Source organism: Nomascus leucogenys, chromosome 22a, assembly GCF_006542625.1.
Source record: "Nomascus leucogenys isolate Asia chromosome 22a, Asia_NLE_v1, whole genome shotgun sequence".
Lineage (NCBI taxonomy): Eukaryota > Metazoa > Chordata > Mammalia > Primates > Hylobatidae > Nomascus > Nomascus leucogenys.
In genome coordinates, this window is record NC_044402.1 from 42,203,998 (window position 1) to 42,272,615 (window position 68,618).

At 45.7% G+C, this 68,618-nt stretch overlaps 7 protein-coding genes across 42 annotated transcripts in view; 2 read left to right on the forward strand and 5 right to left on the reverse strand.

Moving 5' to 3' along the window:
• Window positions 1–4,644: 4,644 nt before the first annotated feature.
• On the reverse strand, window positions 4,645–5,186 carry RNASE8 (ribonuclease A family member 8). The gene is given in 2 exon segments (XM_012498041.2): window positions 4,645–5,102; window positions 5,105–5,186. Coding segments are annotated over 2 exon segments (540 nt in total).
• A 13,977-nt stretch (window positions 5,187–19,163) lies between these two features.
• Window positions 19,164–20,731, reverse strand: RNASE7 (ribonuclease A family member 7). Its single transcript, XM_003260658.3, has 2 exons — window positions 20,516–20,731; window positions 19,164–20,005 (listed from the first exon to the last, which is right to left on the reverse strand). Exon 2 carries the CDS (start codon window positions 19,963–19,965, stop codon window positions 19,495–19,497), a length of 471 nt encoding a protein of 156 aa, XP_003260706.1. The 5' UTR covers window positions 19,966–20,005; window positions 20,516–20,731; the 3' UTR covers window positions 19,164–19,494.
• Window positions 20,732–28,122: 7,391 nt separating this feature from the next.
• RNASE13 (ribonuclease A family member 13 (inactive)) lies at window positions 28,123–30,115 on the forward strand. The gene is made up of 2 exons (XM_030802500.1): window positions 28,123–28,274; window positions 28,634–30,115. The coding sequence occupies exon 2, from the start codon at window positions 28,642–28,644 to the stop codon at window positions 29,110–29,112; it is 471 nt and encodes a 156-aa protein (XP_030658360.1). The 5' UTR covers window positions 28,123–28,274; window positions 28,634–28,641; the 3' UTR covers window positions 29,113–30,115.
• Window positions 30,116–30,119: 4 nt separating this feature from the next.
• On the reverse strand, window positions 30,120–32,502 carry TPPP2 (tubulin polymerization promoting protein family member 2). Its single transcript, XM_030802501.1, has 3 exons — window positions 32,172–32,502; window positions 31,765–31,918; window positions 30,120–31,043 (listed from the first exon to the last, which is right to left on the reverse strand). The coding sequence occupies exons 1-3, from the start codon at window positions 32,342–32,344 to the stop codon at window positions 30,858–30,860; spliced, it is 513 nt and encodes a 170-aa protein (XP_030658361.1). The 5' UTR covers window positions 32,345–32,502; the 3' UTR covers window positions 30,120–30,857.
• Window positions 32,503–37,055: 4,553 nt separating this feature from the next.
• Window positions 37,056–46,126, forward strand: NDRG2 (NDRG family member 2). Of its 35 annotated transcripts, none has more exons than XM_003260588.4 (17): window positions 37,124–37,223; window positions 38,778–38,844; window positions 39,561–39,641; window positions 39,973–40,014; window positions 40,381–40,486; window positions 40,696–40,816; window positions 41,000–41,062; window positions 42,040–42,100; window positions 42,302–42,388; window positions 42,923–42,979; window positions 43,157–43,260; window positions 43,739–43,783; window positions 44,083–44,134; window positions 44,393–44,440; window positions 44,658–44,693; window positions 44,860–44,911; window positions 45,135–46,126. In XM_003260588.4, the coding sequence occupies exons 3-17, from the start codon at window positions 39,567–39,569 to the stop codon at window positions 45,299–45,301; spliced, it is 1,116 nt and encodes a 371-aa protein (XP_003260636.1). In that variant the 5' UTR covers window positions 37,124–37,223; window positions 38,778–38,844; window positions 39,561–39,566; the 3' UTR covers window positions 45,302–46,126. The 35 variants fall into 35 exon arrangements, 13 of the variants coding, with proteins under 13 accessions (XP_003260634.1, XP_003260637.1, XP_003260635.1 ...); XM_030802503.1 differs by lacking the exon at window positions 37,124–37,223 and adding an exon at window positions 37,260–37,499 and having other exon boundaries at window positions 38,778–38,888; XM_003260584.4 differs by lacking the exon at window positions 37,124–37,223 and adding an exon at window positions 37,770–37,846.
• Window positions 46,127–63,059: 16,933 nt separating this feature from the next.
• SLC39A2 (solute carrier family 39 member 2) lies at window positions 63,060–66,262 on the reverse strand. Of its 2 annotated transcripts, XM_003260564.3 has the most exons (4): window positions 65,365–66,262; window positions 65,054–65,184; window positions 64,760–64,810; window positions 63,060–63,983 (listed from the first exon to the last, which is right to left on the reverse strand). In XM_003260564.3, the coding sequence occupies exons 1-4, from the start codon at window positions 65,477–65,479 to the stop codon at window positions 63,351–63,353; spliced, it is 930 nt and encodes a 309-aa protein (XP_003260612.2). In that variant the 5' UTR covers window positions 65,480–66,262; the 3' UTR covers window positions 63,060–63,350. The 2 variants fall into 2 exon arrangements, with proteins under 2 accessions (XP_003260612.2, XP_030658367.1); XM_030802507.1 differs by lacking the exon at window positions 63,060–63,983 and having other exon boundaries at window positions 64,760–64,805.
• Window positions 66,263–67,899: 1,637 nt separating this feature from the next.
• Window positions 67,900–68,618, reverse strand: part of METTL17 (methyltransferase like 17) — a 7,070-nt gene continuing 6,351 nt past the window's right edge. Inside the window, exons 13-14 of the mRNA XM_003260941.2 lie at window positions 68,221–68,405; window positions 67,900–68,146 (exon numbers count right to left, since the gene is read on the reverse strand). Of these exons, the coding sequence (XP_003260989.1) occupies window positions 68,041–68,146; window positions 68,221–68,405 (291 nt within the window). The 3' untranslated portion in view covers window positions 67,900–68,040. The remainder of the gene's footprint in view (window positions 68,147–68,220; window positions 68,406–68,618) is intronic.

Sequence of the window (68,618 nt, forward strand, 5' to 3'; positions counted from 1 at the left end):
GCTCCGTTGCCCAGCCTGGAGTACAGTGGTGCAATCTCAGCTGACTGCAACCGCCACCTCCTGGGCTCAAGCAATCCTCCCACTTCAGCATCCCCAGTAGCTGGAACTACAGGCAGGTGTGCACCCCTACACCCAGCTAATTAAAATGATTTTTTTTTTTTTTTTTAGAGACAAGGTCTCACTGTACTGCCCAGGCTGGTCTTGAACACTTGGGCTCCATCAATCCTCCTGCTTCAGCCTCCCAAAGTGTTGGAATTATAGGCATGAGCCACTGTGCCCAGCCTGTTTTGTTTACATTTTAAAAGCTACTTTACTTAGTAAAAGTAGTCTCAAACTCCAAGTTTGGCCAAGGAGGAAAAGTCCCTATAAAGGGTGGAGAACTGACCACAGCCTTTGAGTTTTACTTTTTCTTGGAGTATATTTTGCTGAAATCCTCTGCCACCCCTACACTGGCCTCAGGGAAACCCTGCTCACCTTTCTCAGTTTTTCTAGAATACTCCCATTCCCAAGTCAGAAAAATAACCCAACGGAAGGCTGCACAGTGCAGAGGGAGGAGAATGCTGAGGAGAGACAGAGGTCCAGGTTCCACTCTGAAGGCTCCACTGCCAGTCGCATGCCCTTGAGCCTGAGCCTTGAGCTTCCCTCCCTGCTAAACGCCCCAGCAAAATCAACAAACATATTAACTCCGGAAAATATAATCACCAAAGCCCACTGTGCAGTATAGATGAAGATATCATAGAAAATGAATCGGTCTTGTAGTGTCAATGTGAGTTTTTAAAATGTTTCTTTTGTGTCCAACAAAGAGTATTTAGAGGCCACTTGGCTTTTTAACATTTATGTTTCCTATGTTAAAGTTATAAATCAGCTTCCTTAAGCTTTTATGTTTAACTTACATAGAAATAAATTCTAATAATCACTTTAAAGAATCGTATTCACCAACTATTTTATCTTATTTGTAAGTAGTTAATGAAACTCTTTAAACATTAAAAGAGATATTTTATAAATTCAATATATATTCCATGTCCTTATAAAGTAATTTGGCCATTTGAGCTAACCAGTAAAATATTCCTGAATACCTAAAAACCTTTATAAATCTAACAATTTATAAATAGGATGATTCAATTTCTATGTTTTCTTAAATGATCCAAAACTAATTTTAAAGGAAAGTCTCATTTCAAATCATGTGCATTTTAAATTAGAATGACAAGCCTAATACAAATTCCTTAATACAAACATGTTAATGCTATGTGTTGATTCTTTTAAACATTTCCATACTTAATTCGAAATTTTCTGGATATTAGAACATACTTACCCACTGGAAAATACTTATGTCCTCCCAAATGGCTGAGGAGCCCCTTCTCAAGTGATTTTTTGGAAACACGTTCTCAGGGGCCCAGAGAACATACCCAGTAGAGATTCTGTCCCAAGGCTATTGGTCAGCTCTTCTGTGGCCCCAGCTGCCCCACCGAGCCCTGTTTTATGGGCGCTGTGTCATTACCCTCAGAGTGGGCCAGTTTTACAGCCCATGAACCCTAGATTCAAGTTACACGCCATCTAATTCTTCAGCCTACACAAGGAAGTCAGAAACTCCTACCCAGGTTGCTACCCCCACTTGTTTGGATATAATTAGTCTACTTAACGATTCATTCTATTCTGAATTCTTTTCACACTCTTCCCAGCTTCTGGGGCCACAACTCTTACAGATATTGAATGGTTGAACTTCTGGTGTTGCCTAACCCTGGCTACAGACCTAATGCTATGCCAGAAATATGCAACGGGAAAATTAACATTCAACGGAGAATGAGCTTTAGGTTCGGATAAATGAACTTTAGGATGAATGAAACCCTAGGGGAGATGGGAGAAAAATGTTACAGAATCCATTTGGTTTCTTCTTCTTTTCTATCTTATTACTTGATAGTTTCATGTGTACTCTTTAATCTTGCCCTCTAAACAAGATAGTGAATCTGTGGTTGTACCAAACTACGTATATTTGCCTAGCTCCAAATCACGGCCCCCTCCAAGGCCATAATGTGTATTGAGCACGTTAGGAACCCAGTGCTATTTGGACAAAAGAAAATAAAACTCAGTAACTTTTATGTCCTCCTGAGGTAGTTCCTGGGATAAGGTGGGCAATTACTGGAGAAACAGACAAACAAGCACGAGTTGACACAGATGTGTCTTAGATTAGGACTTTGAATGATTGAGTATGATGTTTCCACTAACGAACACTGAGAAGCTGCAGGAGTAGGGAGGGGCAGGTTTGGAAGCCAGGCAGATTATGAACTTAGTTCTGAGTGTTTTGGGTTGAGATGCCTGTGGGACACTGACTGGGCTAGTAACAGTATGAAGATGGACATGTATGTCTGGACTTTGGGAGCTCTGGGCTGGAGATATACCTGTCCTTGGGAGTAGGTTAATGGTGGTTGGAGCCATGGAAGTAAATCAAGTCACTCAAGTAGAGTACAGTGTGGGAAGAAAAGAGAGCTCAGAATAGGACCCTGAGAAACACCGTCATTTAAGGTGCAGCCACAGGAAGTGGAGCCTGCCCGCAACACTGGGAAGAAGCCAGGGGATGGAAGAATGCTGTTTCTCTCTCACTTCCAGATGTCTTCCCTGGTTATAAGCACAAGGGTGGGCAACATAGTGGTAGTGATGGGCACAGCAGTGTGGAGGGGGCTGGAGGCTGTGGGGGAAACTACGCTTGGGGTGAGATGGTGTTGGTGTGAGAGGCTACACTGAGTTCTAGTTCTAGAAAGCATAGAAGGGGGCTGGGATTTTGAATTTCTGGATTCTATGCTTTCTCTGCCACTTCACGTTTCACCAGACATCCTTTCCTTACTCTGAATCATAGCCTGTGTAGGAAACTCTCTTTCCAAATATGGGAAGGGAGGTGTAATAAGGAAGCAGAGATAGCATGGGGAAGAAGAGGGGGTGTCTTGTTGAGTGTGAGTATATGAGTATGTGTGGGTGTTGTGCACACAGGTGCACGTTGTGACTATGTGTTCCTCTGTATGTATATGCATATAGGGGTGTGTATGTGTGTGCCTTATGTTGGTATGTAGGTATGTATGTGTGTATGTGTGTATATGTGTATAATATGTGTATGTTTTTCTCTCTGTGAGTATCTATCAATACAAGTACAGAAATTGAGAGGAAACATTAAGAAACTTTTATGGGCTGAGCACCATGGCTGACGCCTATAATCCCGGCACTTTGGGAGGTACAGGTGGGTGGATCACTTGAGCCCAGGAGTTGAGGGATCGCTTGAGCCCAGGAGTTTGAGACCAGCCCGGGTAACATGGTGAAACCCTGTCTCTACAAAAAAAAATGCAAAAATTAACCAAGTGTGGTGCCATGCTTGCACATGTAGTCCCAGATACTCAGGAGGCTGAGATGGGAGGATCACGTGAGCCCAGGCTGTCAAGGCTGCAATGAGCAGAGATTGGGCCACTGCACTGCAGCATGGGTGACAGAGTGAGACCCTGTCTCAAAACAAAAAACAAAACAAAACAAAAAAACAAAAAAACCCAGTAGCTTTTATGGCAATTTGACAGAGTATTTTATATAAATTGAATCTAGTAATAAAACAATTGGGCTTGTATTTTCTATAGTTATATGTTCTATTTCATTTTCTAGTAATTCATTGTATTGTATTTTACGAAAGTATTGGTCTATGGCCGATTGCATATAAAACTGCTCCTTTACCACAGTTAGTCTTCGGCAATGATTAAGACCAGATCAGGATTCTTAGTAGGTCCTGATTCTGAAATGCCCCAAGGAGGAAAGTTCACTCCAGAACGCTGAGGGTCCTGCTCTGGGTCACGTCGATGAAGCATGAACTCTGGTCTTGCACACACACAAGGGGGTCAGGCCTCAGACCTTACTGGCATCCCAGGGCTCAGTCTGTCCTTCCTGTCACTCTACCCCTTCACATGAGAGGGGGCCACCAGAGAGCCCTCAAGGGGCTGGAGGACAGAATCAAGCCAGCTTCCCAGACTGTCCCTGCTCAGGGTGCTGCTCTCCCTCCGGCCTACAAGGCAGGTGGAGCTGGTGCCTCACAGAGGTAAGTGTTTCAGGGCCTTTTCAGGGCCTCAGAATTGGAGCTCCAAACCTCTCCACTTACCCCAAGACGGTAACACACACTCCATCAGCAACAGCAGAGTCTTTATTATAGCAAGATCAGATGCATTTCTTTGCCCAACACAGGGAACACAGCAGAGATTCCCCTTCCTTCCTTCCTTAGATAATTACCCCTGTCTGGGATCTCCCCGAACTGTCCAGCCACAGCCCTTCCAAGGATCTGACTTATTTACATTTGTAATTTTATATTCTTTTTCTTTAAGAGGGTCTTTGGTGAGCCACAGGCCTCACCAAACCCAGATCCATCCTTGTGGGGATCCTGAGTGCTTGACTCTGGAAGGGCTGCAAAGTAAGCTACAATGAAAGGCTGAAGAGAATCTGCCCTCTTCCCTCATCATTTGGAGCGTCTGTAAAACTCCCTAAGAAACCAAGAGTATGTGAGGTTGGGTGTGTGGGAGGGAAATAGCATTTGCAGTGGGGAGCAAGGATTAATAACGAACTGGAGGGAGGAAAAGCAGCAGCATACAGTCTGCAGAGTGTGAGGTGGAACGTGGGCACCAGGCCTTAGACAACTTTATCCAAGTGAACAGGAACAAGCGGGTACCCTGGGTCACCCTGTTGTGGAAAGTCACAGGCCAATATGTAAGGTGGGTTCAGGTGCTTCTCTTTGTACCTGCAGTTTGGGTACTTCCCTGAGGTGAGCTCGCACATGGTCAGGGACACGGGCCCGTGGCTCTGGTGGCAATTTTTATGGCTATTCTTGCAGGCTATGTTGGGGGTCTGGCAGGTGGTGGCCACACTGGAGAAGGGCTCGTGCAGGAAGGTGTTGAGGTCTTTGCACTGTTCTGTGTACTTATTGATGTTGCTCATGATTGAGTTGCATGCTTGAGGGCTGGGCTGCACATGCTGAGTTTTAAACCACTGAGATGATGTCATGTCCTTGGGCTTGGCACTGACTGGGATCTCTGCCACCCACAGCCCCAGAAGCAGCAGCAGCAGGGGGCAGCATCCTGCTCTCTTAAAGGAGACAGTGGAACAGAGTGGGGAAGTAGGTGGATGAATAGGTCATCATGGGGGAGCCTTGCTAGTTCTTCTAAGAATTTCATACCCTAAACCAGTTATTGCAGGGCAATGTGCAACCTAAGATATTGAACACCCCTGGCATTCTATTGTTTAGTACCAGCAGATAATGTGCCTTTTTGTGCCTCTAATCAACACTTACCTTCTTTACCTCTCACAACAGTTTTATGGGGTATGATTACCCTTCTCATGTATATATATATATATATTCATATATATATACATATATATATTCATATATATATATTCATGTATATATATATATGAATAAAATGAGGCTCAGAAAAGTTAAGAAGATTCCTATTGTCCCACAGCTAGAGCGTGTCAAATACAAGATTTTAACCAGGACCTCTCAGGTTCCCTAACTCCTATTCTTCCCACACACCCAGGTATCTTTTCTGAGACTGTGAGAAATCACAAAGAGAAACTAAATCTTTTTTTTTTTTTTTTGAGATGGAGTTTTGCTCGTCGCCCAGGCTGGAGTGCAATGGCGCAATCTCGGCTCACTGCAACCTCCGCCTCCCAGGTTCAAGCAATTCTCCTGCCTCAGCCTCCCAAGTAGCTGGGATTACAGGCATGCACCACCACACCCAGCTAATTTTTTCTATTTTTAGTAGAGACTGGGTTTCTCCATTTTGGTCAGGCTGGTCTCAAACTCCTGACCTCAGGTGATCCACCCGCCTCAGCCTCCCAAAGTGCTGGGATTACAGGCGTAAGCCACCGCGCCCGGCTAAGAGAAACTAAATCTTGAAGAAAATCATGTGAGAGGTCAATACCCCACTCTGCTGGGCTAGCTTAGGTGTCCCTGAAAGAGTTGTTATTAAGGTCGTGGAGTCAAATGCATTCCTCCCCATTCTGTGGCCCAGTTTCTCACTGAAGTTAGAAAAAAATGGTCACTCCTAGTGAAGGGGTCGCAGCTCCAGCTGGCAAAGCAGCATGGCGAATTGGGTTCTTTCCACGCCTGACATTTTGCCCTGCTGGAGAATGTCTTGGAAGGATAGAGGGTCAGGGCTGGAAGGGACCTTAGAGATCATCTCAATTGACTTCCTCATTTTAAAGATGAGGGAGCTTGAGTTCCTGAAAGGGCAAGTGCCCTTTCCAAGGCCGCCCAGTGAGTGGCAGAGCTGGGGCTAAGAGCTTCCTGATGTTCAACCCATCCCTTTGGGCTGGCTCCAAGCTAAAAAGGAAAGAGGAAAGAGTTTCCCATAGGAGCAGAGCATAGTGAGTGTGTCTCCGTTTGTGGTTTTAGGTGGTGTGTGCTCATTGCCTTAATTTCTTCAGACCCTTCTAAAAACATTTAAGAGAAAGTCTCCTCTTAGAACAAGAAGGTGAATTCTTTTACACTTTCTCATGTTTGTTTCTCCTCCTTTTCAATAACAACAACAGGCCTCAGGCTGAGTTTTCAGCTGAAAACAATATCTGGATAGAATTTTTAAAAGTTAGATGATATTCATTATATTTATTTTTACTTCTGTTTACAAAGTAACACTAGTATTCTTTGAAAGATGGCATTATTCAGTTTCATTTTAAAAGAATTATTTAAAATAAATGAGTAAATGTATATTTAGCGTATTATTAATATAATAGGGGTGGTAAGCAGATATTGTGAAAATTGTCAAGGGTTAAAGCAAATGACTGCAGTTGGGGAACTGGCTCTGCACTGCAGTTTCTCAGGTCAGCGATAGTGTGTTGGACTCCACTCAGTCTCTCAACCTCTGGGATTGTGTAACTTCTCTGCCTTTGGGATAAAGTGCTCTCTAAAGTGGCAAAATTCACCAAGGCTCCTAGTGTCTGCATTTCTGAATGTAAAAATTCTGAGATGTTTGTCATCTCAGGCAAACATGGTGGAGGAGCCTTGTTTGCCAGTAGAACTCACCTTTTCCACAGCAGGGATCCCTTCGTGCACTCCCCCCCACAAAGCAAACAAAACATTGATTTTTGAACCCAGGAAAACATTACCCAGAAAGCAGTTGACTTGGGCACCAGGGAACAAATCTTTCCCTCCCTCTGCACTACTCCCTCCCACCACCCTGTCCCGGGAAGTCATTTCTCTCTTGCAGGCCCTCAGCTGAGCCTCTCCCATTGGGATGGGAGGGTTACCAAGTGATTATTCATTAACGGTTACAGACCCAAGCTGCCAAGCTTTGAAGTGAGAAGGTGGGGATGGTAGCAGGAGCCCAGGGCTGGCCTAAACGTTTGCTGCCAACCAAGATGACTGACCAGAGACTTTGCAAGCTCTGATTCCAATTAAGTTGCAAACATGCTTTCCCTGAAGTAGGTGCTGGCCCATGCAGCTGGCCAGCCTCACTCAGGGAGGCCTGGGGATGGGGTTCCTTTGATTGTGTATTTTGATCCTAGTCATTCATCATGAGTTTTCCCCACTGCCACAGCCTCAGGGCTGTTTTATCCATTAAGCACTAGAGGCTCAGTGCTTAGAATCTGGGAGGTTTCCAAAGCCCTACAACATTTGAGACTGGGAAAAATATATTGGCTCCAATACAGGAAAAGTCAAATATAGAATCAAATAAAAAATATTTACTTACCTGCTCCTAAAGTAGCATGAAGTTGATTTCACTTATTTTGAAATTTGGGACACAGAAATCTCACTACATTGGAAAACAATCTTTGGTTAGTTTTCTTGCTTTGTAGGAATTCCCAAGTACCTGGAAACCTTGAATGCAGAAGAAACAGTGCCAATCACAACTTACTTACAGTCAAATAATTTCAAAAGTAAAACTTTAAAAATCTTTTCAGATACATTTCTGCAGAAACAATATTGAATGAGGAATATATATCTTACATATTCAACGTGGTGTGGCCAGTGGTAAAATGCTTAGGAGTATGGTAGGATAGAGTATGCTATTTACTACCTACTAAAGGCAGCCAGGATAACATACACCACATTATTTATGGTTCAGGTCAGCACAGGGCTGTACAGCAGCAGCAGGAGGAAAGAGACGCTACCAACCATCATCTAGTGAACATCTAAAATGTGCTCGGTACAGTTCTAGGTTCTTGGTGGAAAGTAAAGAACCTCATTTTAAAAGGCGCTTCATGAGCCAAGGCATTGTGCTTTGTGTACAACTTTTTATACAAACTGTATTGTGTGTTCCACAATATTATCCCAATTTTACAGAAAAGGAAACTGGCAGGTTCTGGCAGGTTAAGATCCACAGATTTAGTAAGTGGCAGGGCCAGGATTCGAAATTCGGTCTGTTTGGCTCCAAAGTTCATGTTATCTTTCCTTGCCACACTGCTTTCCTGTTTATTGACAATTCATTAACTGTTACAGACCCAAGCTGCCAGGCTTTGAAGTGACAGAGTGGGGATGGCAGCAGGAGCCCAGGGCTGGCCTAAACATTTCCTCCTCTTGTGGGCTGAGTCACCTTGTGCGCACTGGTATGGAGATGACCAGTCTTGGCTCTGATTGGTCAATGCCTGTTCCCACCAGATCACAAGAGTAGAAGACTGAATGCCATCTCTAATGTCTACCATGTTCTTGACACTGAACTCAGCAGTGTGTGTGTGTGTGTGTGTGTGTGTGTAATCTGTTTTGTGATCAATCTATCTAAAAACATCTCTTTACTTATCTTGCAGCATCCCCATGAGATAGAAATATTTATGCTTATTTTACAGATGAGGAAACAGTGTGTGTGTGGGAGTTGAGTAACTTGCCCACAGCCATACAGGAGTGAGTGACACAGCCACTTCGATCTGATCCTCAAATTTACACTCTGTACACTGTGTCAGGCTGTGCTGCAGCTTTGTTTCATTTCAGAGCCAGTTTTTACTGATCTTGTTTTTATATGGGGTTTCTGGTCATCCCTGAGAGTACAACTCAGAGAACAATCAAAGTTAAAATAGTTTAGTGGTAAGAATACTGAACCAGACATGAATAGCCCTAAATTCTGGTCCCACCTCTTTCACTAATTAGCTGCATGACCTTGGGCAAGGCACTTCACTAGCTTACATGGACCCAGTTTCACAGAATATCAAAGCAGGAAGGCACTTCCGAGTTCATTGAATCTTAGCTCTTGCTCTGATCGAAGTGTATTTTGTTTTTACTTTTTTAAGCAGGGTCTTGCTCTGTCACCCAGGCTGGAGTGCAGTGGCATGATCATGGCTCCCTGTAGTTTCTACATCCCGGGATTGGGTGATCCTCCTACGTCAGCCTCCTAAGTAGCTGGGACTACAGGCCTGTACCACCACATGTGGCTAATTTTTCTTTTTCTTTTTTTTTTTTGAGACGGAGTCTTGCTCTGTCGCCCAGGCTAGAGTGCAGTGGCGAGATCTCGGCTCACTGCAAACTCCGCCTCCTGGGTTCAAGAGATTCTCCTGCCTCAGCCTCCCGAGTAGCTGGGATTACAGATGCCCGCCGCTGCGCCTGGCTAATTTTTGTATTTTTTAGTAGAGCTGGGGTTTCACCATCTTGGCCAGGCTGGTCTTGAACTCCTGACCTCATGATCCACCTGCCTCAGCCTCCCCAAGTGCTGGGATGACAGGCGTGAGCCACTGCGCCTGGCCAAAGTGCGGCTAATTTTTCTATTTTTTGTAGAGATGGGTTTTGCCACGTTGCCAGCACTGGTCTCAAACTCCTGGACTCAAGTGATCCACTCACCTCAGCCTCCCAAAGTGCTGATATTACAGGTGTGAGCCAATGCACCTGGCAATAACCTTACCAACAGATGGTTTTTGGGCTTGAATACCTTCAGGGACATGAATCTTCACTACCTACCAGTTATATCAGGCACCCAGTTCTGTTGTCTGAGAATTCAGCTTTTCTCAAAACCTGATTATTCCCTTGTAAGGCCCCTGTTTCTGTTTTTGGCACTTCCAGTTGAAAATACTGGTCTCCTTTGACTTTTTCTAATCTTTCATCCCCATACCGATTAGTAGGCTAACAGACTGAGTACTTAGCATGGTCAAAGCATGCGGGCACTTGAGTCACTTAGTCTTATTGGTTCTCTTGTATATATTTCTCTCCCTTCCCACTGCCTGTCTGGATGACTCTCACGACCTTCTAACTGCTTCCTTGCCTACCCTTTCTCCTGAGTTTAATTGAGCATGTGTAATAATGTTGGATGGATCTTGTTAAAATATTCCTTTTCCTGCATCATTTCTCTGAAGAACATCTGTTTATCTCCAGTGGTTCTCTTGCGTGCAAGGTAACATCCAGCCTTCCCAGCCTGGAATCAAAGCCTTCTCCTACTCACCTTGTGTCCAGTCTACCCATTCCATATGAGTGGCCTCCCCATCTTCCCCCCAAACACAAACTATTCTAACCAAATTCTATTCTAATAGCCTGATTTTCCTTTTGTCTCCAGCACATGTTTTGCTGTCTTCAACTTTGCTTCTGTTTCCCTCTTCCCTGTGAGTCCTCCCTCAAATATTATCCATCCTTTAGAACTCATCTGACAATATTAGCTTGCTCATGATCACATTTATGAACCTTCCCATACAACTCCTAACCTCCTTTAGCATTAACTGTTTCATAGTGTCACTCATTTGGGTTCTAAATAATGTATTACCTTGTTTTGCTATTTAACTCTTTCATCCAGTAAGAGCATCCAGTCTTCCCAACTAGATGGTAAACTCGTGGGACAGAATCAGGTCCTTCCGTGCTTCTCTGTCTTCATAGTGCCAGGCACATGGCTAGCTCACAGGAGCACTCAGTAACCGTGTGTTGGACTTAGTCATCACTCTGATCCTCTCAGTCTCCTTACTATTTATAACACAAGGAGTTTCAGTTGAATAATTTCTAAAATGCCCCCTGGTTCTGACACTTGTGTGACACAAGAAAAAACATCAAAGTGCTAGTAAGTAGCCAGCACCTTACTAGAATGTAAGGAGAGGCCTAATGGTAGACTCTGAAGGTGCCTTGAAAGAAGGGGAGCAGAGAATAAGCAACTATCCCCCAAAGACCCATTCTTTCAGGATACCCCAGGAGGGGTGAGCGAGGGTGCCAGAGAAGTTTGCCTGGGTTGCTGGCCTGAAGGACAGCAGCATCATGAGGGTAGTCTTTGAACTAAAAGTGCCACCCCCATAGGGTTTTTCAAGCTTCAACCTTCAAACAGCCTCCTGGTGGTGAGAGACCTGTGGTCTGGACCCCGGTTTATGGATCTGAGAAGCAGAGCTCCATCACATGGAATCCAGTGGCCACACTCCTTTTGGGAAGCCCTGTTCTGTTTCCAGTGGCTAACCCTGTCTCCTGCCAGGTCCATTTTTCTTTTCTACGCAGTTCCTTGAGGCCTTCCTAGGGTGCCCATTTGCACTATGAGCTTGTCTCTGTGGGTGGACTGTCTCCCTTTGTTCCTCACTCCTGGATTCATCTTCACGAGGGAGAGGATGTAGTCTTCAACCCAACCAGAGCTGAGGCATATGGCTCCGTGGGTACGCCAGCTCCCCTCATAGGCCGGCTGCCCTCCTAAGACCTCTGACTTACCACAACAAGCCTGCGTGCAGCCTCCAGCCCTCCTAGGGATGATAAGGGTCATAATGATAAAAACAATCATAGTTAACATTTACTGAGGATTTTCTATGTTCCAGTCACTGTTCCAAGTGCTCTATGTCTATTTTCTCATTTTTCAGCATGAAAAGGACCTTTCCAATTTCCTAGCCCCATGACTATCCTATCTTCCTCAACCAGTTCTTGAAAAGAAACACTGGTCAGAGATAGAAACCCACAAAGAGCAAGTTAAGGAAAACATTAGAGCCAGTGTACTGCTACCCCAGGTGGAACACAGATGTGTGCAGAGGATACACAAAGTCACAAGACAAATGTCTTCTTTAGAATTTTACTAAAACTATCTTTTTAGGGGATGGGGAGTAATTTAAGGCATTATTTTTAAAGAAAATAACTTTGTATGATAGAAAAATTCAAATGAATTACATTAAATTTTTTTTAACATTTTCACTTTGAAATAATTTAAAATGTATATAAGTTTCAGAAAGCACACACAGAGCTCCCCTATATGCTTCACCCAGTTCCCCAATTATTAACATTTTTGAGCTATTTGAGAACAAGTTATAGACATGATGCTCGTTACCCCTTAATACTTCAGTGACTATTTCCTAATTACAAGTACTCTTGTGTGCATAACCACAGTACAGCCACCAAAAAGAGGAAATTTACATTGATCCATTATTATTATTACCACAAACGAAATTTTAAGATAGCATATAAAACACTCATATGCACGGCTATTTTATAAATATTAGTTAAGTGAAAGAAGGAGACTTCAGAGAAAGCCCAAGCTCATTGGACACTACTTTGGGTGTTTTAGTTAATCTTCCTCTGGTTACTAGCACTTCAGGGGAAATTCTGGGAAGCATTGCTCTGCAGGTTCTAGTTGACCATGAACATCCTGTTCTGGATATGCCAACTTTAAAGGTAAAAAGTGGTAACCCTTACCAAAGATAAATGCTTGGGATATCTCAGGCCCACCCAGAGCTCCACCAAACAGGATCTCTGTAACGTTTTCACCCTGGTCCCGAATAGCAGACGGGAAGTCCAGGCCCTTTTTTCTTGTTGCATATCCTTATTTATGTTTCCAGCAGCCAATGGCATGGCCAGGGACATGCTTGACTAGTTTGCCATCAATTCCTCATGTACTATTTTTTTTTCCATCTCAATGATACAATATGAGCATTCAGGTGAAGGTCAGAAATGCAACGTGTCAGGATTATGGGCACTTAATACTCTTTTGCATGAACGTGCTTTTGTCTCAAATCCGGGGTTCTGCCCATTTGCAGATTGATTTGACAGTCCATGTATGATTTGATCTTGAAAGATATCTGGGCCGGGCGCTGTGGCTCACCTGTAATTCCAGCACTTTGGGAGGCCAAGGCAGGCAGATCATGAGGTCAGGAGTTCAAGATCAGCCTGACCAACATGGTGAAACCCAGTCTTTACTAAAAATACAAAAATTAGCCGGGCATGGTGGTGCATACCTGTAATCTCAGCTACTCAGGAGGCTGAGGTAGGTGCATCACTTGAACCTGGGAGGCCAAAAAGCTCAACAAGGTTGCATGGTTGCATTGAGTCGAGATCGTGCCACTGCACTCTAGCCTGGGTGACAGAGCAAGACTCTGTCTCAAAAAAAAAAAAAAAAAAAAAGAAGAAAGATATCTGAGATCCATTTGATATTGAATGCCACTTTGGAAATATCACGGGGCTTGTTCAAAAAGGTCCGTGTTCTTGCCTAAATTATTCATGTAATCTTGGGCAAGGTGTTTAAGTCCTCAGGGTTATTTTGCTCATTTGCAACATGAGGAAGGCATGACTAGATGATCTCCGAGAACACTGGACAAGATGTTTGCAGCATTATAATGTTATGATTATCTACTGGGAGAGCCCTAAAGCCATGCAGATAGGAAATTTCGTCTTGTGCTAAATGCCATGACCCAAGCAGGAATTTGTACTAATTCACACCACAGTTAGTTTATGTTTTAAATGTGTAAGTTCAACTAAGTTTCTATGAAAAAGCCATAGAAAGTAATGACCACAGTGTTTTTCTGCTATAACCAATCCACTGGACATGAGTCACAGGCATTGGTGGAGGTTTTGAGTGATGAAAAATGAACTAGAAAATGGAGCTGAATCAGAGGGTGGGAAAAATATAAGAGGTTTCCACGATAAGGACTAATTTAAGTATCTCCGGAGGGGAAGTTGGAAATGTCACTAGAGCCCTGTCTCCATCACTTGCCGCAATAATCAAATCCTTTGGATGGGAGGGAATACAGATGGCATCCTCAAAAGTTAGTGGTCCTAAGTCCTCCAACTTATTTTCATATCTTTGGATTCATAAATTCACAGAGGTTGGAGATGAGAAAAACTTTCCTTAAGTAGTCTTAACAGAAATTCTCCAAAGCCCCCTTTTACTTCTCCTTCAACTCAAAGTACCCATCCATTCCTCCCAAATAACCTTATCTACAGAAACTAATACATATTGTCCTTTTTGTCTGACCTTGAACCTTACCTTATCTACTCTTGGTTAGGAGCTTTTTGGCAAGAGGCGGATGAGGAGGAGTTTGGCCTCCCTTGTTTAAATCCTTTGTCCTTCTGTCACGGAAGTCAGGCCTGCTCCATTCATCACAGGTTTGGCCACTCAACATTTGACATCACAACGATAAATAGAAATGCTAACACCATTCAAACTTTCCCTACATGCTAGTCACTGTACTAAGCGCTTTATATGTATTGTTACTTTTAATCCACGTTATACTCTTGTGAAGTGGTAGTGAAGATCCATGTCCCTGAAGGTATTCAAGCCCAAAAACCATCTGTTGGTAACATTATTGCCAGGCGCATTGGCTCACACCTGTAATCTCAGCACTTTGGGAGGCCGAGGACAGTAGATCACTTGAGCTCAGGAGTTTGAGACAGCTTATATAGATGGGGAAACCCACCTCCCTAAGCTAAGAGGCGTTCTATCACAGTGTGTATTTTCGTCACAGCACACATTTTTCTTTACCTTTCCTCTTATGAACTGTGGACTTCTTACAAGATCTCATTAGCAATGTGGGCTTTCTCATGTCTGTGTGGCTCCATGGATGTTCCCAAGCTTACTGGTTTTGGAGTCTTGCACAGGTAAGCATCCTGATAGGAGCTGTAACTGCTCTTCTTTTTGCCCATTCATGGTGGGGTGGGGGTAGGGGGAGGACATTAGAATGAGGCTCTGAAGTCTTTGAAGCACTTTTGGAAGCCCAGTTGTGCAGGCGCATGGAAGAAATGTGATGAAATGAGTTGAAGCTCTCCCAAGGAGAAGAGAAGGCCCCCTGGATGTTGTTGCTACTGGTATGGTTTTTGGTGCCATAGCTCAAGGGTTATCCCCCAGAGCCCCAGACACTATGAAGAGGGCCTAAGGGTAGGGTGTAGGCAGAGGAAATCCCTGAAGCTGAGGATCCTTCTCTTCACAGTGATTCTGTTGGCCCTCTTCATGGTGTCTAGGGCTCATTTACTTCAGTGTGTGGAGACTGGGAACCAGAGTCACGTAGAAAAGTCTCCTCCCCAGTCTACCTCAGATAGTCTCCCTTCTAGGAGAGCCAGCTCATCTAGCTCCAGTTCTTGGGTTACTTTCTTTACTGAACTCCATTTCCGCTCCTTTACTCCGTGTTGAAACAATTTAAGTCCATCTGCACAAGACTGGGCAAAGCTCCCCTGGACACCATCCTCCTCTGTCCAAGCTCCCAGCCCCAGAAACATAAATATCTCATAATTAAGCATTCTGCTTTTCCCATTCTTCAGCTTTCAAGTAGGAATGCATCACAGTTCAGCCAGCCTTGGTATTTGGCCCAAATTATTATCTTCTTATATCTCAGCTTTGGCTTTTGGAAGGCTGAATAGTCAAATTCCTATTTCATCACTATTCCTGGCATCCTTTAACTTGGCTGTGAGCAAGGTCACACGAAGGATTGAGTGACTGTCAAATCTAATCAGGCAGGGCACCACTAATGAGAATAGGCCAGGCCATTTGGATTTATTGTTAATATCTGAATAGTTACTTCCAAATATTGGTGAGTATTCTAGATGTAACCTGGAGTGAAATTTTCCTTGTGAACTTAAAAAAAATTCTTATATTGAAATTCTACCAGCCAGTGGAAGTATAAATGGATATTTATTATTATTTATCATTTTAAGAAAGATGCTATTATTAATGGTTGTGAAAGCTTATATATGAAACAATTATTTAAAATTTCCACACGGTTAAAAAATAGGAAATTAGTTGACAGATAATATAAATAATAGGAGAGAGTGTGTTAGCTAGATAACTTTAGGAAGAACCTTATGTCCCTTGATCAACAATGATTTGAACTGTGCAAGTTCACTTACATTCAAATTTTCATCTGCTTCTGCCATCCCTGAGACAGCAAGACCAACCCCTCCTCTTCCTTCTCCTCCTCAGCCTCCTTAACATGGAGACAATGAGGATGAAGACTTTTATGATGAGCCACTTCCACTAAACGAATAGTAAATATATTTTTTCTTCCTTATGATTTTCTTAATGACAATTTTCTTTTCTCTAGCTTACTTTATTTTAGGAATATGGTACATAATACATATAGCATACAAAATATATGTTAACTGAATGTTTATGTTATTGGTAAGGCTTCAGGTGATCAATAGGCTATTAGTAGTTAAGTTTTGGGGGAGTCAAAGGTTATACTTGGATTTTCGACTGTACAGTAGGCACCCTTAACCTCCATGTTGTTCAAAACCCAACTGTACCTTCTGAGACCAAGGTATGTATGTATGTATTTATTTATTTAGAGACAGGCTCTCATTCTGTTACCCAGGCTGGAGTGCAGTGGTGCCCAGGCTGGAGTGTTACTCAGGCTGGAGTGCAGATCATGGCTCACTGCAGCCTCGACCTTCTGGGCTCAAGAGAGGTCAGGCATGTGTCATCATACCCAGCTAATTTTTGTATTTTTTGTAGAGATGGGGTTTCACCATGTTGCCCAGGCTGGTCTCAAACTCCTGGGCTCAAGTAATCTGCTTTGGTTAGGCCTCCCAAAGTGCTGGGATTACAGGTGAGAGCCACTATGCCCAGCTGAGCCCAATGTATTTACAACAATTTAATAAACAGCACAACTAGTATTTAATTTAACAAATAGTACAAAACAGAACAATAGAAATTAGATTATATCATAATTCTATCTACGATTTAATTAATCTTTTTAGAATTGATTGATGTATTATCATTTATTATGTAAATAAAATAATCCCTGAAGAAGTATACATATTTGAAAGATTTTTTTGAAATTGAGACATAACTTACATAAAATACACAAATCTTTTTTTCTTATTTATTTTTATGACCACCTGCTGCCTCTTGAAACAAATCTTAAGTGTACAGTTCAATGAGCTTTCACATAGGAAACATATCCAGACCAAGAGTAGAATGTTTCCAGGCCCTCAGAAGGCTCCCCCATGCCCCTTCACAGTCAGTACTTCCCCAAGGCTACAACTATTCTGGCCTCTATCGCCACAGGTTACTTCAGAACTTTCTAGTTATTTAATGCTATTTAGGTCAACTTTTAATGCTATATTAGGTCAACTTTCAAGAAAAAGTTTTATTTGGAAATTCTTCTTATTTTGGGAGGATGCATTGAAGGCATAATTTTAGCCACTTTAAATTTTGTGAGGAGAATGTCTCTAAAACCATATTATCCATAAGAAAGATCATCAATAAAGAAGATAGAGTTGTGAAAAAAGAATAAAATGAAGAGAAAAATCGGCTGCCCCAAGTATCTTCCTTTTCTATGCACTACAAGTGAAAATCATCTCTTTAGGATGGTAAATGCAGTATAGTGACCACAAGAGTTCAAAACAAATTCAGATTTTGGATAAACTTCAGATTTATTCAAGAATCCCAGAAGTCCATTCGATGATGGCAATGTTCTGTTTCCAGGTAACAGTTGCTTTTACACTCAGTTGTTTGGCTGTGGTGACCAACTCATCCACTTATTGGCCCTCATTCTGTTAGAACTGTTTAATGATCTGCTCTCCTTTCTTTTAATCATCCTTTCTTTACTTTCTCTCATCATCTCAGACAACCTGGCTGCCCTCCCAGGATTCTGCCTGCGGGCTTGTCCTCTAACCCACTCATGATCATCACTCTGGCAGAAGGAAGTCTCTGGGGAGACCTTAGTGGGGGTGTTTGCCTTGGTCTGCGTGTTTTCCAAAGATGGATATTGCTACTACTAGTTATGATCTAACACCTTTCGGTACTTGGGGCTGACAAGAGTTTCATAGATATCTTTTCCACATCTTTACCTAGAATCCTGTTTGGCAGGTAGGATTCCTCACATTTTGCTGTAGAGAAACAGACTAGCCAATTGCTCGAGGTCAGGTAGACGGGAGTCAGGATTTACACCTGATTCTGTCTGGCTGCAAAGCTTACTCTGACTCTGGTCAGTAGTAAAAAAGCACAGGAGTTGATGGGGAGGGATAGGTAGAGTGGAATCCTTAGCAAGGTCAGGAATGTCTTATAATGAATTTGGGTTTGAAATACGACAGGCATGGGACACAATGCAGCTTGTTTGGGACTGAGATAAAGGAAGAAAGAAGGGGATGGTGCTGGTCAGGCAATGCTAGAGAGACCATCAGGGCTGGCCAATACCAAGCCATACCTTCTCCAGCTCCACTCACCAGAGTGAGAGAAATGGTATCTGTAGCCCAGGGGGACAGGGAAATGTCATTTTCGCATCTCAACCCCTCAGGCCTGGGCAGACTGCCAGAGTGGAGAGCCAGGGTAGCAATGAGGCAGGGGAGATCATTATCAGGAGGAAGGAAGCTCTGGCAGCTCCCACCAGCCTGTTTGTGACAAGCAGGCTCAGGGCCACGGAAGTCCCTTAAGGTCAAAGGAAATGCGATCCTGGATCTGTGGGATGAAGCTGAGACACTCCCTTTACCTATGTCTTCAGGCCAAGGGGATCTGGCCAAAGCCAGGCCCAGGGCCTAGGCTGGAAGAGCAGTGGTCTAGAGAACCGGGAGGAGCAGTTAGAGAGGAAGAGAGAGAAGTAATAAGATGCCAGAGCACCTCATAAACAATCTCTTGGCTAGAGAGATAATGACCTTCATTGCAGCCAACACAGGGTGACTGGCTCTTCAGAGCACTCATTTCTTCATGGATGAACTCTTACCTAGTTCACCTCTTGCCCCTGTAACAGTGACTTCTTTCTTGCCCAACTGGTAGAGTAGAAAGTACACTGCATTTAGAGTAAGGAGACCTAGGTCCAAGTCCAGGTTCTGCTACTAATTAGACAAGCTCTTTAATTAATTAAGCTTTCTAAAATCTAAATTTCCTCATCCATAAAGGAGGCATACAATCCCTGTCAAGTCTATGTCACAAGGGATTAAAGGATTCACATGGAAGCTCTACACAAATATGAAGTGGTATTTATTTATATTTTTCTTTGCTTCAGGTCACCTCACTGCCACGTCAGAGCTGGGGAAGACTTCTAGTTCAGGAACAGAAACAGCTGTGTCCACAAATCCCATATGCCCCTTTTCCATTTATTTCCTCTCCTTGTCATGCTGCCCTAATGCCAGGGGGCAGGGGAGACACGTGCAAAGGCAGAGACCAGGGAACCCACAGCCCTGAGCTTGCTCTTTCTTGGGGATAAGCATCTGGGAAAACAGCAACAAAAAGATGAAAAGCCATCCCTCTAGACCTCAGCTCACCAGAGTGTCAGCTTCAGCCTCCCAGCAGAGGCTGAACCAGGAAGAGCCCCAAGAGATGAGGGCAAGAGAATGCTCTGGGTGTAGGGGAGTGGTGCGGAAGCCTGGAGAGGGAATTGAAGCTCAGCCAAAGAGCAAGGCAGTCTGGAAACCTAAAGGACTCTGTCCAAGTGCACAGGAACCAGGTGGAATTGCTGAGAGTCCTTTTTCTGGGGAGGCTTACAGGCCACTATGTAAGACTTGTTCTGTCGCTTCTCTTTGTACCTGCAGTTCGGATACTTCCCTGAGGTGAGCTCACACATGGTCAGGGACACTGGCCCGCGGCTCTGGTGGCAGTTTTTATCGCCATTCTTGCAGGCTATTTTGGGGGTCTGGCAGGTGGTGGCCACACTGGAGAAAGGCTCTTGCAGGAAGGTGTTGACGTTTTTGCACCGTTTTGTGTGCTTGTTGATGTTTTTCATGGCTGAGTTGCATGCTTGAGGGCTGGGCTGCACGTGCTGAATTTTAAACCACTGAGATGAGGTCATGCCCTTGGGCTTGGCATTGACTGGGATCTCTGCCACCCACAGCCCCAGCAGCAGAAGCAGCAGAAGGGGACAGAATCCTGCTCTGGCTGGTGCCATCTCTCTTAGGAGGAGCAGTCAGAATGGAGGGCAGGGGTCGCTGGGACAGAGGTGTTCAGTCGAGAAATTAGTCCTCCTATACCTGCTCATATGTGCTAATCACCCATCTCCCTACTCGGTTGTCTCCTTTCCTCACTTTGTGTCTCATCTCTGCCTCTTCTTCTGTGTGTCCACATCCACTGCAGCCTCAACACCAACCCTGTGGCCCCATCTCTCATCTTGTATTTCTGTTCCCTTCATTCTGTCCCTGTTGCCTGTCACTTTTTGTCCTCTCCCCTTTCCCTTAAGTCTCATCCCTTTTGTGTCTCCATGTTCCTGTGTCTGTGTCTCATCCTCTCCCGATTCCTATCTTGTCTGTCTTCCCATTCTTTTTCACTTTTCGCCTCCATCCCCAACATCACTCTCCCCGTTCCCCAATGTGTGTCCTCATCTCCCCTAAATCCAGTCCCTCCTTTATCCATTTTATCACTCAACCGAGTGTACTCTCAGGATCAGAACCCATCACTCCTTCTCTGTCCTCACTCCTCCCCAGATCCTGCCACAGCCTCACCTTTGTGCTTGGTCTTCGTGCCGGGATTCCTGCTCAGTGGGCTGAGGCGGTGTCCATGCACTGCCAGGCTGTCAGATCTCTGAGGGCCTCTTCTCACTCCTGAGCTCCTTAAGAGCTGGCCTGGGCTATGCTGTGTCTGTTTGGGGGCGGGCTGGGAGCATCACTGGATCAGGAAATGAATCAGGTTCATGCCTCTCCACTTACATGTCCCAAATATGTGGACACCTAAGGATGCCTGTACCTGCCTAAGCATGTTCAGCAATGAGGAAGCTTGAATCGTCACATTCGAAGACTGTATTTGTTCCCTGGCCACATGGTTTTAATGACTCTTTAATAGAGCAGCTGACCCAGGTGTCAACTGAAATCAATTTCAGGAAGAGTTGTCATTGATATCCTCTCATATACACCTCTGGCCCATGATCCTGGGAAGAGTCAATCACTGTGGTGTTAAGGGTTGCTTCTTCTCTGACCTGAGGTACAGATAGGACAGCCTAGAAGATGCTTTGTCTGGTTCCTTGTCATCTGGAGATACTGGTTATCTTTCGGAGGAGATGGAACAGACACGAGGGAAGTGGGTGAATCATCACTGTCACGAGGCCTGGCACCATCCCCAGTAGTGAAGCCATTCCACAGTGATTCACGGGCCTCTCCAGTTCCAGGTACCAACCAAGGCCACATGGCTTTAGCTGGAGAAGGCAGCCAACACCTCTCAATTTCACTTGTTCCCTCCCTTTTTTATTGAAAATTGCAAAACTTTAATACTGCCCAAATGTTTGTGTTTAAAATGCTGTTGGTGCTGCTGCTCTTGACATCCTGCCTTAGTGCTTCCTTCACCTTGTATGTCCTGTTCCTTGTGGTGGTTACAGCTGTGTGGAGCGTCTGGGTCAGTGCTACTCCAGGCTCTTGTGAGCTTGGAATACGACACTCAGGAGAACCGAGACGCCAAGACAGAGAAGCATCACCCTCTGTGGGTGAGAAGGCCTGTAAAACTGAGATGAGTAATATTTTTGTTTTCAGAATTTACCTGTAAGTAGTAGGTAATAGAATCTTGGGCATGCTTCATTCATATGGTCAACAAACATTTATCGAGCACCTACTAAGTGTCAAGGTACTTGGGATATATCACTGAACAAAAAAGGCAAAAATGGCCAGGTACGGTGGCCCACACCTATAATCCTAGCACTTTGGGAGGCCACAGCAGGAGGATTGCCTAAGGCCACGAGTTCAAGACCAGCCTGGGCAATGTGGTGAAACCCTGTCTCTACAAAAAATTTGAAAAATTAGCCAGGCATGGTGGTGCATGCCTGTGGTCCCAGCTACTCCAGAGGCTGAGGAGGGAGGATTGCTTGAGCTTGACAGATAAAATCTGCAGTGAAAATCATTGCACCACTGCACTCTAGCCTGGCTGACAGAGTGAGACCGTGTCTCGAAAAACAAACAAACAAACAAACAACACAAAACAAAGACAAAAGTCCCTGCCTTTGTGGAGCTTACATTCCATTGGAGAAAGACAGTAAAAAAAAAAAATGTATACTTTGCTGAAAGTGATAATTGCTAGGGAAAAAAGTAGAACAGTATAGGGGTTGGTGGTCAGTAATTTTACGTAACATCGTTGAAATTGCTGACTCTGGGGCAGAGACTTGAAGACAAGAGTGAACTTGTGATTATCTGGAGGAAGAATGTTCCAGGTGAAGAGACTAGCACTACAAAAGCCCCAGAGCAGACAGAGGCCTAAGGTGTCGGAGGAACAGCAGCGTGTCCAGTGTGGCTGGAGCAGGTAACCGAGAGTTCAGGGAGGGACCAGAGACCAGGTCATTGGGAAGACTTACAGACCATTTGAAGACCTGAGACTTTTACTGCAAGCACAGTAGGGAACCCTGGAAGGGTTCTAAGTAGATGAATAAAGAACTTGTCTGCTTAAAGGATTACCTGGCTGTTGTGTGGATTATAACTGTGGAGAAGTCGCACAACCCATCCTGATCATAAGGTTTGTGTTCTGGTCCAGAATTTATGATTCTGAGTCAGGAGGATGGGGAGTTTGTTTTGAGGCCAGGAGGACATTATTTTAGTAGCTGGACAGCACAGCTGTGGGTTGGGGGTCAGGATGAAGGATCTTTAGAAGAAAAAGTGGTGTTGGAGATGAGAAATGCCACTAGATGGCAAAAGAGAACCAAGAACAAGTTCACACGGCCTCTGGCTCTTCCTGGTTTGTCCTCAGCGAGGCCTTGGTTGGGGGAACAGCTGTTCACTTATTTGTTAAGGTATCCCAAGCTTTGCAGGCTGAACTTCTGGATAGAAGTTCTGGATAGAGAATTATGCCCCTGCTGCCGTAGAAACATGAATGTTAGGAGATAAAATCCACGGTTTAAACCAGGCTGTGTATCCAATGTGTGTCCGGCCAGTCTAGCCCTTGCAGTGGAGGCTGGGTGGAAGGCTGCAAGCTCATTTGAATGCCTAGCTGGGTCTCCTTTCTACTTCTTATTATCCCAGAGCGGGATGTTTTCAAGCCATGATTTAGACTTCCCTCTGCACTTGTGTTTTCCTGACATTATAATTATCCTAGTTTGCTCTTCAACTCGAGTATGCTGGGCTGCGTAGAAGGCTGCCTTAGGACTGTGTGAAAGTGAAATAAACATGGCCCTACTGCCTCAGTCCAAAGGGAAAAGAGAGTAAAGTTTTAAGTTTGCACATGAAAATCGAAATAGAGTCAAACCTGCCATATGTACAATTCAACTGAAATCTTTGTTTTGCCTCAATTATTTGGATAAGGGAGGTGATTTTGTTTGTGTGCCCAAATTATCCAGCTTCCAAGATCTGCTTCACCTTGTACTTGGCAGGCTAATTTTGCTATTTTGGCTTCACTGCATTCATGGGGCAACAGAAAAAGATGGAGGAAGGCGGACAAGTTTAGGAAGAACAAAAAGATTCAGGCATCAGGCCGGGGACTGGTTGAGGAGTTTCACAGGAGGAGAAGAAAGACTTAGAGAGAGAGAGCAAGAGCAGAGAACAAAACGGTGGGAGAGAAGACAGAAGGGAAGAAAAAGTCCCTTACACCAGCAATCTCTACCCCTACTTCCTTCTCATTCTATCGTTGAAGTCACTGCTGTTGGCCCAGCTTCTCCTTAGGCTGCTGTTGTGTGTGTGTGTTTAAGTTGGGGCGGGTGTTGTGAAAATCCCAACAGTGCCAGGTGGACCTCTGCCTGTCTTCCCCACAGGACAACAGCTGCTGCTTCCTCTCGCCTGTGCTGGGAGGGAGTGAAGGGGGAAGGGAGAGAGGAGGGCCGGGCCTGGATTGGTGCCTACCCTTCAGAGCCAAGCCTCTCTGCCTTCCGGAGTTCCACACAGCCTCTGGATACCAATGGAAAGCCCGTGAGAGTTTCCTTCCAAGCAAAAGCAGATCCAAGTTCTGTTATCCTAATTTTGTTGGTCCTTTGATAAATAAAGGTAATGGGCTCATTTTTGTAGACTGAGAAAGTGAAACATACAGCAAGTTGAGGTCAGATGTGGGACTTTCTTCAGGTCCTTGAATTCCCATGACCTTTCCTGGAACAGTTGTGGGTCAGGAGGAGGCAGCACTGACAGAAGTTTGGAATCCTTGGCTCCCAGACCAATGCGTTTAGACAAGCCAGGATGGAGAAAAGAGGAAACTGATTTGGGGGTTCACTGGGGCCTTGTCTCACAGGCCCTCCCAGCTCCCCATTTATGTACAGAGCAAAGTATCATTTCCTTAGCCTGGTAATCAGGATCTGCCACAATCGGGCAAGCCTGTCTTTCTAACTTTATCTCTGACTTTTCTCCCACTGAGTGCCTCAACCCCAGCCAGACTGGTTTCCCCCCATTTTTCAAGCATGTCTTTCATAATCCTCTTTATCTCCACTTAACTTCTAACTTCACCATGAGATCCATTTCCAAGCCAGGGTGACCCTTCAGGAAAACTTTCTCTGACCCTCCCAATTCAGAGACATCTTTCTCACCTCTAAATTCCTACAGCATTTACTGTCTTCAGAATGTATAATTTTCTGCCTTGAATCACTGGTTATTTCTTCATATGTATGTATTATTTTTCTCTTAGACTGTTAATTCCCACAAGACGAGGACCACCTGTTACACTTCTTTTGCGCATTTCACAGTATATAGCATAATGCCTTGCACATAAGTGACCCTAACTGATTCAACTTTTAGAAGGCATTCTGTCTGCTCCTGAATGATCCCAGTCTGAGGTGGGATTGCCTCCAGCCCGCAGAAATGGTTAGCAGATGAGGAACTGACAATGCAGCTTCTAGACTTCAGCCCTGGGTTTGAGGTGATGCTATGAGAAGAAGGTTGAGATGGCTGAGGCAATCCTTCAGGTTCAAGGACAGCCCAGGAACTGTCCATGACACAGTATATTGTTTGAGCAACTTGAATTGGACAGGGCAAAAGATAATGCCAATGAGATCATGGTGAGCCCACTCAGGGCAAAATTTTGGGGTTCTCCTCAGTCATGGGGAGTCACCCTTTTACCCGCCAGCCTAGCCAGTTGTTCTATAAATGCTTACCATTGGGGAGGGCAGGGAGAGAATGTGTAAATGGTTACATGCAGAGGGTCATCTTTACAGGAAAAACAACTCAGTTATTGTTTCAATGGTGAACTATCAATACACATTTTGCTGGTAGAATCAGTATCATTACAATCAACATTTGATTAACAAAAATATTTTGAAGTCCCAGATGTTTATAATTTTTTTAATACATAAGATACAAGTAAGTCTGCTTTGGTTAAGAAATTTGACTAGCTAATTATTTAGACCAGGGCTTCACAACCTCGGTGTTATTTACATCTTGGTCTGGATAATTCTTTGTTATGGGAGCTGTCCTGTGAAATGTGGGATGTTCAGCAATATCCCTGGCCACAGGCCAGTAGCAATTCCTGGTTGTGACAATGTTTCCAGACATTATCCAATTGTCCCTGGAACTACTGAATTAGACATATGACCTTGAGCAAGCCACTGTCACTCTAGAACTTAGTTTTTCATCCCTAGGGTAATGCTTGTGTATGTAAAACCCAGTAATGGGGTAACAATCCCACTAATCTCAGGCTTACAGAGCACATGACACCATGATGAGGATGTCAGAATGGATGAAGTAATCTTATGCATCAGCACCTCTAGGATAGGATTTTAGGGAACAGATCACCAGGATTGCAGTTGGGAAGCCGAAGGCTCATCATCATTAAATCATTTAAGTCCTGAATGCTTTCCTCTATAATGTGCTGTTCAGTTTCTGTAATTGTGTGGCAGAAGTGAGTGGCATTGGGTGTGGGGAGTGAAGAGTGGTGATGGGTGGGTGGGGAATGAAGGAAGAGGAAGACCAAAAGGTATAAAAAGTCTCTTTCTATTCTCAGGGAAGCTGCAGCCTTGAGGGACCAGGGAAGAGGTGGCATGATTCAAGGCAGGGACCACAGTGTGGTTGGCTTCCTCAAAGCAAAGGCTTGAGTCAACCAGGCTCAGGCAACGCCCTGCATTGGCACCCACTCAGTGTTGTCTTGTTGAGCAGCCTGAAGAATACAGATGAGCCACCTGCCCATGTGGACTCTATCCTTACTTGCTTGACTGTGCCCACTTCCTTGGCAAGGTCTTCCCAGCAGAGGCTTTCTAAGTGGGACCTCTGGGTCGAGTCTTTCTATGAGCTAGCACCATGGAATAGATGGGGGTGAGAAGGAGCGGTGCAGCAGCAGGGTTCCAGATAGAGGAGACAGCAGGAGATAGGGCATGGAGGAGGTGGGGGACAAGGTGGGAAGCAGACAGGGATGCAGATGCAGTTGTACACATGGGCAGGTGCAAGATCATGGGAAGTCTTATGTCCTGTGAGATGCAGTTTGGACTATACCCTATGACAAGCTTGTCCAACCCATGGCCCGCGGGTCACATGTGGCCCAGGATGGCTTTGAATGCAGCCGAACACAAATTCGTAAACTTTCTTAAAACATTATGAATTTTTTTTGCATGTTTTAAGCTCATCAGCTGTCATTAGTGATAGTGTATTTTACGTGTGGCCCAAGACAATTCTTCTTCCAATGTGGCCCAGGGAAGCCGAAAGATTGGGCACCCCTACCCTATGAGAAACAAGCTATTGCAGAGTTTTAGACGAAAGAAGGGACCACATTTTTTCTCTTGAAGTTGTATAAGAGATATATTTGAGTTGAGTCTTACTGGAGTTGGAGTGTGTGTGGTGTCCAGGAGATGAGAGCATTCACTGAGGAAGAAGTAAGAATGGAAGAGATGGGCTTGGGAAAAGTTTAAGGTTGTCAGGGCTGTGTGACTGATGCACTCAGGCTCATATTGAAGACTCACCATGTGCCAGGCGCTGGTCTAAAAACTCTCGATATACATCTTAATGGATCTTAATACTGCCATGAGGTAAAAAATACTATCCTCATGAACAGATGAAACAAGGAAGCTTTCAGTGGTTTAGTAAACAGATAGATGGTGTGCAGCTTGTAAGCTGCAGAGGCAGGATTCAATTCCTGGTCTGTTTCACTCAAAAGCCTTGATCTTAACCACCATGCAGGACTGCCTCCCCGTATCTGGGATTGGGTAGGTGGAGGGGTCTAGGATCACTTTCAGGTTTCTTGCATAGGTAACCGGGGAAACTGAGGTAGACAACACAGGAAGAGAAACAAGTTGCGGGGAGGATGGATTCCATTTTGGACTGTAGTTTGTGCTGTCAGAAAGTGCCAGTTTAGGGGGCTCTACATGAGGAACACCAATCTGTCTCTCTGAGGCCTTATTCCCTCCTCCTGAGCTATACTGGGGGCGTTGGAGCATTCAGCTTTCTGTGTTCTGACTCCCCTTTTCTGCTGTCCAGCAAAGGTAAAAAGGCTCTCCTAAGAGGAGGCCCCAAATCTGGAAGACACCTTGCAGACAGACAAGGCTGAGTGACCTGTGGAAGTCAAGGGCGAGGGCTAGCAGGCTCCAGGGAGCTAGCTCTTTGATTCTGATGAAAGGGAAGATGTTGATGAAAAAGATAGCAGTGTGGCCCTTTCCCCAGCATGGCAAACCACTCAGAGACCAACCAACAGTAAGAAATGGATCACACCAGGCTCTGGCATCCACAGCTTTTCATGTTCAGGCTATGCTTTCAAATCCAACCTGCCAAGTTTGAGGCTTCAGAGTCAGCATGCAGAGATTTCCAGTAGTGCTCAAACTCTGACAGGGCTTGAGGTCACAGGTGAGGGCTGTGGGTGTGACAGGAGTAAGGCTGATAGGGACTGTGGGGAGTCCTTTGATTCTCAGCCCAGCACTTTGGTGGGAGGCCCCTGAGTACCTGCCCTCCTGGGCTCCCGTGAGTGGGATGACAAAGTGGCGAACGCTCTGTTCTCTGAGGGTCAGGAATAAGAAGCACTTTGTTCCTCAAAACATAACAGTGCTTTCCTACTCACCTTGCCACGAGAGCACAGGCTATGGAAGAGAGAAAACATCAAAGAAAGCCCAGGTACTTAGGAACTTTTGGCAAGGAGGTTGGAACTAAGTGTTCCAATGACACTGTAGAGGAGGAGACCAGATAGCAATGCCTCTTTCCTCCCACCCATCCAACCCCCTCAGCACAGGGGCTCATCAAACTCAGGGGACATTCCCTCCTCCCAGACTGATCTTTACCCAGAGACCTTTCTAGCCTCTCCTCATCTCTTGACTGTCTTGGCCTCAGCAAGAAGAATACACGTCCCTACCCAGCTGCCTTCAGCTCCTGTCCTTCCTCTCAGCTGCCAGAGAATTGTCAGGTCAGCCTGCTCCTTCTTTCTTCTCTGCGTTTTTTACTAGCAGGAGTGCCAGGGGCGCAAGGATAATTGGGAAGAGTCTCTCACCCAAGGACCAGTTAGAGCTCTTATTCTGCAAATGCAGCTCACAGACTCTGCAGAGGCCGAGATTCTGTGATGGACCAAGGGAGCAGGGGTGGCTGAAGGTGGCTGGTTGGCTGGGAGGCCTTGGGCAAGCATCTCCTTTTTCTGGGTCATGAGAACTTGGTTATGGGTGAGATGATCTCTAAAGTACTGTTGGGTTGGGAATGCTGGAGGCTCTGGGATGCGGCAGACAGCCACTTCAGGCCCACTGCTGCCCCCAACCACCTTAACTCTACCAGCAGGAGGAATGGCACCAGCTGTGACCCGGCTCCTTTTCCTCCAGCTTGTTCTAGGGCCAACTCTGGTCATGGACATCAAGATGCAGATTGGCAGCAGGAACTTCTATACCTTAAGCATTGACTATCCCAGGGCTAACTACCCAAAGGGTTTCCGGGGCTATTGTAATGGTCTGATGTCCTATATGCGGGGCAAGATGCAAAATTCAGATTGCCCAAAGATCCATTATATGATACATGCCCCTTGGAAGGCCATCCAGAAGTTCTGCAAGTATAGTGACAGCTTCTGTGAGAATTATAATGAATACTGCACACTCACCGAGGATTCCTTCCCCATCACGGTCTGCTCCCTGAGCCACCAACAGCCACCCACTAGCTGCTACTACAATAGCACCCTAACCAACCAGAAGCTCTACCTACTCTGCTCCCGCAAGTATGAAGCTGATCCAATAGGTATCGCTGGTCTCTATTCGGGAATTTAATTCCTGAGCCACTCCCCAACCTCTACCACCACAGGCCAGCCTGTCTCCATTTCCAACACGCTGATCCCTGTAACAAGACTTCCTTCCTGACTTCTGAGGCAGGTGGGGGTCCCCTCCCAAGAGACCAAGTGGGTGTGACAATGTCCAGGGCTTTGATCACCATGCAAAGTGGTGCTATCGTCTAGGTTCTTTCCAGCTTGTTTACCCCCTCTTCGCCCCCACCTCCTCCTCATCCTCCCTCTCCCAGAGACAGTAAAACCCACCCAAGAAGTTGACTGTGTCCAGTTGGCAGTGACTGTCCACCCACTGGGCCAGATCCTAAGTCCTGGATGGAGGCCCAGGGCCTCAACTGACACCATGGCAACAGGCACCACCTCCCCATCCCCACCACCCTCCTCATCTCAGCCTCCCCCAGTTGCCTTATAATTCCCTCCACTTACCCACCTACTCAGGGGATATGGCTAGCTATAGGAACCTCCCTGAGGCCCTCAGACTCACGTTAGCCTGACTTCCCCACAACCCCCAGTTTCCAGCCTGCTTCTCTCTGTGAAATCATTGTTTCTCTCTTCATATAACTGTCCTCTCCTCCTTCCTCTTACCATGGAGCCTAGGACTGTCTCCCCCACACTCTCAACAACCTTAGTCACCCTGCCTTCCTTTTTCCAACCTCTTTTTCTTCCAGTCTTCTTACCTTGGCTCACTGGCATTTCAAGGTATCTTCTCTCACCCATTCCCCAGAGGTTCCTGCTTCCCTTCTCTTCCAGAAGCTCCTCCCAAATCCCCCAGACTCCAGAGTCTGCCCCTGACCAGACAGGGAATGAGGCAGGCCCAGCTCTAATCAAACATAAATTTCTAAAACCACATCTGAGTATGTAAGATTGGGGGTATGTAAGTATTCCCATTGGGGGAAACTGGGTGAAGGGCACACGAGACCCCTCTGTACTATTTTTTTGTAACTTCCTGTGAATCCATAATCATTTCAAAATAAAAAGTTAACGACACACATCTGACTCTGTTGTGATTTAATTGCTTTTTCTTCAGTGCACCAGAACTCCTGCTCTTGGAATCCTGGCAGCCTCCCTCATCTGGCCATCTTCCTGAGCTACCCTTAGCAGTCAGTAAGCTCTTCTGTCCCATTTGCACCATGATGGAGGTGATGTGGGGTAAAACTTAGTGCTGGGCTGGGTGTTGAAAATAGACTCTCCCCTTACCCCAGCTCTAGGACAAATTTGTAATAGAAGTCAGGCCACCTTAGCTGGCTTCTACTTCTCCACCCAAAAAACCTGAATTGCAACAGATGAGGAAGGTGGAGGGACAGGGAAGGATCTAATATGTGATATAGTTATAGTCCATCACATAAGGAATTGCTACACCCTTTTGAGGGGTGGGAGTGGAGAGGCGAATATCAGTAATGTGTGAACACAAGTAGCAGATACTTTTACCTCCACATCTGGTTCATCTCTTTACTCCAAATATATTCTTCCATCCTGTTCTTGGAAGCAGCTGTTGAGGAGGAATACTAACTGATGGCTGGTAGGCATAAGGCTAAGCAGAGTGAAGGGTGTGTGGTTGAGAACCCACACTCCCATGCTGCCTCTTCTCCCTCTCTCTACACTAGTAGGCTCATCTGTCCCTCATAGACAGAGTTTTTGGCTGCTGCACACACAGATGTTTATTGTTTTCCAAGCTCCCTGGTGTTAAACATGCAGGGTCAGGGGGCTAGCAGGCTAAGATGAAGCTCCTCTCTACTTGGTCTTCTTATCATAGGTGCCAGAACCCTTGTAACCACTCACATAGCCTGTGTTGTCAGTCATCTCTTCCCGTCCCGCAATGCCCTTGCCCTTGCCACTGTCATCAAAGCGCTCCTTGTGGGTGCCGGTGTACTTGCTGGTGTCTGTCAAACGGTCCACTGCACCCGCTGTTGTTGCTTTCTGCAAGCCAGAGGATGGATTTGAGCCCTCTTCCTTTCCTTACACTGTCATATCCCTTCCCCAAAGATGGCCAGAGATACTTAGAGCAAGTGCTCGGAGCTCTTGCTCTGCCACTGGCATGGGGTGCTGCTTTCTTAGGGCCCAGATACAGCTGTGGGCAGGAACTCTGGTAAGAGCCATTCACTAATGGGGGAGGAGAAGTGTGGTGTGGGAATGAGTGTGGCGTGTGCAGAGGGAGGGTGGGTTTTTTTGTTTCCAGAGGAGTTATTCTGACTAGGCTGCTGCCAGAGGACTTCACTCCCGCTCCTCGGCCCAATATCCATTGTAGAAAGAGCTTTTAGTTCAAACGGGACAATTAAAAAAGGGAGTAGGTGAGAGGCAGCGGCCTGAGATTAAACCCTAAATAAGAACTGGAGTGGGCATCAGGTACCAAATCCTCTACACTAATGTCCTCCAAAATCTACCAAGCCCTAATTGCCTGGCTCAGATACTGGACACTTGGAAGTTAGTCTAAATCTACTATTAAAATATCCATGGACCTTGGACAAGTCACTTCCCTTCTCTGGGCCACATTTTCCTGACTTCTGGAATGTCTAGATGATCTCTAAAGTCTGTTTCTGCCCTGTCTCTACAGTCACACAGTTGGCAGGGTTAAGGAGGGTAGACTGGAACAATGGATACTTAGGAAAGTAGGGTCAAGGGGATGAAGACTGTCACTCACAGTAGTGCCAGTGGTGGCTGGGTCCTTGCCCTCCATGAGTCCATAAATGTTCTCCAGGACTTCATCTGGACTCTTCCCTTTGAAACGCTTCTGGCCCAGTTCCTTCACTGCCTCTTTGAACTGTTGAAACGTGATGGTTCGGGCGTTCTTGGCCCTGGTCAGTTAGACAGAAATCCAGAAACTTTGGAGCATGAATGCATTACCTTCCAAAGTCCAATTCTTGCCTCACTCAAATTTGGCCTCTTTTGTCCTATCAGTGAGTGTCTTGAAGACAAAGAATAGCACACCGCCAGGTACCCTGTGGTGCTTGGTAGGCCCACTGCAAATGTTCCACCACGTGAACCCCTCCATGGCCAACTACCTCGCAGGTTCTTCTCGCCCACACCCCCATATCTTTGGCTCCTCACTTGACTTTGCTGAACACGATGTCCACATCCGTGGAGGTGACTGTCTTGCTATCCATGATGCCACAGTCTTTGCACAGCTTGGAGAAGTTCTTGTTGTTCATTTCAGTGCCACTGCTTGATGATTCTCCAAAGGCAGCAAACCGATGGAATGTTTTTTCTGCCTCTGATGCCATGGTCAGCTAGAGGTGGGGGAGGGCAGTTGTGGGAGACACTTGGGGGTGAAGGAGGAGGAGGAGGGAGGACTGTGGAGTAATGAGGATGAGCATTAAGGTAAAATCAGTCAGCAACAGGAACAGCTCCCCTCTTCCCTGTTGCTCTCTCCTCTCTCCCTCCCAGCTCCCATTGCACCTACACAACTACAGCATGTCTCCCATTCCCTGCACTGGAGATACCAGTGTGGATCCTACCTACTGAATGATCCTCTCTTTCCCCCACCTCTTTTATGTACCTTAGAGTACCCGTATGGTGGTCTGACCCTTCCTGGCCTTTGTATTTAAGTGTGTGCAGATGGGTGGGAGCTGGTCGGCTGTGGCAATGAGGAGACAGAGGGAGGAGAGGGAAGATTCTATGACCTCAGCAGTGGTTATGTGACATCACTTCTGGCCCCAGCTACAGCCTTTGCCTTCGAAGGAGGGGGCTTTTGGTCTCCCTACCTTGCATGCCGAATTGAGCAAACTGCCAACTTTCTGACCTTTTCAGATGATCACTTTTCCATCATTTCAGCCAAGCTTACCCATCCTCTGGATCCTAGTCCCCACAACAGAAGCTGAGGCGAGCCCAGCGAAGGTGTTTTAGTCTGTTTGGACTGCTAGAACAAAATGTCAAACTGCGTGGCTTATAAACAACAGACATTTATTTCTCAGAGTTCTGAAGGCTGAGAAGTCTAAGATCAAGGTGCTGGCAGATTCAGTGTTTGGTGAGGGCTGCTTTCTGGTCTATAGATGGCACCTTCTTGCTGTGTCCTCACATGGTAGAAGGGGTGAATGAGTTTCCTTGGGCCTATTTATAAGAGTATGAATCCCATTCAGAAAGGCTCTGCCCTCATAAAACTTAATCACCCCCCAAAATGCCCCATCTAATACCATGACTTTGGGAGTTAGGATTTCATTTATTTATGTATTTATTTTGAGATGGAGTCTCGCTGTCTATTGCTCAGGCTGGAATGCAGTGGCATGATCCTGGGGCACTGCAACCTCCAGTCCCAGGATTCAAGCGACTGTCATGCCTCAGCCTCCCCAGTAGCTGGGATTAGCCCAACCACTATGCCCGGCTAATTTTTGCATTTTTAGTAGAGACGGGGTTTTGCCGTGTTGGCCAGGCTGGTTTCAAACTCCTGACCTCAAGTGATCCACCTGCCTCAGCCTCCCAAAGTGCTGAGATTACAGGTGTGAGCCACTGCGTCCAGCTGGGAGTTAGGATTTTAATATGTGAATTTGCGGACAACATAAACATTCAGACCATAGCAGTTAATGAAAACGGATTAATGAAAACAGACTGTCATTTTTTCTAGTCTCCAGGCTCAAGTGTAGCATGCAGAATCCCACTGGCTTTAAAAGGCCAGTCGCAATAGAAACTTTAAATGGCTTCCAGTGTTGGGCCCAGCAAGCCTTGGAGTGTAACAGATGTGGACAGGTCAGGATAAAACTGGGATAGACTGAGGGTGAGGCTCAGATTCTGAAAATCTCCAGATAAGTTTCTATGCAGGTCAAAGATGTTCCTCAGGGATTTCTCTCTTCGGCCTTTTCTCTGGCCAGAAGCACTACAGATAGATGAACCTCACAGACCCTAAAACAGAGCAACGAGACTGGTGACTTTCCTCCTTTTCCCATCTAATAATGCCACCACTTTCTATTTTTTTCTTTGTCTTACAAATCTATGCCTTTCTTTCCATTCCTATTACTTCCACCCTTATTCAAGTTCTTATCATCTCATAGTTGGATGACTACTCTGGCTTCTAAATGATCTCTTTCCTAAATCTAATTCTTCACTCCCACCCACCCATAATCCATCTCTATTACCTCCTGCCCATCAGATTAATTTTCACAAGACAGTATTTTTTATTACTCCTGCTCAAGAATATTCTATGGCTCAAGATATACTATAGCTTCTCATTGCTAAATCTTTTTGCTTAGCATTCAAGGACCTATACAACTAACTAGGCCCCAATCTACCCTACCAAACATCACCCACCTCTCATCAACATTATTCTTGGGCAGGGCACAGTGGCTCATGCCTATAATTCCAGCACTTTGGGAGGTCAACAAAGTGAGATCTTGTCTCTAAATAAATAAATAATAATAAAAAAAATTAGTTGGGAGTGGTGGCATGCACCTGTAGTCCCAGCTACGCAGGAGGCTGAAGTGGGAGAACTGCTTGAGCCCGGGAGTTTGGGGCTGCAGTGAACTAGGATTGTGTCAGCACACTCCCACTTGGCTGACAGAGTGAGACCCCATCTCAAAAACAAAACAAAACAAAACAAAACCCAAAAAAACAAAAAACCTAAGAACCAGCTTATTCTTCAGCTGGGGTCATATGGCCTAATTGCTATACACTTGACAGGCTACTTGGTAGTGGAAGGAGCATAGTCCCTGGAGTGGAATGGATCTGGGTGGGGAAATGAATCCTAGATATGTCGTTTACTAGCTGAGTGGACTTGGGCAAGTCACTAAACATTTCTGAGTTTCAATTTTCTCATCTGTATAGTGAAGACAATAACACTAACCTTATGGTATTAGGGAATAATATATGGGAAGCTACTATTCAGTTCTCCAAAGTAACCTGAGTGTTTCTGCCTCCAAACTGTCCTTCACACGCTCTCTCTGCCTGGACAGAGTGTCCCTCACTCCCACTCGAGTATTCCATGGTTGCACTTCTCATCTGGAAGGTTCACCCTAGGAACAAAGCCCTTTTCCTTCTCTGAATTATAGTAAGATAACGATTTCTAGACTGTGGGCCACAGCCTCCCTGCGTGAGGATTTCTGAAATCTTGCAAAGGGCCCTAGAATCTGTATGTATAAAGAGTGAGTGTGAACTGAGTGAATAATACGCCTTGCATGTGTAGGTATTACTGCATTTACAGATGTTGTGACAGAAACTTACTTCAAAGTATTGATGAATTCATAGTTTGTATTTTCTCCATCAGGGGATACTAAAACTATTATGTGGGGTTGGAAATCTCTGATCTCCCACTTGAGAAGGGTGGGAAACTACTGCTACAGGACTTATTGTCCAAATGATTGATCTTATACATACGTAATTTTTCTTAACTTGTCCTGTGTTTGTAACTTCTCTTGACAAATGTCAAAATGTCATTTCTCATCACAAATGTCTAGAGAGGGTGTGACCAGACTCACACTTTGAATTTCATTTACACAGTGGCTTGCACATAACAGATACTTAAAACTGTTGCTTACTTGAAGGTATAGTGTGAAGCTGCTCTGGCCAAAGGGAAAGAGTTTAGAGAGAGATTGTCCTTGCAACACTTACACTCTGGTTGGGCTGGGAACTGCCTTGACATGGAAGAACCATATCTTAGGGTAGAACCAGCCTTACTTCTGCCTGCAGCATGCTGGGTGGGACCCCAAGGTCTAGGAAGCCAATGGATGCCAGTGGAAATTTCCCATCTCCTGCCCGCCCTGCGCCCCTGCGTAGGCCCCTTATCAGGTTCCCCCTGAGTCATCCTGACCCAGAGACGAATTTAGACGCTGGAACCTTCAGGTCCTTCCCTCCCCCACTCCAAGTAAGACTACTTTTGACAAAGAAGAGCCTGCAGGCAAAAGTTCTCACTTGAGGCTCTCCCTCTCCCCAGGCTCCTCTGGGGCTGATGAGATCGCTCCTGTCTTGTGCACCTTTGGCTGTGACTCTTACTCCAGCAGGCTTTTCCTTGTCCAGGAGAGTGTTAAACTGGCATCCAGAGGGAAGAGCGGACTAGGAGAGGAGCCAGGGTGCCCAGCTTCTGTGCCAGTTTCTGGGGAAAAAGTTATAAAGGGAGTGGGAGAAAGGAACAGAAGAAAAGTTGGGTGCTCCAAATTGGGGGATGTAGGGGGGCTTCTTAGATTTGGGGTTGTTGAAGGCTGGGTTTTAGCCCAACCAGTTCTCCTACTCTGGGTCACCTCCTCCCTCTTGGCCTCTCCTTCTTTCCAGCAGACCCTGCCAAGTGGGGATGAAAGGGGCATTGATGTTCCTTGGATGGGAGGGGTACTGCGGGTGGTGAGGGTGGTGGTGGGAGGGTGGTTCCCAGGCAGGAGGGGGCAGGGAAACTTGGGGGTCTTGGGGGGGCAGTCGGTGCTGGTGTTGCAGTTGGCAGCTCAAGTTCCATTGGCCATTGTTCCTGACTGGCCTGGCGCCCAGCCCCCGAAATGGCAACTGAGGAACCAGTCTGAAGGGGGTTGGGGTGGATATGATCCTGGGATTGGGGGAGCTACAAGGGGGGCAGGTGGGGAGAAATTCAGTCAGTCCTTTTCCTTTTGCCTAAACAACTTCGAATTCCCTTAAGCCACATTATCTAATCAACTATCTTATTCCAGGGAGCCTTCCTCTGAGGGGCACAAGGAGACCTCATTCCAAGGTGTGTGTGTGTGTGTGTGTGTGTGAAGTCTAGAGTGGCAAACCCACTCGGGCACCGAGAGGGACGCGGCAGACCCTGAGACCATCGCCTGGGCATTGCGATTCAGCGGGCCTGAGCTGGTCTCCTTTTCTGGGCCGGATTGGGAGGGGTTAGCGGCGAAGCCACAGGGTCTCTTGGGTCCCAGCCCGGGACACTGCGTCCTCCCCAAGCCCCTACTCCACCCCCGCAGGGTTAACTCCGCCCCTGCGCCTGTTTACCCAGGAGTCAGAGCCTCTGGGGGTCCCCGGCCCCTCCCCCGTCGCCCCTTGAGGCATTGACCCCAGAGTCCCTGTTGGCCATCCTCTCCCCACCCCCACGCCCGCCCGCGATCGCCCTCTATTTATAGCGGCCCCCCGCATTCCCCGCCCCCACCTCCCCGCCTTGTTGTCCAACTTCTCCCGGAGCAGCCGGAGAGCAGGCGTCGGGACGCGGCAAAGAGAGGAGAGGTACCAGGACTCTGGGCACTAGGGAGTCGGAACTCCTGCGCCCTCGACGTTCCCCCTTTCGGCGCCGGCACACCTGCCCTTGCCAGCCGGCGAGACCCCCGCCTCCTCAGCGGCGGTCCCGCCCACCTCCTCCTTTCTTAATCTAGTTCTCTGTGTTCGGGCGGGGGGAGTCGAACTAGTGGGGTGTCAGTATCCCGGGTTCGTCTCCCCACTACCGGTTCCCACCACAGAGTCTGGGGGCGAAGGAAGGAGCCAGAGTGCGAATTGCAGATCCAGGTCATGGATGGGGGCGGTGCTGAGGGCAGCTGAGGGATCCCCGCACTCCCCACACCGCCCCAGTGCGGGGAGGGGGTGGTGGAATGTTGTGGTGAGCGCAGACGGAGCCTGGAAGCGTCCAGCCGCCCGCCCGTCGCCCCCCTGCCCCAGCACAACCCCTTCCTGAGCGGCAGTCTGGGCGGGGTGAAAGGGGGGGCGTGTTTACTGGGGGTCTGGGGCGGGTCTGCGGGGAGCCTAGCGCCCGTGGGCGGGCTGGGGCGGGCCGGGGGCGGGTCTGCGGGAAGCCCGAGCCGGGGCGGGCCCGAGTCAAAGGCAAGTGAAGGTGGAAGCGGCCGCGGCGGCAGCAGGTAGGGGGAGGGGCAGGCGAGGGGCCGTAGGGCCTGGAAGGCGCCAGCCGGGCCCGTGGGCGGTGTGATTGATCCCCGTCCCCTGGAGCTGGAGGCTCGGGGGAAAGGGCCAGCACGGAGGGGACGCTCAGCTGCTGCGCACAAAGGCTGAGGCTCCGAGAGCGGCAGGGCGTGTTTGGGGTGCGCGCGAGGTTGTGTGCAAGGTCCGGGGCGCTTGGCACCGGCCTCGCAAGGGTGTCCGTCTCCACGCGGACGGGCTGCGTAGGGACTCGTAGGGAAGGGTTCCGGGTGCTGGGCCCGGCCGGTCTCCTCCGTCCTACCCATCCCTTCCCGATGGCGCTTGCCCTCGCGGGCCGTCGGGGGAGAACGGGAGAAGATTATGGGACCGCCCTCCTCTCCCTTTCTCCACTCGTGGGACCTACACGGAGACTGGGTAGAGGAGAGAAGCGACGGCACCAAGCTTTGTGTTTGTTTTTAAATTGTGGAGGGAAACAGCCATGCTCTGCTCCCTCCTCTTACTGCAGAGCTGTCAAAAATTTTGGGGATCCCCTAGTCCCCCGCGTTTAGTCCCCCTGCAGATAGAAAATTGAGGCCAAATGTAGTAACTAACTGGGGCAAGGTCACACTGGGAGTGGCAGAGCTGGGATTCGAATCCGGAGGTTCTGACAGGGCCACCCTCTTACCTCCACATCAGCACTTCCTTCTCTCCTCCGCGCAGCCTGAACTGATGCCCCTGTAGCCTATATTGATTCCGGCTGGAGCCTAGAGAGGACGTGTTCTCTGGACTCAGCGGTAGACAGACACTGGGGAGGGTTAGTGACCCGAGGAGGTTGATGACCCTGGGAGTCTGGGTCTTGGCTGAGGCTTTCCGTGCCTAAAAGACCCCAGGTCTGTCTCCCATGTCATTCACCTCATTGCTGTGTTTTCTCAGACCCCAGAGTCAGAAGGAGTGAGAACCCTGACCCCTAATCCCACTGCATCCAGCCAATAGGAGCCCAGTAAGTGACCCCACCCGGCAGGCTGCAGGCTCCTTCCTGTGCAGGTCTGTCCAGGTGCTGTGCTCCTCACCCGCTAATGGTGAACTTGCGGAGTTTATTCAGAGTTGGGGGGAAGAGTCTTGGGAGGAAGGGAGGCATTGGGTTGGTTGGACAGATGTCCCTTTTATGTTGTTTTCCTCACCTCCCCCATTGGTCATGTTGCTTTGGTCATTTTTAGCCCCCTTTCCTTTGAGCTGCCGACTTTGGGGCTTTAATTGAAGGTCATGGTCAATTGTGAACTCTTACAATCCTGTCTTTTGGTACCCTGTCCTTTAGAATACTTGGTCACTGAGCTACGAGTTTCACTCCCTACCTGAGAGTGTGGGGTGGCCCCTAAATATAGCCTGGGAAATCTGAGCTACACTTCTGCCCCACCCTGGTATTTTGGTCCAGGGCAGAGGAGAGAGGGGGTCTGGAGGTGTGGGTGTTGAGGGTAGCAGTGGGGATGGTGAGTATCAAGAGAAGCGGTGTCCTGATTCTTCTTCCAAAGCTTCCACCAATCAGCCTGGAAACGGATCTGGGGGGCAGGAAAGGCCCTCTGCGTGTTCTGGAGTAGTCTTCAACCCCTGGGTCCCTCTGTTCCCTGCATCTTCCTGTGCTGAGAGAGGAAGCCTGGTGTTTGAGGAGATGTGGGGATGTAGAGACAACTTCCCAGTCTCATTTCCCCATCCTGCCAGGCCACTATGGCGGAGCTGCAGGAGGTGCAGATCACAGAGGAGAAGCCACTGTTGCCAGGACAGACGCCTGAGGCGGCCAAGGTTATTGGAGACCATTTGACTCCCATGCCCAAATTCCAGATCTCTAAGCATCCCCCCTTGCCTTCTAACTTCCCAAGCCTACTGATCTTATTCTAACTCACACCACTGCTTCACCTCTACCCTAGTCTCTCTCCCCATACACTATAATTGGGAGTCAGGCCCTTGTCTTGTCACTACACTAACCTTCATCCTTTCCATGTCTCTCTTTGTCAATCTCTTTGTCTTTGGTCTCTGTTGGTCTGTCTTTACTTGCCTCTCTTTTCTGTCTGTCTCTCCATCTGGGATGCCACATGTCGTGTGTTTCTGTGTGTATCTGTGTGTGTCTCTCCAGGAGGCTGAGTTAGCTGCCCGAATCCTCCTGGACCAGGGACAGGTAACAGTGTGGGGGCAGTCCCGAGGTGGGAGGAGGGGCTCTCCTCTTCCCCAGTAGAAGGATGGCCTCTGCTTGGCCCTTTCTTCTCTCTTCGCTTTCTTTCCTTCCATTCTAGTCCTTTCCCTTCCCTATCTCTCGCCTCTCCTTCCTTCCCCTCCTCTTCTCTCTCTAACCTTTATTATTCTTTCTCATCCTCAAACTCATCTTCCAGTATCATGTTTTCCTCAATTCTTGCTGATCCTGTTTTTAATTCTTTGTTCCCGTTTCCCCCTTGCCCGCCCACTCCCAGCTCCCTGACCTTGGTGTTGGTCCTTTTCTGGCCTCGTCTCCTCTGAGCCTAGCTCTTGGTGCCCTGTTTTCCTGCAGACTCACTCTGTGGAGACACCATATGGCTCTGTCACTTTCACTGTCTATGGCACCCCCAAACCCAAACGCCCAGCGATCCTTACCTACCACGATGTGGGACTCAACTGTAAGGACCTTCATTCGTCTCCCACTCCTGTCTGGGAAGAGGCTGTGGGGGAAGGGTAGAAATGAAACCCAGAGGGAGGGGAGGGGTCAGTGTGGGAAGGAGAAGTTCTCTCCTAGTCTGACTGTGGCATGAAAGGAAGGGTGAGTTCTGACTGGGGGACACGTTTCCCTGTCTGATTCTATTGTTGAGGTGATGTGGGTTCTCTTTAGATAAATCTTGCTTCCAGCCACTGTTTCAGTTCGAGGACATGCAGGAAATCATTCAGAACTTCGTGCGGGTTCATGTGGATGCCCCTGGAATGGAAGAGGGAGCCCCTGTGTTCCCTTTGGGGTAAGAGTTAGGTCGTTACCGCTTCACCAGACTGTGAGGAACAGGACAGGTGCGGGAAAGGTTCGACTGGGGAGGCGGAAAGGGAGGGCGTGGTGATTCTGGGAGATAATGAGTAGGACATCCTGAGGGGGGGCGGGTGTGAGGGCAGGTTGGTATCTTCCTTAACATGCCTCTCTTTTCCAGATATCAGTACCCATCTCTGGACCAGCTTGCAGACATGATCCCTTGCGTCCTGCAGTACCTAAAGTGAGAGGCCTGGGAACCCCTCCAAACCAGAGTTCTCTTTCCAGCACAAGGAGACCCTTAGAACTTCCAGGTTCACCATGGTTCCTGACTGAGCCAGTTTCAGCTTCTGAACTCAATATATCTTCTTCCTTCATGCTCCCACCTTGATTATTGAGAAAAGGTGGTGGGTTTGGAAAATTGGCCAGAGTCAGCAGAGTAGCCCTAACGGATGGAGGGAAGGAAAAGGGTCTATGCTTGGCCCTGCCTCAGGCTAAGGAGGGCCTTCTCTGATCAGAAAGTCAGGGAGGAAAATAAAAGGGGGTGACATAATCCCTGAGGAACCAGATAGACCTGTCTCTTTCTCTCCCACTTCCCTCTCCTTCACGCCCACACCTGGTGGATGGGGAGCTCTGTGGGTGAGAGAGAGTGGGGGAAGGAAGAGAATGCCAGACCAAGTGTCTCTGGTATTCAGAAGGAGGTGCTGACCCCTGGGTGCTGTTCTTAGCTAAGCTTCTCTTAGGCACCAGGGCTCAGCACCTCTGGTTCACCACTTTGCTGCTCTTTTCCTCATTCTCCCCATTGTTCACTAAAGTTGTGTCTGTTTTCACATTTGCTTTAAGCTCCATTCTTCCCGTTCCTCTAGAGGAACTAGGAACTAAAGCAGAACAAGTTGAACTGGCTCTTGAAATTGAGAATGGACAAAGAGCTATCTCTATAGGAAAACAGTGTGTTGGTTGGCTGGTGGATGGGTGTTTGTTTTCAAGACACTAGCTCTCCAGGAGAAAGCTGGGGATAGACTTCAGGGATCTACCCTGACTACCCGTGCCAACCTTTGGTTCCTTGGGCCCTTCTTTTTCACATCCTCCAGAGAAAGGTCCGTGTCTGCCTTTCTTTGTGCCCATGGACTCAGGAGGGAGGGTGAAGAGTTTGAAGAGATGGGCTGTGGCAGGTTTTGGACGGCAGAGCCTGTGAGGCATATATTTCTTTCCCTTTCACAGTTTCTCTACAATAATTGGAGTTGGTGTTGGAGCTGGAGCTTACATCCTGGCGAGATATGCTGTAAGAAATAGAAAGCCCAGATGAGGGAAAGGAGGGTCCAGACTGATTAGGAGAATACTGTTTATTAGTGCTGTTTGGGGGAGGAAGTGGGCACTAGGTGGGGAGTCAGGCCCTGCGGGAGTCCAGGAGTGGGTAGAGCTTAGTGGGGAGGGGATAAGGCCGTGCCCTGTTTCTCATTTCCTTCCTTCTGCTGTCCTTCAGCTTAACCACCCGGACACAGTCGAAGGTCTTGTCCTCATCAACATTGATCCCAACGCCAAGGGTTGGATGGACTGGGCAGCCCACAAGGTTTGGAGGGGCCGTGTGCTGAGACCTAGGGTTGGGGATCTCCTCGTATGGATCCAGTTAGGCTCTGGTAGAGAGGCTCTGGTAGAGAGCCTAACTGGATGGACTCTGAACTTCAAGGAGGGAGTAAAGGGGCAGGAAAGTGAAGCTGTCACTTTGCTTGAGTCTCTTATAATATCCTGAGCTTTCCTTTTTTCTTTTTTGTTTTTTGTTTTTTTTTGAGATGGTGTCTCACTCTGTCGCCTAGGCTGGAGTGCAGTGGCTTGATCTTGGCTCACTGCAACCTCCGCCTCCCGGGTTTAAGTGATTCTCCTGCCTCAGCCTCCCAAATAGCTGGGATTACAGGCGTCCGCCACCACGCCCAGCTAATATTTGTATTATTAGTAGAGATGGGGTTTCACCATCTTGGCCAGGGTGGTCTTGAACTCCTGACCTTGTGATCCACCCGCCTCGGCCTCCCAAAGTGCTAGGATTACAGACGTGAGCCACTGTGCCCCGCCAATATCCTGAACTTTCTCACCTGCCTTCTCCTCATAGCTAACCGGCCTCACCTCTTCCATTCCGGAGATGATCCTTGGACATCTTTTCAGCCAGGTAAGTGGGTGTAGGAGATGTAGAAGAGTCGAGGGGAGCAGCGGGGAACTTGAATGCTTGGGCTAACTTCCTTAGCTGGGACAGGATTTGGGGAAGGAAGAAGGCTTACCTCTTTTCCTCCAGTAATTGTTGTTTTCTCTTTCCATCCCTAATTTTTCTCCTTGTTCTCTCCTTCAGGAAGAGCTCTCTGGAAATTCTGAGTTGATACAAAAGTACAGAAATATCATTACACATGCACCCAACCTGGATAACATTGAGTTGTACTGGAACAGCTACAACAAGTGGGTGGGCTGTGTGTGTATGCATGTGAGAGAAATGCAGAAGCAGTAATTGGGGGTCATGGGGAGGCACAGAGGAGGAGAGGGAAGTCCGGGTAGTGTGCAGTGTGCAAGGAATGCAGCATTTAGTGTGCAATGGGGGCAGCTTCAGGACAGAGCCAGTGGGAAGGATTGCAAGGGGTTGTCCCCGTTCTCTTGTTTACTTCCTTTGAATTATTGGACTCTCAGAAGTAAGACGATCTTGTGTCCTGTGCCCTTCCTCTCCCTTTGCTGCCCTCTGACCAGGGATCTAGGGCACAAGTGGCTATAGTGGCTGTGCTTGGGGCCTGCCTGCTACCTTCTCCTTTGGTTTCCACCTTTAATAACCAGTATTTGACTGCAATTTTTGGGACAAAGATAGTTTCATCATGGGGGAGACAGCTTATATCTGGTTAGATAGCATTGCCCACCTAAAATTCCTACTCTTTAAACCCCTTTCTAGCCGCCGAGACCTGAACTTTGAGCGTGGAGGTGATATCACCCTCAAGTAAGACTTTAAAAGATAATGCATTGCCCGTCTCCCTGGAGCTTCCTTAGGAGCTTGTATCCCTTAGAAGAAGGAGAATCTTTTGCCAGGGAACTTCCTTGTCATGTCCCACCCCATCCTATTTGGTAAATCACTTCCCTCTAGGTCTTCCCCCTTTGAATCCTCTTGGTGGCATCAGCAGGGAGACACAGAAGGGTCTTTCCTCTTTGGAGCCAGACATTTTTCCAGCTGCACTTCTAGGCAGAGGCCAGTGAGGGAGTGCCAAGGGCTCACTGCCTTCTCCCCAACACTGTCTTTAGGTGTCCTGTGATGCTGGTGGTAGGAGACCAAGCACCTCATGAAGATGCAGTGGTTAGTAGGGAATTTTGGGGTGAGCGAGGGAGGAGGGTTGGGGTCCTAGAGTGGTGGTCAGAAGAGTATCTTGCCAAGGGGATGTCCTGTTTGGCACAGGGAGATCAACTTTGGGGCACTAAGAATTTGATTCCTGGTAAGGAGGAACTGGGTAGGGAGCTGATAGAAAAGGGACTGGGGTCTGAGTTCCTGGGTCCCTTACGGGGGAGGGGCCACAGTGGGCGTGACCTCATTCATTCAGCCTCCTGCTTACTCCAGGTGGAATGTAACTCAAAACTGGACCCCACCCAGACCTCGTTCCTCAAGGTCAGTAACCTGTTCCTGGGCCCCTGTCCACAGTCATATATCCTCTCTAGATTCAGCTGCCAAGCCTCCAGGGCCCTGCATGGGAGCAAATGGGGTGAACGAAGAACAAAACAAAGGGGCTAGAGTGAAGAAGCTAGGGAAGAGAGACCCTTTCCACCTCTCCGCATGGCTCATTTATGTATGTTTCACTTTTTCTGGGTGGCGCTCTCCTGAACAGATGGCTGACTCCGGAGGTCAGCCCCAGCTGACTCAGGTGAGTACCCCTGCCGTCCATGGGATGGGGAAGTGACATAGGATACCGGTGGCACTGGGCTCTGCCCTTTGCCACACACCCTGTCCCCACAATGCCACAGCCTCAGGCTCCAGCTCTGCCTCTAACCTCATCTCACCGTCTCCCTCGCCTCTTCTTACTTCCACAGCCAGGCAAGCTGACCGAGGCCTTCAAGTACTTCCTGCAAGGCATGGGCTACAGTGAGTATGGGGACAAGAGACTGCTGCACTAGAGGAGAGATGGGCACTGACGGGGTGGAACCATTTTAGGTGAATGCCTGGACTCACCACTATCAGCCCAGTCGAGCTCATTGATCCCCTGGCTTAGTTATAACTAGTCATAATCCAAGGACCACACCCCGAGTGGCCAGCCCCCCTTCCCCACTTTCTCTCTGACTGCTTGTGCATCCTTCTGTCTCCACAGTGGCCTCATCCTGCATGACTCGCCTGTCCCGGTCTCGTACAGCCTCTCTGACCAGTGCAGCATCTGTTGATGGCAACCGGTCCCGCTCTCGCACCCTGTCCCAGAGCAGCGAGTCTGGAACTCTTTCTTCGGGGCCCCCAGGGCACACCATGGAGGTCTCCTGTTGAATGACCCTTGTTGCCCTAGTGTGGGACCCAGCCCTCACCTCCCCCAGAACTAACCTGGGAGGTGCTGAAGGGGCATTGGGCCAGAGTAAGCAAGGGAAAAAGGGCAGATCATGTGGGGAGATGACCTTGATCTTTGATTGCTACCCTAACCTTGACCTTTAACCTGTGATTTCCCCCCAGCTCCTGGAAGAGATGTCCTAATATCTCTTAGGGACCCAGACCCCTAAATTCTCCTCCTCCCCCATTTTGGTGTTAAGGTGGAGAGGGCATGCATCCTCTGTCCTGATCTAGGTGTCTGTAGCTGAGGGGTAAGAGGTTGTTGTAGTTGTCATGGTGCCTCCATCAGACAGTCCCTACTCATCCCATATTTGCAAGGGGAGGGGATTTGGGGCTGGGGCTCCATTCACCAAAGCTGATATGGCTTCTCATTAACCCTTTAGGACTCTGAAGGGTATGGACCTACATGAATGTGTGTCGGGGAGACTTGCTGGTGGGTTAGTGGTCCTCAGGATGTGATAGAAACATCCAGTGTAAAAAGGAAGTTGGAATGGGAGTTGGTGGGCAATGAATGAATGTCGGGGAAGGATTGGTGCTGGGGCAACAGGAAGGGGCCTGGGGCCATTTGGCTGCACTAACTTTGGTAGCTCTCAGTGTGCATCTAGAGTGGGACTGGGGAGGGAGCTAAGCTTGGGCTGGGCTGCTTGGGGCTTGGCATAGGGGTGGAAAGGGCTACCCTGGGGCTCTGACCACACTGTATTATGTGTGGAGGGTGCCCTCCTGTCTCCCACAACTTCTGCTATAACAATAAACTGTAGACGAATCTGAGTACCGTTATCATTCTTTGTCTAGGTATGCCTGCATCATGCCCCTCTTCCTATCTGCTCCCTGTCCACGTCTCATATTCTCTTCTCAAAGTGATATAAACCCTGGGAGAGGGCCTTTGTGGCATAGGCACTTCACAAAATATGACCACATAGAAACTGGCCCTTTTCCAATACAATGGTGTTGCCTTGATATTGATGGTATTTTTAAGCTTGGGAGAGAGGAACCATTTAGATCTTAGGAGACTTCCTTATCAACTATGGGTAACTGAGAAAGGTCACAGGATTTCAGAGATGCCACCAACACCACCACCTTCAAGAAAGAATTGAAGAGGCTGGGCAAGGTGGCTCGCCTCTGTGATCCCAAAACACTTGGGAGGCTGAGGTGGGCAGACCACTTGAGCTCAGAAGTTTCTGACCAGCCTGGGAAACATGGTGAAACCCCGTCTCTACAAAAAATACAAAAATTAGCTGGGCTTGGTGGTGCACACCTGTAGTCCCTGCCACTCGGGAGGCTGAGGTGGGAGGATCACTTGAACCCAGGAGGTGGAGGTTGCAGTGAGCCACGGTCACACCACTGCACTCCAGCCTGGGTGACAGAGTGAGACTCCATCTCAAAAAAAAAAAAAAAAAAAAAAAAAAAAAAAAAAAAAAAATTGAAGAAGGCTGATGACAGAAGTGCCCAAGGATATCTTGAGACCCACCTTCCTGTAGGATCCTCCCTAGGGGGTCACCTAGATTCCATTTTGGGTGTTTTAGTGCAATCAGTAGACCAGGGTGCATGAACTTAACTATAAGGGTTGGGTTGCTTGTAGTTCATTCTGATCTGGAGACTCTTTCAGGAGGGGTGCAGCAAAAAGGAGGATTTCTATTGAGAATTCCTCTTCCCTCATGGAATCCAAGGGATCTGGGAGCTAATTGTCTATGTTTGTGGTTTATTAAGAAGCTTTTTAACAACTGTGAACAATCAAGAGGAATTCTTATTTTGCCGCTGTTGCAGGCTGATTCTTAGGGTCTTGAGGCACAGGAAGTAAAAATGAGAAGGCACCTTGTAGCATTATTGGCAACACTACTGTGATGGAATATTACAAGGTCTTTTGCCAGATTGCTTTATAGAAACTCCACAGGCAATTATACCCTTCCCTCAATGAAACTGAGCTGAAGAGTAATGCACTTGATGTCTGGTGCTGACATGGAAATAGGATATGGAATATGCCCTTGATTCTTGGGCATTTCATCACTCTCCTTTGTAGAACTGGGTCTATTTTAAATGTGGTAGGCCAGGGTCAGAAGGGGAAGCGGAGGTATTGGGTAACAAACAGGGTTATGGAGCTCGCTATTGGATGGTGAAGGTGTTGGGTGACCACACGCAGGGCAGGCAGCAGAGTGCGAAGCACCACACTGAAGAAAATAAGCAGCATAACTGGAATCATTGGAGACCAACTAGCTTCTCGGAAAACACGAGGAAAAGGCAAAAAACTATAACCAGCATCAATCTTTGCTGGCAATAGCTGCTCTTGTGTATTATGGATGGGAAGGCAGGTCTTTTCTGCATATCTGCCCACATAGATAACACTGTCAGCAGGGCAATCTCTAGAAATGGGAGCACATTACATGTATGTATACATAGGTGAGTGTGTGCATACACATCTATCGTGTAGGTGGGTGTGTCAAATGGGTGATGACTGTGTGTCTTTCCCATAGATGTTTCTGCATAAGAAATCTGAGTTTGGTAGAGAGAAAGATGCCCTCTGCTGGGAGCTAGTCGTGGGGTGGGGGTTTTGTCCTTGACTGACCTCCCTACTCTGTTGGAGAGTGACGAAAAGCTCAAGAATCAAGAGCATATTCCATGTCCCATTTCCATGTCAATCAGCAAAACATTCTAGTTTAGCCCATGGAGACACAGTGCCCCCTTGTGGTTGACATGGTTCTTAATAACTTTCCCCAGTTCCCGGGTGGTGTTTCCTCAGTTGTACTTTGTGGTTCTGTGTAGTAGCTCTATAGGAAGGAGGTCCTAATATCATGGTTGGCCATTGATCTTGACCATTTTCAAGATTTTCAAGATCAGAGCTTGGAGGCTCAGAGAAGAAGAGAGGTGATTTTGCAGAAGCAGAACCACAGACTCCCTGCTTTTTGTCTCTGCTTCAGGTTTAGGACCTCTGTTTCTCTCTTCCCCTTATTGTCAAGGAATGTGAGTATTTCCCAGACTTTAGGGACAAAACCACAAGACAGCTAAGAGAAGATTCAATGGGAAAGAGAGTAAAACAAGAACAGGATGAAAAGAGCCTTATGGTTTCAGCTTGAAAATTCTGGATCTCATGAAGAGATTTTAAAGGGTGAGTCTCTGATGGTACACAAAAAACAATGAACCTGCAGTAGGAGGGATGGATGTCAGCCATTAGAGAGTATATGAATGGTAAGGGAAAATACTGGCGTGGGAGACACACCACATCCCTCCCTCCCTCCCTCCCTCCCTCTATCTCTCTTTCTTTTTCTTTCTTTCTTTCTCTCTTTCTTTGTTTCTTTTTCTTTCTTTCTTTCTCTTTCTTTCTTTCTCTCTTTCTTTCTTTTTCTTTCTTTCTTTCTTTCTCTTTCTTTCTTTCTTCTTTCTTTCTTTCTTTTTTTCTTTCCTCTCTCTCTCTTTCTCTTCTTTCTTTCTTTTCTCTCTCTCTCTTTCTTTCTCTCTTTATCTCTTTCTTTTCTTTTTCTTCTTTCTTCTCTTCCTTTTTTTCAGATAGGGTCTCACTCTGTCACCCACGCTGGAGTGCAGTGGTGCGATCTCCGCTCAGTGCAACCTCTGCCTCCTGGGCTCAAGCAATTCTCCAATCTCAGCCTCCTGAGTAGCTGGGACCACAGGTGTGCACCACCACACCCAGCTAGCTTTTTGTATATATATATATATATTTATGTGTGTGTATATATATATATGTGTATATATGTATATATGTGTATATATGTATATATATGTGTGTGTGTGTGTGTGTCTGTGTATTTTTTTTTTCGTAGAGACAGGTTTTCCCCTTATTGCCCAAGCTAGTCTCAAACTCCTGAGTTCAAGTGATCCTCCCGCCTCAGCCTCTCAAAGTGATGGGATTACAGGCATGAGCCACTGTACCTGGCTGGGAGACACCACCTTTCTAGAGCAATTTTAGTACTAACTAGAAAGCGAGAGTCAGTTATGACTAGAGGCCACGGTATGGTGAGGCCAAATAGTGCCCAGAGCAATGTCATTTGTTTGTACCCTCTCTCCTCACTAATATCAGAATTTCCCACTAATTGGGTAAATACATACTAAAAGTAGAATGTCTTGTGTATTTGACATTCAACAACTCTGAAGACAGTAACAAAGAACACAATTTAAATTTTTTAAAAATCAACAACTAGCATTTTGTAAGCATTCCCACACTGGTGCCTGGGTGTCATCCCTCTCTGCACCTCTTTTGCTTCCCCCTTGCTAGTGGCAATGTGTTCCCCCCTCAGGTCAGTCGGGGGGAACGTGAGGGTGTCTGGCTGGTTGCCACACTCACACATACAAACCCACTCAAACTCTGACAGCTGTTCCTTGTACCTTATCAGACCAGAGGCAGGAGCAAGGGACTGTTTCCTGCGGCGAGGGTGGCAACACACTCTAAAATTGTCCTTCCGGGCGAGGTGAAGTGGCACAAACTCTCATAAGAGTTTGTCTGGAGCTCTTTGGTTTTTGTTCCTGGATGTGTCTTGTCCTTGTGTGTTGATCTCTGACTGACCCCCCACACTACTCCTGAAACTCTGGTTTCTCTCTGATGCTATTCCCCATCTCTCTTTCTTTATACATTGTCATCCTACAACTGCAATATTCAAATCAAACCCTCAGCTTGAAAGCAAAGGGAAGATAAGTTCCAAAGGGTTACTTTAGAGAAAAAACGTACTGGTTGCAGAAATGGAAAGCTGGCTCTAGGAGGGCAGTTGGAGTTATCATTGTTCTATATTCTTCCTCTTTAAGTATATACAAAGTACATGTGTGGAGTGGAGAATGAGGGGTAGGGATGGAGGACAGAGATTGGGGAGACTTGAGAATGCTCTACATAAATCCTCTCCTGACTATTCCAACTAGTTTTCCCTCATCCCTTTTCCCATTCTGCATGTCCTTCCTCTCTCTCTCTTTTTTTTTGGAAGCAGAGCCTCACTCTGTTGCCCAGACTGGAGTGCAGTGGTGCAATCTCAGCTCACTGCAACCTCCGTCTCCCAGGCTCAAACAATCCTCTCACTTCAGCCTCCCAAGTAGCTGGGACTACAGGTTCGCATCACCACGCCCAGCTAGTTTTTTGTATTTTTGTGTGTATATATATATAAAATATTATATATATTTGTATTAATATATAATATATATTTTATATATATATATATTTTTTTTTTGTAGAGATGGGGTTTTGCCATGTTGCCTGGGCTGATGTTGAACTCCTGAGCTCAAGCGACACACCTGCCTTGGCCTCCCAAAGTGCTGGGATTACAGGGGTGTGCCACTGTGCCTGGCTTTTTCCTTCTTTTTTATTTTTTCAGCTCTCATCATTCTAGTTACCATTTGTTATAAGCTATCTCTTAGGGCTGAGTGAATCAAGGCTTACTCCTGAATCAAGTTTGTAGTCACCCTGCCCCAGGCATCTCGGCTCTCCTTCCTGTCCTAGGGTTCTTATGCCTGTTCTTATTCCAGCCTTTCTTGTTTTAATCTCATTCAGAAATCACATTCATCTTCTGCTTCTGTATAACCCTCTCTGGCTCCTTGCTGGGAATCCATATCTTCTGAAAACAATCAAAAGATTATTTCAGTTTCCTAGTCCTGATGTTCTCCCTGATATTCTCTACATGGAGCCATTCTCTAGCTTTATTCCAGCTCTTGAAACAATATGGTTCAAACTAAAGACGGTTCTGTTCTGGTAGGTAAGAATTTTGGGAAAAGCAAAGGAAATAGCCATGGAAAGGAAAGAAAGCATTGATGGCTGAGGACAGAGGAGACTCAAGCGGGAATCCAAGGGCTTCTGGGATAGAAGGAGGCAGAAAGTTCATGACTCATCCACCTATGCTTGACGTATCCCAAGCTCTACCTCATTTACCTCAAATGCTGATAGTGACCCCGAACGTGGTGAAGAGCTCCAACAGTCTAATGTACTTCTCCTTAAGTCTCCTTTCTGTAGCCATACAAATCCTCTGTACTAGAAATAGCTCTCTAGCTTTCACATAAATTTGTACCTTTCAATTCATCCCTCCCAAAGTCCTAGCAAGATCACTCAAGTTGAAAGTAGCAGAGAATGGATGGCATGTGGAACACCTTCTGTTTGCCCCTTTACATTTGGGTATTATGCTCTGTGCCCCATGAGGCTTACCTGGCTGCAATGCACCAACAGATATTTTTGTTCTCTGGCTTCTGTTTGGGTTTGGCAGGAGATCAAAGAGTAGGATAGTACATTTTTTCCCCTGGTTCCTCCTTGTTGGGTCCCTGCAAGTTGGCTGAATCCCTCCACCAAAGGCCACAGCTCGTGTTGGACGGCCCTGTCTAGTTTCTGACAACTGCTCCCTTCTCTTCAGCCTAGGTAATAGCATTGTTTTTATTCAGTCCCAGGGTGTTGCCCCATGATTTGTTGCTTTGTTCAAACCCACACCTTCCTAAATACTCCCTTTATTAATATCACCTCAATCATCTAATGTACTATCTGCTTTCTTCTGGGATCCTAACATATAGGTTGGGGAGATGGGAGGATGTGGTAAAGAAAAGATAATGAGGGAGAAGAGAATCTATACATTGAAGTTTTCTTAGAATCACAGAAACATGGGCTTGAAACTCAGCTAGCTATGTGATCAAATTATTTAACTTTTCTGAATGCCAGTTTCCCTGGACTTGCTGTGGAGATAATGTCTACCTGTTGAGGTTATGAAATACTGAGTTAATCAGGTACCTTCAGGCATTTGTTCATCCATTGACATTCCAAGCCCCCAGGGATTGTGGATTGCCTAAGGGAATTATTGCTTTCTAGGAGTTTCAAGTAGTCTTGGACTAGAACTAGAGACAACAAATGGGAGTGTGTAGCTGTGTGGTATTTAGCATCCCATACACAGGGGGTCATCCCCTCCTTTCGTTATTTTATTTTTATTCTATTTTTTTTTGAGTCAGAGTCTCACTCTGTCTGTTGCCCAGTATGGAGTGCAGTGGCGTGATCTTGGCTCACTATGACCTCCACCTCCCAGGTTCAAGCGATTCTCCCGCCTCAGCCTCCGGAGTAGCTGGGACTACAGGCACACGCCACCATACCTGGCTACTTTTTGTATTTTTAGTGGAGACAGGGTTTCACCATGTTGGCCAAGCTGGGGCTGAACTCCTGACCTCAAGTGATCTGCCCGCCTCAGCCTCCCAAAGTGCTGGGATTACAGGCATGAGCCACCATGCCCAGCCTCCTTCTTTCTTTAAATAAGCACCTGGTTTGGTGTCATTCTCAATGATAGTGTATGTGAAAGCAATACCATAGTGTTCCTGGACCAAACTGAGGGTCGGCCTGCTATTTCTGTGGCCCAATAATGAGATGCAGATGAACTAGGGAGAAAGAGAGTTGTTTTTTTTTTTTAACCTTGACTTTTTTTTTTTTAATTATACTTTAGGTTTTAGGGTACATGTGCACAATGTGCAGGTTAGTTACATATGTATACATGTGCCATGTTGGTTTGCTGCACCCATTAACTCGTCATTTAGCATTAGGTATATCTCCTAATGCTGTCCCTCCCCCCTACCCCCACCCCACAACAGTCCCCGGAGTGTGACGTCCCCCTTCCTGTGTCCATGAGTTCTCATTGTTCAGTTCCCACCTATGAGTGAGAACATGCGGTGTTTGGTTTTTTGTCCTTGCGATAGTTTACTGAGAATGATGTTTTCCAGTTTCATCCATGTCCCTACAAAGGACATGAACTCACATTTTTTATGGCTGCATAGTATTCCATGGTGTATATGTGCCACATTTTCTTAATCCAGTCTATCGTTGTTGGACATTTGGGTTGGTTCCAACTCTTTGCTATTGTGAATAGTGCCACAATAAACATACGTGTGCATGTGTCTTGATAGCAGCATGATTTATAGTCCTTTGGGCATATACCCAGTAATGAGATGGCTGGGTCAAATAGTATTTCTAGCTCTAGATCCCTGAGGAATCGCCACACTGACTTCCACAATGGTTGAACTAGTTTACAGTCCCACCAACAGTGTAAAAGTGTTCCTATTTCTCCACATCCTCTCCAGCACCTGTTGTTTCCTGATTTTTTAATGATGGCCATTCTAACTGGTGTGAGATGGTATCTCACTGAGGTTTTGATTTGCATTTCTCTGATGTCCAGTGATGATGAGCATTTTTTCATGTGTTTTTTGGCTGCATAAATGTCTTCTTTTGAGAAGTGTCTGTTCATGTCCTTTGCCCACTTTTTGATGGGGTTGTTTGTTTTTTTCTTGTAAATTTGTTTGAGTTCATTGTAGATTCTGGATATTAGCCCTTTGTCAGATGAGTAGGCTGCAAAAATTTTTTCCCATTCTGTAGGTTGCCTGTTCACTCTGATGGTAGTTTCTTTTGCTGCGCAGAAGCTCTTTAGTTTAATTAGATCCCATTTGTCAATTTTGGCTTTTGTTGCCATTGCTTTTGGTGTTTTAGATGTGAAGTCCTTACCCACGCCTATGTCCTGAATGGTATTGTGTAGGTTTTCTTGTAGGATTTTAATGGTTTTAGGTCTAACATTTAAGTCTTTAATCCATCTTGAATTAATTTTTGTATAAGGTGTAAGGAAGGGATCCAGTTTCAGCTTTCTACCTATGGCTAGCCAGTTTTCCCAGCACCATTTATTAAATAGGGAATGCTTTCCCCATTTCTTGTTTTTGTCAGGTTTGTCAAAGATCAGATAGTTGTAGATATGTGGCATCATTTCTGAGGGCTCTGTTCTGTTCCATTGATCTATGTCTCTGTTGTGGTACCAGTACCATGCTGTTTTGGTTACTGTAGCCTTGTAGTATAGTTTGAAGTCAGGTAGCGTGATGCCTCCAGCTTTGTTCTTTTGGCTTAGGATTGACTTGGCGATGCGGGCTCTTTTTTGGTTCCATATGAACTTTAAAGTAGTTTTTTCCAATTCTGTGAAGAAAGTCATTGGTAGCTTGATGGGGATGGCATTGAATCTATAAATTACCTTGGGCAGTATGGCCATTTTCATGATATTGATTCTTCCAACCCATGAGCATGGAATGTTCTTCCATTTGTTTGTATCCTCTTTTATTTCATTGAGCAGTGGTTTGTAGTTCTCCTTGAAGAGGTCCTTCATATCCCTTGTAAGTTGGATTCCTAGGTATTTTATTCTCTTTGAAGCAATTGTGAATGGGAGTTCACTCAGGATTTGGCTCTCTGTTTGTCTGTGATTGGTGTACAAGAATGCTTGTGATTTTTGTATATTGATTTTGTATCCTGAGACTTTGCTGAAGTTGCTAATCAGCTTAAGGAGATTTTGGGCTGAGACAATGGGGTTTTCTAGATATACAATCATGTCATCTGCAAACAGGGACAGTTTGACTTCCTCTTTCCCTAATTGAATACCCTTTATTTCTGGGAGAAAGAGAGTTTTATCTCTGTAACCGGTTACAGGGAGAAGGCCTGGAAATGATCACCAGACGAACTCAAAATTATAAAGTTTTTCAGAGCTTATATACCTTCTAAGCTATATGTCTATGTGTAAGTGTGCATCATCTAAAGACATAAGTGATTAACTTCTTTTAATCTATAACTAAGGTCTGAGTCCGGAAAACCTACTTCTGGACCCTCAGTAAGTTTACTTAATCTAAATGGGTCTAGATGCTGGGATGATTACCTTTATCTTGTGTCCTGCTAAATCACAGAGGTTTGGGGAGTTCCTTCAGACCTCCAATAAACTTGTTTGTGGAGGCCTGGGAAATTTCTTCAGACGTCCAATAAAACCTGTTTAATCCTAAATGGGTCCTGTTAAGAATTCCTTCGTTATTTTGTCATGCTTTAAGGCCCAAGAAAGGCCTAAGCAAAACTCTTGATGGGCTTTTGTTACATTACAGCCTTTGTATAAGGGCACCAGCTTTTAATATTTAACTTAACTACCCAGTCAGTACTGAAACAGTTGTGATGGAGGCCTGCGTTAGTGAAGCCTGGCCTGCCACAATCCCCCTGTCAATTTCTGCATGATTCTATCATGCTTGTATATTTATTTATCATGAGAATCGTAGGGAGATGGGGCATTGTAATCTTTCTGGCTACTTCCTGCTGAGAGAGGGACATCGTTATGAGGCACCGAACGCAGCACTGGAGTGGAAGAAGTTGATTTGTTCCCAGTAGCACTCTCTGTTTTGGGGGATTAGAGGCAGTGCCCGACGAAACATAATAGTACACAACAGCAGTACATATAAATAGGTTGCTGCTGTTTTCTTCTGAAATGTAAGTTGTCTAGTCTTCAGTTCACAGGGCTTTAAGAAAGCAGAGCTTAGGTTTCAATGGTTTTCAGTTAGGAAAGATGGGGAAAAAGGAAAACCAAAAGGAAAAAATTGAAAACATTATTTGCAGACTTGTAGTCAGAAAAATTAGGATTTAATCCAAACTGTAGAAAATAATAAAAACTGAAAAACATCAGGCAAGGCTAGAATTTAACAACAGGTGTACTATAGTTTTGAAACAATTTTTCTTTCTCCAGTTTCCCATTTTTATTAAAAGACAAATCATGATAGGACCGGTTTGCTTTATTATATTTGGCCAGATTATTTGCATAAAGTGCAGCAAGAATAATTATTTTTCACATAGGCCTTTTAAACTGGCTTTCATGGAACTTTGTTCCATAGAAGGAATCTGAGATAAGACCTTTTTAAGGTCAAGCCCAGCCATGGATTTGTACCATCAAATACCTATGAGTTGGGTGAATTCCTCTCCTCTTGAGGTTCCAAGATACCTTAGGGTTCCTGGCCTGTCAGAAAGTGACATTTTTTACTTACTACAGGTCAGAAACCCTGTACAGGGACTGTGTACACAAAATATGAGGCCAGTTTCCCAAGGGCTTTGTTGGGTTCATAAGTCAGGTTTGATTCCTCAAAGGAAAGCGCATCATTCCAGTCAAAGCCTTGGTAAAAATAACCAGCTTTTCCAATTGTGTCCTGTTGCAAAAGAAAACAGATTTTTACTGTACTTATGCAAATAACTCTATTGCCATAACTTAAGAATACTCACGATAGTTCCCAAATTCTGGAGAAAATCAGGTAGAGAGAAACAAGTATGCTCTAAATTTTGTTTATGGGAGTATACTAAATTGTTAAAAGCTGTCAATAGCTCAAAAGAAAAGTTTCTTTGACTTTGAAAAGCAAAACAAAAGATTAGCAATATTGTAAGCAAAATGTCAACAAGATCACTCCAGTCTCCTGTTAGTTCAGTTCATGCAGTTAATTCCTATCCTGCTTGATATTAATGAACATTTTAGCTCTTCAAGAGTCCTGAACATTTTTCCTCTATTCTGATGTCACAATTCAAAAGTTATCAGAAATCTGCAATCAACAGCACCTAGTACAGCCTTTTTTTTTTTGAGCTGGAGTCTTACTCTGTCACCCAGGCTGGAGTGCAATGGTGTGATCTTGGCTCCCTGCAACCTCTGCCTCCTGAGTTTGAGCTATTCTCCTGCCTCAGCCTCCTGAGTAGCTGGGACTACAGGCATGCACCATCATGCCTGGCTAATTTTTGTATTTTTAGTAGAGACGGAGTTTCAACATGTTGGCCAGGCTGGTCTTGAACTCTGACCTCAGGTGATCCAACCTCCTTGGCCTCCCAAAGTGCTGGGATTACAGGCGTGAGCTACCGCACCCAGCCCTGTTAGAGCTTTATAGGTGATTATAAAACCACCTTCAAAAGAGGATGAAAACAAGACAACAATTGCTTATGGATAACAAAAATTTTTAGGGTAGCCATAAAGACACAATTGACAGCCAGCCGCGGTGGCTCACGCCTGTAATCCCAGCACTTTGGGAGGCTGAGGTGGGTGGATCATGAAGTCAGGAGTTCAAGACCAGCCTGGCCAACATGGTGAAACCCTGTCTCTACTAAAAATACAAAAATTAGCTGGGCGTGGTGGCATGTGCCTATAGTTCCAGCTACTCAGGAGGCTGAAGCAGGAGAATTGCTTCAACCTGGGCGGCAGAGGTTTCAGTGAGCCAAGATCTCACCACTGCACTACAGCCTGGGTGACAGAGTGAGACTGTCTCAAAAAAAAAAAAGAGACACAACTGACAAGGAAATCTGTTACGTCTGTAGTACACAATAATTTAACATAACAATTATAATTATTACTGATAACATACACTAAGATATATCAGAATTATAGGAGTCTCCCATAACTTTGGAACACATATCAATAACATTTTTACACAAATATAGCCCAAAGAAAGCCAAACACCATTTCATATTTGACAATGCTTCCTGTATAATTTTCATACCAAATAAGCCAAACTTCACCTTTACATTAGTGTACTATGGATGTTAAACCCAATTCTTAATAAATCCTTATAGACATGTTTACCCAATTTTAATGTTTCACCACAAGGTAAGATTTTTATAGACTTTTTATAACCCTTTATAATTTTTGTTAAAGAGCAAGTTAGTGCTCTAAGAGAAACCCATTGTGCTTTTATTTCAATGCTCGATTTACAGAAAAAACTGGATGATTCCCTTTTAACTTTAGCCAATATTTTACATACAGAATTTCCTCTACAATTAACCTTCCACAACTTGCTTAAATCTTTATTGTATCCAATTTAAAACAATCCTTTAACCTTTTAATCTAGGCAAAAATCCACATTCTCATGCCTCCTTATAATCTTTTACCAAAAGTATATTTTACTTTCCTTACACACCTTGCATGTAAACTGTTTCTTCGGTAATCTTAAAATACATGTTACACCGTTAACTCTTAGCAACCTTTACTTTTGGTGAAAACCTTGGTAAGTTTGGGATTTTAACGGTGTACTAGGTGTGGGGCCTACGACCTAGACAGAAGTGCAGATAAGGTCTGACTTATTCCAGCATCTAACTCCATGTGTCCCAGGCCTTACCTAGCTGTAAAGCAGGCAAGTTGTATAGCTAAGAGTCATAGTAGCGTTTTATAAAGCATTTAGGAGGCCTAATCACCTTTAAATTGTACAACATTTCTTGCATAAATTCCCTTTCATAAATTCTTTCACAGGCCAGGTGCAGTGGCTCATGCCCATAATCCCAGCACTTTGGGAGGCTGAGGCGGCCAGATCACCTGAGGTCAGGAGTTCAAGACCAGCTTGGCCAACATGGTAAAACCTCATCTCTACAAAAATACAAACATTAGCTGGGCATGATGGTGGGTGCCTATAATCCCAGCTACTCAGGAGGCTGGGGCAGGAGAATCACTTGAACCCGGGAGGCAGAGGTTGCAGTGAGCCGAGATAGTGCCATTGCACTCCAGCCTGAGTGACAGAGCAAGACTCCATCTCAAAAAAAAAAAAAACAAAACTTTCATGACTTACACAGACAATCTCTGACATGTCTTGACTTTCTGACTTGTCCTAAACGTCTTTCTCTTTAAACAAGCAGTTATTTTACTTTAGGACAAGAATGTACCATACAAGATCCTTTGTTTTTTCTTTTTTGAGATGGAATCTTGCTCTGTCATCCAGGCTGGAGTGCAGTGGCACGAACAAGATCCTTTCTTATATAAATTCTCTTTTCTTTAATACCTTTTTGCATAGCTAGGGGGCATGGCTAATTTCACATGTCCCCAGGCCTTATCTAGAATTTAATCCGCCAAAATAAATTGAACAATTTTTAAGTCAAAGAAGCAGTTTATGGACTAAAGCATTTTGCAAACCTAATATTTGACCTGCATAATTTAGACCAAAGGTTTACATTTTTGAAGATATTTTTATTTTACCAATAATCTTTAAAACTCGATTTATTTTTATAGCTTTCTTTATATCTCTTTTATTCCCTGGTTTCTTTTACCTTGTTTTGTATATAATCTTTAAATAAGCTTTGAATTAGACAAAAATAAGTTACCCTTTAAAAAAGACACAATCTTTAGAAAGAATGTTTTCCTACAATATATTGTTATTGGAAAATATCCAAATAATGAGATATCTGTTGTTTAATATAATTTTAGATTCTAAATTTTGATGTTATTTACAAGTATTAATCCAATTGCATTTATCTAATTATTTTAATCATTTACATGGATTATTTATGAAAACTGCAATAGTCATCATTTAAAGTTTTGAAGCTGCCATTGCAAAATTATAACTGAGACAGTGAAAATGATCTGACCTGACTCCATTTTGCTTCTAATCTACAAGCTATTCTTGTTTATTAACTTAGTTTATAGTTTAGCTTTGAAACAAAGACGATAACAGTCCTTTCCCAGAACAAACTTTCTTCATGTCTGTGGACTAGACTACCTAAGGCCACAAGATCAGAAGTTAAAGTATTTTACTAAATAATTCAAGATGTAGCTATCTTCATTAAACCAATATTAATGTTTTATTTTTAAAAACTACACAAGCAAAGATTATTCTGTTTTGGGCTGAGTTATAGTTTTGTAGCCTCCATGCCAAATTTTGACACTTTATAGTATTTGGCAGAGATAAGTATGGAATTGCTTGATCAATAAATGCAAACAAAAACGTATGCTGGCAACTCTTAAGACATTTCTAATATTACTTTACCCATAATTTTTAAAGCTAGCTTATTTATTAAAGATTTTACTTAAGTCACATAAACTTGAAAAAGCACTTGACTAGTCTTTCCTTTTTTCTGTTAAAGTTTGTAACTGCTTTTATTTTTTCTTTGAGTCAGTAAATTAGAACTCTTTTATATTTTTCAGTAGTGAAACATGGTGTACACAAGACAAATACCTAGACGTATAGGCATGCCAATAGAAGTACATTTTATAAATTCATAAGCCTTTCTTTTCCTATTTTTTACCTGGATCTTTGAGCTCTGGGCAGACCCCACACTGAATCCTGGGTTTTCAAAAGGGGAGAATTATTATGAGGCTAGACCATTTGATGCTTTTACAGTGCACTTAATTTTTTTTTCCAAACAAAGACATTTCTAAGCATCTAAATTACACTTTTTCTTAAAAACCCCAGAGTAAGTTCTGTTGTAATAGCCATTAATGAAGAAAACAGGATTCAGACAACTGTGAAGAAAAAACTTTTGCTCAAAAAAACAAGGTCCTAGGTGAGAAATAAACAAAAACATGAAGGCCTTTTAAATACAAACATGCACACACACACAAATATACGCATACACATTTTGGATGGTAGCTTTTAATTAAGCTGACTCTCAACCATCGAGCTTCTAAAATAACCTTTCTCCTTCCCAGAGGCCTCCCAGCAGGAATGGACCCAATACTTCCCATTTTCAAGTTTACATGGTATCAAAAGGAACAAGACAGACACACAAACAAGTGGAGACAGATTTCAAAGGGGAGTGCAGTCAGGCAAAAGAGACTCAAAACTAACTCAAAACCTGATCTCAACCAAAATGCAAAGCAGGTGTATGAACGAGCCCTATTGCTTCCCTTTGTGGTACCGGACAAATGGCTTAACAAGCCCAGATAGGAAAACAATAGGCTGCTGGCATATGATCCAGTCAACTCACCCTTTGAGCCTGTCCACTCCTGACCTCTGTTCTTCGCCAGTAGTGAAAGGGATGTGCAGATTTGCGCATGGAACAGCCCTCTGGAGGGTCCCAGGGGGAAACCTCACCCCACAGCTGCTGGGATCCTCCTGAAGACTGTCTCGTCGCAAGCTGCCGGCCATTGAATGCAGCACTATCCTTATCTCCTGGCTGGCTCACCAAATTTTGTTCCCAGACCAAACAGAGGGTCACGCTGCTATTTCTCGTGGCCCAATAATGAGATGCAGATGAACTGGGCAGAAAGAGAGTTTTTATTCCTGTAATCGGTTACAGGGAGAAGGCCTGGAAATTATCACCAGACCAACTCAAAATTACAAAGTTTTTCAGAGCTTATATACCTTCTAAGCTATATGTCTACGTGTGAGTGGGGTGCATTCATCTAAAATCATAAGTGATTAACTTCTTTTAATCTGTAACTAAGGTCTGAGTCCGGAAAACCTACTCCTGGATCCTCAGTAAGCTTACTTAATCTAAATGGGTCTAGGTGCTGGGGTGGTTACCCTTATCTTGTCTCCTGCTAAATCACAGAGGTTTGGAGAGTTCCTTCAGATGCCCAGTAAACTCGTTTGTGGAGGCCTGGGGAGTTTCTTCAGACCCCCAGTAAAACTTGTTTAATCCTAAATGGGTCCTGTTAAGAATTCCTTCGTTATTTTGTCATGCTTTAAATTTTGCCAGGAAAAGTCTAATCAAAACTCTTGATGGGCTTTTGTTACATTACGGCCTTTGTATAGGCACTGGCTTTTTTTAGCTTTTAATATTTAACCTAACCAGTTGCAGTCTGTAATCCACGAACTGAAACAGGGCTTCTCTTCCATTGCAGCTGGCATATCTTGTTGTGTTTATGAGTCTGACAGGCAAACATATCTGAAGCATATCTCATATGCTGATCTGTGAGGGAGATAAGCCCCTTGTTTTGCTTGACTGGAAACAAAATAAGCAGGTGACAGGGATACTCCATCTAGAAACAAAAAGAAGGGCTGTGAGATGAAAATGTGATGGAGGCCTGTGTTGGTGAAACCTGGCCTGCCACACTGGTACCTGGCACATAGCTGTTGTTCAGTGTAGAAACTACTACACACTGGACAACTGTTCTGAGCGTATTACATGTTACTGCATTTAATACAAATGGAAAACACAATACTATGGTGCTTTAGGGAAATGATTTCCTGCGTTAGACATATCTATCCTCTCTCTCTCTCTCTCTCTATCATTTTTGCCTGAAGCTTGCCTTCTCACTGATCTCTGGGTGTGTAAACTGGGCTTGTGAGGAGGCTTGTATTTCTTACTTTGTAGGAAGGGGAACAGGATCAAAAGGAGACAGAGACTGAGAAGAAGAATGAATGTCCATGTTAAGGCTACTTGGGCTTCCATGCTGAAAATACTAGAAAGGGCCAACTTGTGAGGGTAACTGAACTCACAGGGCACACTTTCTCTTTCCCCATTTCTCCACTAAATTTGAGATATTCCTCCATCTCATGAGTTGGGGGCTGTGCAATAGCCATCCTGTTCCTACCAATTCCAGCTAACCTGCTTTCGTATTTGTTCTCAGCAGTTTTTAAGAGAAGCAACACATTGTAGGGGTTACTTAGATGGAAAGACAATTGGTAAGGCAGGCAGGAGGGAAGCCAGTAAGTCCTGCAAGAGCCAAGTAATCACCCCAGGCATTTAGTTTAATACCTGCACACTCTCTCTACCTCTCACACTTTTCTACCTCTCCAAGCACACTGCTTTTTAATCCCTCAACACAAGGCAGCTGGAAGGAGATAGAAGCTCAAAGAAGAGCAATAGTGTCCTTGAGGCCACACAAGGCTCAGTGTGAAAAAATAGGAAGCTAATGGAGATAGGCTCCATTCTGCCTGATCTCCATTTAGCCTGGACATGTTATGGGTGGCTGATAATAGATACTGGGAATGGGGTGGTTATGGTAAGTGTAGGAACATAATCGATCCACATCATTTCGGGTTTTAACTTTCTTTCCTTTTAAATGCTGGGAACTGGCTCATTTTCCCAACTACAGTGAGTAAGGTGGGAGGGGGTTGTTGGAATTTTAGCAAGGCTCCATGCCTAGGGGTGTGGCTGGCAACTGACAGAATGGCTAGGGGCCCTAATTCCAGAATAAAATACTGCATTCAACACTCATCCTTCCCATTCCCTATTCCACCACTTCCTGTGCCAGGTAGCTTGTAGGCAACCAGGAGAAATGAAATCCAGAATGGCTGAAGAAGGGTAAAATGGGCATTTTATTACACACAGTAGCATAAATGGGACAAGAATAAAATCTGGAGCGTCTCTGTACCAATTCTCCAATTAATAGCTGCTCAACCTAAATATCTTTTTCTTAGTCCAGGGTGAGAAATGGGATCTCGTGTAAAGGAAACCTGGGGTCCAGTCCAGTCCTATTGAATGCTATTTAGTCTCAGTAAAGAAATGTCTGAGGGCCAAAGCCATTTGGGAGGTCTCCCTGGGGATAGAGAGGTCATCCTAAATAGGTCCATCAGAAAAGCCAGGAATCTCTCAGGCCCATAAGGCAATAAAGGCCATGAAGGCAAAACCAGCAGCTACACAGCTCCACTTAGCTAGAGGGGCCTCAGGACTAGCTAGCTCCCGTGGAAGAATTTCTAAGAAGGTGACATACAGAAAGGTACCAGCTGCCACACCCTCTAACACAGCCTGGGCTAAGCCCCGCCCTCCTTCAGAGTCCCCTCCAGTCACAGCCATCCCTACGGCTAGGCCCACGGGGGACATGAGAGCTAATAATAGTATGGAGAACACTGCCCATCGTGAGCTGGTACCTAAATGCACTAGCCGCATTCCTACACCAAACACCACAAGCCCCTTATGAGCCAGCACAGCAAGACAGAGCTGCACGGTAGCTGCTACTGTCGGCTGCAGCCCCACAGCTAGCCCTTCAAACACTGAGTGAAAGGAGAGTGACAGCAAGAGGACAAGGGCTCGGAGGGGACTCTTTGAGGGTGAGGGTAAATGTCCATGGCTGTGGAGTTCGAAGATATGAGGCCCACCCCATTCTTCCTCCTGCACTGTTGATCCTCCAGCAGCCCCAGGACAACACTGCAATGCCAGCGACTCCAAAAAGAAGACAAAAAAGAAGCCCAGGGAGATGATGAGCTCTCCATAGGGATACTCCATCTAGAAACAAAAAGAAGGGCTGTGAGATGAAAAGGAAGGGTAGGCAATGCATTGGATGGACGTGGAATTGGGAGATTGAAGAAATGAGAAAATGTGGTAACAGAACACAAAAAAGGGTAGGGGAAATGAAGCCAAGAGTAGACATGGACATGCAACAACAAGAATGCCAGAGTGGGCCGGACACAGTGGCTCACGCCTGCAATCCTAGCACTTTGGGAGACTGAGGTGGGTGGATAACTTGAGGTGAGGAGATTGAGACCAGCCTGGCCAACATGATGAAACCCCGTCTCTACTAAAAATACAAAAACTAGCCAGGTGTGGTGGCACGTGCCTGTAATCCCAGCTACTCAGGAGGCTGAGGCAGGAGAATCACTAGAACTCGGAAGGCAGAGGTTGCAGTGAGCCGAGATTGTGCCACTGTACTCCAGTCTGGGCAACAGAGAGATTTCATCTCAACAAACAAATGAAAAACAACAACAAAAGACTGCCAGAGGGACTAAGGGACAGAATCTCAATAGAGTTAAAAACACAGGCAAATGATGTGAGGTATATCAGAGGATCCAGGGAAAGAATGAAAGAGTAAAACAAGAGCTTTCCCTGGGGTTCTATAAACTCAAAAGGATTGGGTTTGCTCCTCTTTTCCTCTACAATGTCTGAGCTAGGGAGCAGAAGGGATTCTTGGTACTCCTCATGTAGTCCTCTCAAAAGGGTCTGGATATGAAAGGCCTCTCTGGTTCTCCTCACCCTCCAGATAGGGGATGGTGGGAGGTACTTACATGAACTGAATCAGCAACACCAGAAGAATTTCTCTCACTTGCTGATCTGTTCTAAGAAGAAAGCAGCAGAAATTAGATGTGGGACGGAGCAGCACAGCTTCCTGCCCTGTCCCTTCAGCAATTCTGTTTTCCTTAAAGCCTAATCTGATTTGCTTTCACCATCCCACACAAGAGTTGTCATTTTCCCTGTTGTTCCACCCATGTCCTTGGCTCCATCACTTTCCCACTCTCTTCCCTTTGTCCTGTTTAACGTTTTGGCCTCATAGACCTGCGGCTTGAGATCTCTGCTCTCACCTGCACCATGAACTTCTGAATCTGTGATTCAATTTCCTCCAGGGCTTCAGCAGTCATATGCATGAACCCTGCTCCCAGGAAAACACCAGCAGAAATACAGCCCAGGAGTCTGAGGACTCGCCGGTGATGACCTAATAAAAAGCAGAAGTTACAACCCACTTGACACCGAGGAGACAGACAAAGGCGAGTAAAGAGCAGCAGGCAGCACTCAATATCCCAAGGTTGGGGATGGTGAGAGAATCAGAGCAAGGTATCAGGACAGGGTTGAGGTGAGACTCAGGCTATGGAACAAAGATGGGGCAGGGCTATACCTCTGGCTGCATCAATCTGGAACCATTTGAAGCAGATGGGAGTAAGGCCACAGCCCAGAGTGAGAGCCAACAGGGCAAACAGGCAGCCAAGTTTTATTCCTAGTAGTTTCTCCATCTCTGGGGTGTAGGGTAAGCCCAGGAGTCAGAATGACAAGGGAGCTGTAATCTTTGGAGCAGGAGTGGTATCTTAGGTGGTCAACACTGGAGTGTCCACTCTCGTGAGTTTCAGGAGGCTGTTGGTATCTTCTTTCTGTGTTGCTTCTGCTTGTGCAGCATTGCAGAGCTGACAGATCCTGCCCCAGCTTCTAGCCCTCCCCCTGCATGGATGCCCCGCCCCTGGTTCACGCCTTCCTGAGCTTGGAAACCAGAAACTCCAGACTCCCTGCCAGGCACAGCCCAGTGGCGTCTTCTCCTCCTCTTCAATGGCATGACTAATCCAAGAGCTACGGATAGTCTTAGTTCATGTGCTTGGGGTTGGTCTAATCCAAAACAGGAAAGTCGATGGTAGCTGCTTCCCAGCCATTTTGTACTGGGGACAATCTGGTCCTGTCTCACTCAGGACATTTGATCTAAGCCTTCCATACCCTCTCCACCTCATCCCAAGTCTTATAGGTTGCAATGCTGATACTTGAACCATCCGCTTTCAGAGGAGATTTGGGGCCACCTGGAGGTAAAGAGGTGGGGCTGAGAGGTGGTGCTGGTGCTACTCTGTGGGAACTAGTACATGAGGGAACTACCCTTTCCTGTAGCCCCAGAAAAATAGCTCCAGGCATGGAAATGTCTAGTGGTAAGTTGATTTGTTTTTTTCTTTCTCTTTTGATTGGGACCAGTTTTGAGAGGAATGAGTTGAGATTTCTGGTATTACAACATTTATACTGTTAAAACTTCTGACTGTGCCTGTTTCCTGGTAAGAACTGTGGAAAAAAAGACATTTAAGGTTTAAGACAAAGGAAGCTGCTCTAGCCCTGAAACAGCAAGGCTTAGGGGAAAACAGAAATGAACTGAGTAAATGGGAGGATTCTACCTGGATATAGAGGAGTGGGGGTAGAAGATTCAGTTCTGATCACTCTTGATGGAAATGTATGGGGCATTTGCCATACGTACTCTAGGGTAGCTGAGGGACCCTGGGAAAAACAGAAGGGAAGGTGTTAGTAAGAGAGGCCAGGCAGCTGCTGATTCCCCTATTCAGGTGGCCCACATAACAACCCCGAGACCTGTTGAGCCAGTTCTCAAGAGCTCTGGAGGCAGCTTTCCTTGCTACTCCAGATTATCTTCCTAGGGAAGTCCTGGCCTCCGGTAGAAGCAGTATTCTTATAGTGTTACTGGATGATTCTTACAGTGTTACTGGTCCCGCTGCTTGTTCTTGTGGTCCAATAATGAGATGCAGACAGACAGACTGGGAAAGAAGGGAGTTTATCTCTGTAACTGATTACAGGGAGGTCGGAGTAGCACACCAGACCAACTCGAAGTTACAAGCTTTTCTTTAGCTTTTATATACAATTCAAGCTCTATGACTACCTGCGGGAATGTTTCCTAATTAGTCTAAACTAGGGGTCTGCAGATAGAAGTTTCTTTCTTTTTTTTTTTTAGAAACAAAGCAATAAATGATTTTATTTAGAAATAATTTGATTTAGAAATAAAACCATTCTCATTATTGCAGCATTATCATCAGTCACTGATTGCTAATGCTGTTTATGCTTTTTTTTCTCTGGGATGTCTGAACCTGGCAACTTTTATTCCTGTTCTTCTATGTTCTTAGCAAACCCACATCAAGGGTATCTGTTCGCATTTGAAATTCATTGGCATCAGAAAGAGCTAACATGTTGGCAATATCTAGAAAACCATCAACATGAGCATGGGACAGTTCACTCGCTTTGCAGCTGATCCCACCATAGTGAGTGAGTACTTGCAGATAGAAGTTTCTTAATCTTAAGTTGGTCCTGGTATGGGTTGTATGTGCGGGAATGCTTTTATCACTCAGCTAGGTCTGAGGTAGAGAAAGTATAGGTGGGGCTTTAAAGGGCTTGCTTTTTTTGTATTCTGGCTTTCGTACTCAGGCACCAGCTTCCCCCAATTCCTTATCCATTTTTCTTGCTTCTGCTTTAATGTTTAACTTGTACATTCATCATTATAGCAAAGGGCTTATGGAAATCTGGTTTTTCTACTTCTGCTTTAATGATCAGCTTACACATTCATCATTACAGCGAAGAGCTTATGGAGCTCTGAACTGCCACAATAGGAGAGGGCGAGCTTCAGATTTGTGTGGGAAGCCTGGCACCAAAAATCTGAGGAAGCTCTTCATTACAGGATAGGCCAGGATAATTAACTATATCTTTTACATGTTTTTTTTTTTTTTTAAGAGAGGACGTCTTGCTCTGTTACCTATGCTGGAGTGCAGTGGTACAATCAAAGTTCACTGCAGCCTTAACACCTGGGCTCAAATGATCCTGTTGCCTCAGCTTCCTGAGTGGCTGGAAATGCAGACACATGCCACCATGCCCAGCTTCTACACTTCTTAAGAATCACAAAATCCACTTCCATTCTTTAAAAATTTATTATTTATTATTAAAAATCTCAAACACAGACATATGGGGATACCAGCATTCCCCTCCTGGATACCAGGCAGCTTCAGCCCTGGCACGCATGATAGAAGAAAATACTTGTTACACATCCTTGTCAACTCTCAGAGGGATCTTGAGCAGTAGATGGAGGAAGCATAGATGGAGTAAGCACAGGTAAAAGATCTCCCCAGGAGCTGACACGGGCACAACGATACAAATCCCTATGGAAATGAGATGTTCATGTGGGCTGCAGGTTCCTGCCACATCCCACTAATTTTGGTCACATCCCCTATACCTGCCGTGCCGGCGGGCTGTGATCACAGCATGCTGCATATGCCCATCTGGACAGCACAAGTGACAATGCACATGGCGAGGCCGTTTAAGGACAGGCTGAGTGATACGGGGCCAGCGATTAGCCTCCTCTGGAGACCCCCGAGCAAGGATCACCATAGAGAACTTTTCTTCCTTTGGTTTCTTGTTCTAAGATAAGGAACATAGAGACTGTTTAGAAGAAAAAGATACGGGAAAAAAGTTTGTAAAGCCCCTTCTTCCCCATTCCTGCAGTCCTTTTTTTACAATGTATAAATCATATACATGTAGGCCCCAAAGGCTCTAGGCTATTCTACGAATTATCCAACTCCTCCTAACTCTGATTCTTTTTCTTCCTGTTTTTCCAGGATGTTTGCTTCCTGC

Bases quoted from the DNA above. Each gene is read 5' to 3' on its own strand.
- RNASE7 (XM_003260658.3), bottom strand. From the start codon at position 19,965: ATGGCACCAGCCAGAGCAGGATTCTGTCCCCTTCTGCTGCTTCTGCTG.
- RNASE13 (XM_030802500.1), top strand. From the start codon at position 28,642: ATGGCACCAGCTGTGACCCGGCTCCTTTTCCTCCAGCTTGTTCTAGGG.
- TPPP2 (XM_030802501.1), bottom strand. From the start codon at position 32,344: ATGGCATCAGAGGCAGAAAAAACATTCCATCGGTTTGCTGCCTTTGGA. The intron at 31,919-32,171 runs GTGAGGAGCCAA...CTAACTGACCAG, and splicing joins ATCGTGTTCAGCAAAGTCAA to GGCCAAGAACGCCCGAACCA. The intron at 31,044-31,764 runs GTGAGTGACAGT...TCTGGCTTGCAG, and splicing joins CAGCCACCACTGGCACTACT to AAAGCAACAACAGCGGGTGC.
- NDRG2 (XM_003260586.4), top strand. From the start codon at position 39,567: ATGGCGGAGCTGCAGGAGGTGCAGATCACAGAGGAGAAGCCACTGTTG. The intron at 40,817-40,999 runs GTAAGAGTTAGG...TCTCTTTTCCAG, and splicing joins GCCCCTGTGTTCCCTTTGGG to ATATCAGTACCCATCTCTGG. The intron at 42,389-42,922 runs GTTTGGAGGGGC...TTCTCCTCATAG, and splicing joins TGGACTGGGCAGCCCACAAG to CTAACCGGCCTCACCTCTTC.
- SLC39A2 (XM_003260564.3), bottom strand. From the start codon at position 65,479: ATGGAGAAACTACTAGGAATAAAACTTGGCTGCCTGTTTGCCCTGTTG. The intron at 65,185-65,364 runs GTATAGCCCTGC...GCTTTTTATTAG, and splicing joins CCAGATTGATGCAGCCAGAG to GTCATCACCGGCGAGTCCTC. The intron at 64,811-65,053 runs GTGAGAGCAGAG...CTTTCTTCTTAG, and splicing joins TTCAGAAGTTCATGGTGCAG to AACAGATCAGCAAGTGAGAG.